Source organism: Cajanus cajan, chromosome 6 (assembly GCF_000230855.2).
Source record: "Cajanus cajan strain Asha chromosome 6, NIPB_CcT2T_4, whole genome shotgun sequence".
NCBI classification, from domain to species: domain Eukaryota; kingdom Viridiplantae; phylum Streptophyta; class Magnoliopsida; order Fabales; family Fabaceae; genus Cajanus; species Cajanus cajan.
Window position 1 is genome coordinate 38,969,322 of NC_138522.1, and position 72,089 is coordinate 39,041,410.

At 30.3% G+C, this 72,089-nt stretch overlaps 4 protein-coding genes across 5 annotated transcripts; 3 read left to right on the forward strand and 1 right to left on the reverse strand.

Annotated features, from left to right (window-relative positions):
• The first annotated feature begins 758 nt into the window (after positions 1–758).
• On the forward strand, positions 759–9,185 carry LOC109796168 (wound-responsive family protein). The gene is made up of 13 exons (XM_020355828.3): positions 759–1,367; positions 2,390–2,476; positions 2,627–2,719; positions 2,901–2,977; positions 3,434–4,004; positions 5,407–5,506; positions 5,620–5,729; positions 5,847–5,930; positions 6,306–6,431; positions 6,935–7,069; positions 7,158–7,205; positions 7,433–7,534; positions 8,499–9,185. The coding sequence occupies exons 1-13, from the start codon at positions 1,176–1,178 to the stop codon at positions 8,949–8,951; spliced, it is 2,178 nt and encodes a 725-aa protein (XP_020211417.1). The 5' UTR covers positions 759–1,175; the 3' UTR covers positions 8,952–9,185.
• A 2,888-nt stretch (positions 9,186–12,073) lies between these two features.
• NADK2 (NAD kinase 2) lies at positions 12,074–23,265 on the forward strand. Of its 2 annotated transcripts, XM_020357599.3 has the most exons (8): positions 12,077–12,385; positions 13,005–14,879; positions 15,716–15,837; positions 15,945–16,086; positions 16,183–16,407; positions 16,553–16,627; positions 22,276–22,377; positions 22,669–23,265. In XM_020357599.3, the coding sequence occupies exons 1-8, from the start codon at positions 12,200–12,202 to the stop codon at positions 22,870–22,872; spliced, it is 2,931 nt and encodes a 976-aa protein (XP_020213188.1). In that variant the 5' UTR covers positions 12,077–12,199; the 3' UTR covers positions 22,873–23,265. The 2 variants fall into 2 exon arrangements, 1 of the variants encoding a protein (XP_020213188.1); XR_002239710.3 differs by lacking the exon at positions 22,669–23,265 and having other exon boundaries at positions 12,074–12,385; positions 16,183–16,390; positions 22,276–22,350.
• An 844-nt stretch (positions 23,266–24,109) lies between these two features.
• On the reverse strand, positions 24,110–25,923 carry LOC109797540 (2-oxoglutarate (2OG) and Fe(II)-dependent oxygenase superfamily protein). The gene is made up of 3 exons (XM_020357600.3): positions 25,729–25,923; positions 25,399–25,625; positions 24,110–25,030 (listed from the first exon to the last, which is right to left on the reverse strand). The coding sequence occupies exons 1-3, from the start codon at positions 25,828–25,830 to the stop codon at positions 24,433–24,435; spliced, it is 927 nt and encodes a 308-aa protein (XP_020213189.1). The 5' UTR covers positions 25,831–25,923; the 3' UTR covers positions 24,110–24,432.
• A 16,061-nt stretch (positions 25,924–41,984) lies between these two features.
• Positions 41,985–43,216, forward strand: LOC145959060 (small ribosomal subunit protein uS4-like). The gene is made up of 2 exons (XM_083077032.1): positions 41,985–42,166; positions 42,845–43,216. The coding sequence occupies exons 1-2, from the start codon at positions 42,000–42,002 to the stop codon at positions 43,026–43,028; spliced, it is 351 nt and encodes a 116-aa protein (XP_082933158.1). The 5' UTR covers positions 41,985–41,999; the 3' UTR covers positions 43,029–43,216.
• Positions 43,217–72,089: the final 28,873 nt, after the last annotated feature.

A 72,089-nucleotide genomic window follows, 5' to 3' on the forward strand; every position in this document is an offset into this window, starting at 1 on the left:
TGAAAATTAGAATAAAAAGACAATTTATTTTTTGGGTTGAATTAGTTAAAAATGCCGTTTTGTAGGTCAAACCTTAAATAAGTTAGACTAGTTCATATATCCATCTTATACTTGGGAGACATTTGATAACTTAAATTTTTTTTACTTTCATGAGAATTTAAGATTAAAAATGTTAGTTTTTCATGTTTAGTATGATTTAAAAAATGATATTTCTAAAAAAATATGGCTTTCTATGAATGATTTTTACAAATCTTTCTTACAAAATGTTCCCACAAAGGAGGTGAGAATATAACATTCCTAAGTTAAAAGAAAAGTTTTACTAATTTATTTTTTATAATATAGTACAAATATTTGATTCAATGACATTTATAAATATTAAAAAAAGCACAAATAATGATAAATACTAAATTTGCATTTTATATAAATGAAATATTAAATTTAAATAATTTTTCCATACAAATTTTTTATACAAACAAAATCACATTTAACATTTATCTGTTTTAATTTGAATCTATCTTAAATTCCCAATCTATTCTAATATACACCATGCTCATTTTAGAGTTGGTATTTGAGTAAAACATGAGTGGATGATGTAAAAAAAAAAAGTCAAGTTCTGCATAGGACAAGATTTTTATGAACATATAATTTGTTAGGTCAAGTTGGGCCAACAGAATAAACAAGCCTTAATGAAGTGACCCTTTTAACAATTATCCCTGGTCACCACGAACACAGATTTCTTTCTCTTTTCTTCCCCTCATATTTTGACAATTTATGAAAGTACCACTTTGGTAGCAGCATGATGTAAAGAAAGTGACCAGCACTAGATCTTGCCCAAAGAGGACACTTCAAAACAGTTAGCAATAGCATAAAGGTATCCAAACAGCATAGTAGTATAAAGTAATTCCCAACCCAAACCCGTTTTACTCTGACCCGACCCTTTTCCCTCCCTGGTGTTTTTCTCGGAAAAGAGCGAGAAGAAAATATTTTCCACCAAACTCGAATTGCAGTTAAAACCCCCAACAGACACACACACGCACTCCGTTAATTCGATTTTTCTTTAATTTTCGGAAATTAGTTTGGGAATCCCGCGCAATCTGCCTGAAGCAAGCAATTCCCTTGTTCTCTTCTCTAATGTTACACTCTCGCGCCCTAATTCTCGAATCATTCCTGTTTCGATGAATTCGGCTCCGGCGATGGCGGAGGAGAAGAGGGCCTCCTCGTCCTTCGTCAAGAAAGGCGACCGGCAAATGTTCACGGTGGAGCTCCGCCCAGGCGAGACCACCATAGTCTCGTGGAAGAAGCTGATGAAGGACGCCAACAAGCCCAACGGATCCACTTCGGCAGCGCCACACGTCGCAATCGCTCCGGTGAGACTTTTCTTCCCTCTCTGTGTTTCTCGCTAGATGTCATTTCCGAGAGCATTGTTAATTCGCTGCCACGTGTGAAGTCTTTGCATTGTGGTGCGGTGTTATTTCTGGATTGAATTTTGGGTTTCAAAGGGGTTTTGTGAGGAACTGGAATGTTTTTTGAAGCTATCATCCTATTTCACTTTAAATTCGTTGTTTTGAATGGTGTTGTATGTGCCTTTTTACCCTAGTTCATGTTCCGGTTCCGGTGTTTACCGGAGAGGTGTAACTTATACAAGTTGTGTAGATGTAAAGTGGTGTAATTAGGGTGCTAAATTGTGAAATTGGATTGTAAGAGCAGTTGTGCTGTAACGTGATTCTTGATGTTTGTGAGGGAAACCAGATTTGCAGGTGTGGTACAGAACTTTTTTTCGTTAGTTTAAGGCATTTGTTTTAGTTCATGCGTCAATCAGAATTATTTGCAGGATTTTCCCCCTATTTAACAAGCATCTGTTTATTTTCATAATTCAGGCGTTGTTCTTCGTTTAATGCATATTTGTATCTGTGTGCGTTGAATGCTGAGAATTTTATGAAATCAGTTTTACATGTCTGTTAATAGACACGGCTGGACTAACTACCATGATCTAATAGTCTATAATATTTAAGAATCATGTATGGTGTGCAGTGGTCAGTGGACTTGTAGTTGTAAATATGCTGTACTTCACCAGTGTCTGGCACGAGTTTTTTTTTTTTTTTTGCTTCTTTTGCTACCAAGTTCTCTTGTTTTGAATTTATTCTCATCATTCTTAATTATGTGGTATAAGTAATTGATCTGTTTTTCTATAGCATAATTGTATTAAATATAAGGTGTCAAGGTAAACAAGGCTTGAACTCTCTAGGCTTCCCCCCTCCCCCCAATTTATTTTCCAGGAACTTTTATATGGTATATCATTGTAGAATCCAGCTTATTGTTATTTTGAAATTATGTTGTCTTATGTTCACTATTTTTACGAGTCTTTGCTCATCTTTTTTGTTTTTTTTAGGGTCAACCTGTTGAGGATGAAGAAAAAGATCCTTCTCAGCCAAACCGTTTCAGTGCTGTGATAGAGAAGATTGAACGACTTTACATGGTATTTGTATATTGCTTGCAGAGATTGTTACTTTATGCTCTGCAGCTGCATGAATTAAATTTTTGAACCTTTGATTAATATTGTATGTGTGTTTAAGTATAAACTGTAGCTTCTGTATTGTGAATAAGTGGGATGCTGAATCATTTTCAGGGTAAGGATAGTAGTGATGATGAGGATCTGCTTGATGTTCCTGATGATGATCAGTATGATACAGAAGACTCATTTATAGATGATGCTGAACTGGTTGGTATATTTGGATTTTTTTTGGGTTTATTTACGACTCGCTTGATCTTTTACTGCTGAGACAGCCAGACAAGAATAGTACTCTTCTTTATGATGGATTTTTTGTTTTTATATCTCTATCTCTCTGTCTCTGTCTCTGTCTCTCTCTCTTTTTTATGCTCTTAAATTGTTCATTATGCAGGATGAATATTTTGAGGTTGACAATTCTGCAATCAAACATGATGGGTTCTTTGTAAATAGGGGGAAATTGGAACGCATGTAAGTTTTGTTGTTTCAAGAAATGTACTCTGGATATTACATTTTGTTCTTTTCACACCACAAGGTTAAAGCAAGTCATAGAAAGGTTTCTTTGCAATTTGTTTTATTTGTTGATCTTGTTGCTGAGATTGATCTATTGTTACCATTTTATTGTATTTGCTGTTAAATAACCTCACTTTTTTAACTGGCTCAAATTATTCATCAGTTATTACTTTTGCTTTTTTGGATATCTATCATCATGCTTGTCTTTATTAGATAATCTAGGGTTTTAAATTTTTGATTTGTGTTCCTAACAACATTAACATTATATTTTGGCTTATTGGTAAACATTCTTTCCTTTGGCACTTGACTACAAATTTTTAGTGAATGTATTTTGTTCAAGATTGGAGTAAATAATTTGAGCCTAACAAATTATGAATTATTATTACTGATTGTTTTTTCTTTCTATATTACAAGACATGAACCTCCTGCAGTACCTAACCAGCAACCAAAGAAAAGACGTAGAAAAGATATATTGAAGAATGCTGGTGAAAACAACGACAATCATGGATCAAATAAAACTGCTAAAGTTGGCAGGCCAGCATCTGGCAAAACAGCTTCATTACAGGAAAAGAATACGTTGAATTCCTCTGAGAATTTGGTTGCACCTGGTGAACATTATGATGATTTGAAACTTCTGAATCAATTGGATATCTCTGGAATTGTTTCGAAAAAGAAAACTGCTGATACAAAACCAATATTGGACCCTTTTGTCTCTTTGAAAATATCAAGTGATGATGTTCCTGCTGTAACAGATGCAAAAGAAGCTGATAAGCAGAAGACAGGAGCTTTTCAATCTAAGAACGTTAGTGATAAATATAAAGATGCAAGTGAAAAAGGTGCTTTTGGTCATTCCAAATCCCAACCTGGAAGATCCCCTGGTAATATTGATGATTTTGAAAATATCAATCGGACAAAAGAAAAAAATGGTATGCGTGAACTGCCAGATCTTAACTTGTCTGAGGGAAAGTCTGCTACTCAAGCAACGGTAAGTTTTTATTTTGCTTTTCTGTGTCTCCCTTTTTTAACTTTGGTTTGATAACTAATTTGAAGAAATCAGTGATACCCAAAAAAGAGGTCCTCTGCGGTGCTTTCATCAATTCTTTTTTGCTATTAAGCAAAAAGGGTTTTCCCTCTCCCGAGTCTCAAAGTGGCTCAATACTCTCAACAACTGCCTTCCAAATGAGCATTTTCTTAGTAGAATCCACTTTCCATTGCAACTAAGAGACAAGTCCTACACTGAAACTGAGGGATTACATGGCCTGTGTTCGGAATAACTCTGAGTAAATGAATTATTTCAATAATCGATTTGTTTATAATCAATTGTTGTTACAGCTAATTGTATGAAATTAGTGGTTTTTGATTATGTTAGGTGAGAAGTGATTTTAAGATAATCTATTTTGTTTGGATTGTTTAGAAGAATTAATTTTTATTATAAAATTATAAAAAAGGGTACAAAGTTATTTGTAGTAGTTGGTTTTGTATTTAAAATAATTAATTGTTGGGGGAAAAAAATGAGAAAATGAAAGTTAAGCAAAAAATAAGCAGATAGTTTTCAATCTTCAAAGCCTTTTACCATAAAAAAAAAGCCTTTTTCGTTTTTATCAATTTGACAATTTACCAAACATACAAGCTTTTTTGAGAATAGCTTTTATTTGTGGAAGACAAAATGAGAGCTGAATTCCCCAACGATGAGCCAATTAATAAGGCAAAGAAATATGCATGAAGATGTGAAGCAATAAGCATGATATCGTTATTGCTTCAACCCAGTTCTTTGACTAGTTCTCTTTGTTGTTATGAGCAGTGATGTTAAATTATAACACTATTGATCTGTGGAATTCCTTGGATCCCCGACCATAATTCCATCCACTGTGGTGTCATGTTTACATTATGTATCCCATGCATCCTCTAGTCATCTCTGTTGAGTCTCCAACTTATTGAACTTTGGAGTTAATATTATGTCAATTTTTATTTGCATACAATTTACGTTTTTATACTTATATATCATATCTTTTAACTGCTATGTGACTTCTGCTATTTGCCTGAGACGCTATCCACTATATGATATCGCAGATTATTGACTTTCCGCCATTTTCCGCAATCCGCAATTGATAATCCTAGTCATGAGGCATGATTTTTCATTTGAAATGATTTTCACCTAATTTTAAGCATACCGACATAAATGGAATGGGGCGTGTTATATTTAAAAGGAATTGAAAGGACAAAGTAAACTATTCTTTTAACCAGCACTAGTTGAACTGTACATTTTGTTCCAATTACTGTTAGTGATGGAGAAAGTTGTGCATATGGATTTTGGAATTATATGCGTGAAACTATATATATTCTTTTATTTTCTGTCTTGGTCATGAGTTCATTTGAATTTTATGCAGAAATCTGATAACTTGCACAAGAAAGATGGTTCAAGTGTTAGGCCAAAATCTTCAATGCTTGAAAAGTCTCTTCGTGAGTTGGAAAAAATGGTTGCAGAATGTAAGATTGGAAATTTCTGTTCACATTTATTGTGAATAAGAACTGTGAGATGTTTGTTTCTAATGCTAAATTTTGCTTTCCTTTTCCTTTGTTCCTTCTGAATAACGTTGCAGCTAGACCACCAGCAGTGGATAATCAGGAGGCTGATACTACACCCCAGGCAATTAAAAGGAGGTTGCCTAGAGAAATAAAGCTAAAGCTTGCTAAAGTTGCTAGACTAGCGGTACTGGGAAATGCTACTTTCTTGATTTTAAGCTTCTGAAGATATGTACTATTTTTACACTGTTTACTTGAGGGTTTTGAACATTGCAATATTAACTAAATGTTTTTGTTGCATCAGGCAACCCACGGGAAAGTATCAAAAGAATTAATTAACCGACTTATGAGTATTCTTGGGCATCTGATTCAGCTAAGAACATTAAAGGTATTGCAGCATGTTAAATATAAACAGATAACCCTTTATTTTAGTGTTATGTGGAGTAGAGACTTGAGTATGCTTGTTTGAGCACCTTTTCCATTTCCCTTCTGTTTGAGCACCTTAATGTTGTATTACTATGAAGCTTTGACAATATTATCTCTTAATGAATGATAGTACTTTGGCAATTTCATTTCAACTAAAACTGTCTTCATGAGGAATAAAAAATTCACCTTTAATTTATCTTGGATATTTTTCATCTTTGTGTATAGACAATTTCCATAACTGTTATTCATTTCTTTTATTCATTGTAGTTAAGGTATATTTAGGTCGTTCTTGATTCCTGAAACTATTTATCTTCTCATACAATTTTTTCTACGCCAGAGAAACTTAAAAATAATGATCAATATGGGTCTCTCAGCAAAGCAGGAGGAGGATAACAGGTTTCAACAGATAAAGAAGGAAGTTGTTGATATGATTAAGATGCAGGCCCCAACTCTGGAATCCAAGGTTTATTGTAGTTTCCCATGCTATTCTATTCTTTATCAAATATTGGTAAACTGGCTTACGTGCTGTTCAATTCTGATGAGCTCACAATGCCTCCAATATGTAGCTTAAGATTTGTTGAATTGTTTGTTGTTCTATCTGTCAACATCATGTGATATGTTCTTTGGTGTTCTTGTGTTTGCACATTCATGTTCTCTATCATTTTAGCCTTGCTGGTTCATCATGATTTGTTTCTCGCATCATAATTCATGTCATCTCTTTCATTGGTTGCTCCCTTAATGGATTCAAATTAATTTAGCATTTGCACTGCAAACGCTAGTTATGGCAAGCTTACTAATGGATCATTGAAAAGGTGTTTTGATTGGTTTCAGTTATAATATTCACTCGTGTTTTCTTTCTATATCATTTTGTGTTTTCACTATTCCTTGATATTCAATCATATTTTTTCCTTAACTAATATTTTGTTCATTTAATTTTGGACACATGGTGTTTTTTGTGCACTTCAGCAGCAGCAGAAAGGTGGAACATCCGGTGATTTTCAAGAATTTAGTCCTGATGGAAAACCAATAACTAAAAGGAAGTTTATTATGGATGCTGCATTGGAGGACAAGATTTGTGATCTCTATGATCTTTTTGTTGATGTATAGATTTTATCTATAGATATTTATCATGAAATTCTTTTGTTTGTGACAAAGCTTTCTTATTGAACCTTGTTTGTGATTGCTGTAGGGGTTGGATGAAAATGCAGGTCCACAGATCAGAAAGTTGTATGCTGAGGTGGTTTAAATTTTCTAAATCTTCGACTCAATGTTGGTTTTGCAGAACTACTGGGTTGCTTGCATTGTGTTTTTCGGACTGAGGACCAAAAACTCAATCAATTTGGTTTTTGAAGTTCTTAACTTGCTTGCTGAGTTTGATTTGGTTTATTGGTGTGAAGTTAGTCTGTTGCATTATATGAACAAATATATTTATATTTTTAAAATTTTCAACTTTCTTGTCTTCAGCTTGCAGAGTTATGGCCCAGTGGTTACATGGACAACCATGGGATCAAACGTGGAATTTGCAGGGCGAAAGAGAGGCGCAGAGCACTGTACAACAAACATAAGGTATGCCTTTTGCAGTTAATGATTTTTGATATTAGTGAAGCTTTATTCAAATCTCACCATCTCTAAAGTAGAACAATTTCTCCCTGTTCTCAATATTTTAACAAAAGAAAGAATTTCACGAACATAACATTGTCTGTGCTCTACTGTAATATCGAAAATGACATTGCCATGTTGAAAACTAAACATGCTTGGGGTGGTAGTCAAGTTCACCAAGGCCATAATTTTACCAAAGTTCATGTTGGAAATAGGAAGATTTTAGTATATAAGAACTCCTTTAATGTTTATTTTTCCAAGTTGCCTGGATACTTGGTATTATTGTTAGGTTCAATGCATCATAGGAAGTAGTGGTATCCGAACTGTTCTCTTGTAAATTGCTTTGGCATTAATTATCTTTGTAATTCTCTTGTATATAAAAAATCCTAATCTATTCTGCTGGGTGGAATTAAGCACTCAAGCATATTCAGAAAATGATAACTATGTTTCTCTTTTGTTATAGTTCATATTGTGAAATGAGTATGATATCGATAGTGGAAACCTTTTGCACCATTTCATTTCATTGGTATTCTATTTGGATTACATATAGTGTTGCTGGCATCTGGCTATTTTGTCTATTAGAAGGACATATTACTTTCCAAATAATAATGCTGATGTTAATTCAGACAACTGAAGCTGTCTGGCTCCAAGGATCATGTTTCTTGTTCTCGTGAAGCCTCCAAAGTGTTGATTTCTTTTCTCCTTCTTTAATGTTCATACACTATACTTTCCATAAAGTAATATAGCGTGAAAAAGAAGTTAAATCATCTTGGTATTTTATAGCATGAAAAAACATTGAATAAATCTCATTAACAACGGAAGAACATTTGATTCTTCTTATGCCCTGATGATAACCAGGATTTTATATCTGTCTGCACAATATTGATTTTTAAGTTGATTGTTATCTCATTGGTTTCTTGTTTGTTATAAGGATAAGGAAAAAATAAAGAGGAAAAAGTTGCTGACACCTAAGCTAGAGGAGAATGTTCAATTTGATACCGGTTCCATTACTTCACAGCAGAACCTACGAGACAGAGTAGCTCCAGAGTCTAGCAGCCATGTTTTTATTTCAGGGAACAAGCAAGTTTCTTATACAAACACAACTGGTCGTGTTCCCAGTCCAATGAATGGGCTAAAACAAGAAAAAGCAAAGGTAATTTTAAGCAGTTCCCTGGACGATGTGAGGGTTGGAAATGGTATTTTAAATAAGAAGTTAAAGAGAAGACCAGAACTTGATTTGGAAGGACCACATTTAGGTCTAGAGAAGGTAGCTTCCTTTCAGGGAGAAGAGAGGACCAAGCCCCTAAAGCAGTCTACAGGGCCACTTCCCACCAAATCAAATCCTCAGCCAACATCTCTTCCTGATCTTGAACAGTCAAGCTAACGTGATATCAAGTAGGAAGTTTAGAGGTTTACGAAGCAGAATGTCTGTCACATTTTTTATTTTTAATTTTTTCCTAATCCCCTTCTCTATCAAATAGTTCCCTTATCTTTTTTTGTAATTAACGTCCTTGCAATGTTACTCGAAATATAGATAGATTTATTGTTATTATTAGTGATGTACTGACAAAGCGTCTTATGGCCTTTACGCTTCTCTTAAAGCAATTGTACTTCTCTACTCCACATGCAATTAAACAAGCATGACATGTCTAAGAAATAGAATGTTGGTTGAGAGAGAAAGTTATATTAGGCAAGTTCCAAATAATGAGCTCCAAAGGTTATTGAAGGAAATTTGTAAGTTTCCACAACGAGCAGCATTAACCGAATTTTAGTGGTGGCTGTTTATTTTCTATAAATGAAAAAAAAAAAATACAACATTGGTTTAAGAAATATATTAGTCTATAATTGGAGATGAAATCATAGATTTAAATCACTAATTTAGTTGCGATTAATTAAATCGTAACTCTTGCATATATTGTGTTAAGAGTAGTTTGTCTATTATTGAGACTGAAAATTGCAAGAAGCATGATTGCGAGTATAAAGTAAAGTTAGAAGCAATATTGATATGAGTTAAATGCTATCGCGCGTTTAAATATAAATTAGGATTAATAATTTATATAATTTTATTTTATAGAGATGGAATCATGATTTTTTTTATGAGTATATTATTGATGCTATATTTAATGAAAATTTAATTGTATCATATTATAATTTTTTTCATAGATAATATATGATAATTATTAAGGCGTTAAATGCTACTGGGCGTTTAAATATAAATTTGGTTTAATAATTTATATAATTTAATTTTATAGAGATGAAATCATGATTTTTTTTATATGTAATGAAAATTTAATTGCATCATATTATAATTGTTCCATAGATAATATATGATAATTATTTGGATTTGTTTAGTAGTGAAAGTACAAGTTATATATTTAATGATAGTGGCATGCATGTTTTAAGTTCAAACTTTACTTTAATTATTGTTTTAAAAAATAGATGATGTGTAGAGGGAGAGGCTTGAAGATACTTAATTTTTCTTTTATCTTTCACTCCTACTCGGGTATAAATTTTTTAATCATAATTTTGTATATATATCTTGCGTGAATTTGATACATTTTAAGATATTACAAGAAAAATAGCATAGGACAACAACTTAAGTTATTAGATGAATTTTTGTCTTATATATTGTTTGGTGAATAATAGACGTCATAAATAAAATAATATTTAATTTATTATAATATATTTTTTAATGTTGATTATTGTAATAAGTTATTAATATCTTAATACGGACGATAGTGACAAAAATTATGATAACGACAATAATTTTGATGATGGTGACAATAATAATAATGATGGTGATAAAGGCAGGATGGTGATGGGTGACATTTGCTAGTAATTCCATGATGGTAGACAAGGACGATGATTAGTGATGTTATGTGACCAGAATAAAGGATTAAGTGTAATTCCACGATAATAAGTGTTGTTATATTTAAGACAAAAAATTGCTTTATGATTTATTTTAAATTTTTGTCCTATCTTTCTTCATCTTTTATTTATTTATATATATATATATATATATTTATTTATTTATTATTTTTTATTCAATCTCACAACCCTTTTGTAAATCAAACAATTTTATTTATCTTATTCAATATCATAACAATTATATTTATCTTATTCAATATCATGATTTTTAGTGAATTAAACAATTTGTTTAAAAATAATCGGTTCATCAAACATTATTTACCTTTTAATGAGAAAAAAAAGAAGCAAAAATGAGTTATATTAGATGTAGAGCCACTAATGTTTGACTTAGTGGTTAGGAGTTGAGATTATTTGTACCATGTCTTATGATTAAATTTTAGCATTGTCATTATAACTTTGATGAATAAAAAAAAGTTTCTTAGATGTAATTGCACTGCAAGCACTTATGAAATCAAACAAAATATTACTAGAGTTTAACAACAATGTACCAAAAATATAAAATAATTTTACACAATCAACTAATCAAATATAAAAGTTTGTATAACTTTTAAAATAGTTAATGAAAAAGTTAACAAACTTAATACATTATCCTTAAACAGTTAAACTTAAACTTTTTATAGTGTTATTACAATATAATCAATTTGCAAACAAATTAAATTCTCATTTTTTTTTGCAGAATAATTAATCACTTTAGTCTTGTAATAAACTCCATTATATTAGTTTTTGAAGTTAAACAAATTTTAAATAAGTATTTAAAGCGTCAAATAAATTTATAAATTTAACTACTTTTTATTAATTTAGTTTCTGAATATGTATATATATATATATATATATATGTATATATATAAGTCTTGAAGTAAGCTCTTTTTATTTTATTTTATATAAAAATTCACACTTTTTTAATTTTAAATTAATGTGGATATTTTCTGTGAAAAAAAAAACTAATGTGGATATTAATTCAAACTTTCACAAATTTATTTGATATATTAAAATTTAAAATTGTAACATTATATTTGAAGAGTAAATAAATAATTGACTAAATTATATTTTTGTTTATCTATTTATTTAATCTAAAATTTTAATATTTTATTTTAAAATAAATATATTATATATATATATTTAAAAATATAAAATTTTATTCTATTATTAATTTAATATTTATTAATTATTAAATTTTAACGTTGTGTCACTGTTTAAGGAATTTGATATTTAATGATGGTGAAATTTTTTTCTCTTATATTTATTTAACGGATGATATATATACATATATATTTAGTTAATAAATTTACTTATATATTTTTTTAGATTTTTATTTCTATATATGCTATCTACTAAATATTATATTATTTAAAGATGAAGTATGGAAAAATGTTATAATTTATGATTAACATGTGTTAATTTAAATAAAAAAAATTAAAATTTTAAAATTTTAAAATTAAAAGCTTAAATATTTTTATTTAAAAATTAATAGACCAAAATTACGAAGAATGAGAATAAAGGAAAAAATGCAATTTAGTGTAAATAATTTTAAAAAGACAATTAACACGTAGGACAAATGTTGTCGAGAAGGGCCATCCCACATCAAAATCAAAGAAAATGAAACCCGTTGAGTTCCTTCATTCCGTGGCATCCAAATCCAAATCCAAACAAAAAACATTCCCATTCTCAACCAAGTTTTTGTTTTGTTTGTGTTTGTGAATTCCCATGTTGGCACACACTCTCTGTCTGTGCCACATGGTGTTCCCCGTCGACCGGGTTTCTCCCACCGTTGTGTCTGTGTTCTATGGCAACGCCACAGGCTTGTTCCAGCTGCGGAGGAACACACACCGAGTCGCCGCCCAACTTTCCAAATCTTTTTCCTACAATTTCGGATTGGATTCTCACTCTCAGGTTTCTTTCACTGTTTCACTAACTCCTACTTTCATGTTTCCACTTACTTATCCACAACTATGAGTCCAACCCCCCATTTCCATCGCGATTAGTTACTGTTGAAGGGGCATGATCGCAAAATTTTAATATTTTAGCAGCACCCAATTGATGTTTTGTAAATAAATATTCCATGATAAATTAAGGGTTTATATGCATTCATGAATTGAATTCACTACTGATATATACATGTACAACACACGTGTGTGTGGATGAAAAACCCAACCGTTGAATTAACTTTATATCACTTTCAATGTAAATATTGCTAAAATTGAACAAAATAAGAAAGTAATAAATTATTCATATTTTAGTGTATTTTGAAATATATATTATGACAATTTTGATCTATATAAATGAAGGATCAAATAATTTTAGATCAATATCAAACTTTGTATACATGATCCAGGTGAAGGGAACTTTCAATCTAAAGTTTTGAAAAATAATCATTCAAATGTTGTAATAGAATAGTAGGAAATAGTTACACTGGTATAATTTGATTCCTTCCATACACACACATATATATACATTTTTTTTTCTTTCAGATTCTTGTTTTTCTTTAAATGTTTTTATGTGCACTTTGCAGAGCTTGAATTCCATTCAGTCCCATGCTCCATCAAGGTTGCCATGGACAGGTCCAGTTCCTGGTGACATTGCTGAAGTGGAGGCATATTGTAGGATCTTTAGGAATTCTGAAAGGCTTCATTCTGCGTTAATTGATGCCTTATGTAACCCCCTCACTGGTGAATGCAGTGTTTCCTATGAGGTTCCATCCGATGAGAAACCGCTTCTAGAGGATAAAATTGTTTCTGTCCTTGGATGTATTGTGGCCCTTGTGAACAGTGGGAGGCAGGATGTTCTTTCTGGAAGATCTTCAATTGTGACTCCCTTCCGTTCAGCAGAGGTTGGCGATATGGAGGATATGCTCCCACCGCTTGCCCTTTTCAGGAGCGAGATGAAGAGGTGTTGTGAGAGTTTGCATGTTGCTCTTGAGAACTATTTGATTCCTGGCGATGATAGAAGCTTGGATGTGTGGAGGAAACTTCAGAGACTGAAGAATGTGTGCTATGATTCTGGATTTCCTCGTGAAGAGGATTATCCATGTCCTGTGCTATTTGCGAATTGGAGTCCTGTGTATTTATACACTTCAAAAGAGGACATGGAGTCCAAAGAATCTGAAGCAGCTTTTTGGACTGGCGGGCAGGTAATGGAAGAAGGTCTAAAGTGGTTACTTGATAAAGGATATAAGACTATCATAGATCTCAGAGCAGAGGATGTAAAAGATAACTTCTATCAAGCAGCTCTTCGTGATGCTATTGCATCTGGAAGTATTGAGTTGGTCAAAATCCCTGTTAAAGCTAGCACTGCACCTACAATGGAAGAGGTTGAGAGGTTTGCATCTTATGTTTCAGATTGCAGCAAAAGACCAATCTATCTTCACAGCAAGGAAGGGGTTTGGAGAACATCTGCCATGGTTTCCAGATGGAGGCAGTACATGACTCGCTTTGCATCACAAATGGATTATACAAATGGATTTGGAAAACTGCAGGATTCAAAGATTGCTGAGGAAGCCTCTCTGCAAAAAGATACTAATTTCCTGCAAGAGGGTTTGGGTGCAACACATGGTTCTGTTGGTTCATTTGACTTGTGTACCTCTTCAGAGAAGAATAATGAAAGAATGCAAGGTAATGGGGGCTGGTTTAGTGAGCTTACTCCTAATGACAGGGCTTCGCCGCAAGCCACTTCTGCTAATAAAGAGGGATCTTTTCCAATTTTCTCCAGCAAAACTAGCCCTTTAGATGCTCAAGTTCCTCCTTTTGATATCTTTTCCAAAAAAGAGATGTCCAAATTTTTGGGAACTAGGAATATCTCAAAACCCTCTCATTTCAGTTATCAGGAATGCTTGCCAGATTCAAGGAATCCTGAACCTAAAACTGTGGGTCCTGCAAAAAGTTCCAATGGGTCAGCTCACATGAATTATCCATCTGGAGTGCCCCAGGTCACAGTTGGTAGCAATTGGAAGTTAGTGAATGTGAATACTTCTAGATCTGTTAGCACAACAGTTAATGGGATTAGTGAAGGGGATATGTGTTACAGGACTGATGCCAATGTCTCTGCCACTGTGAACAATGATATTGATAATGCCAATACTAACTCTCAGAGGATTGGAGACGATAAAAATGACTCTGGGTTAGCTTTACATGATGAAGACTTGGGGCTCATCAAAGGAGACATGTGTGCTTCATCAACAGGGGTGGTAAGGGTGCAGTCAAGAAAGAAAGCAGAAATGTTCTTAGTACGAACTGATGGGTTTTCTTGTGCCAGAGAGAGGGTGAGTGAATCCTCTTTGGCCTTTACTCATCCTAGCACCCAACAACAGATGCTTATGTGGAAATCTACACCAAAGACTGTGTTACTTCTGAAAAAGCCGGGGGAGCAGCTCATGGAAGAAGCTAGAGAGGTAATATATATTTTTTTGGCTCTAAGAAGCATCAAAACCATTAAAAAATTAGCCCTATTTTGTTTCCAATGGCCTAGATATCGGAGGTTCTAACAAAGTTTTTTTTTGGTAAAAGTTTTTACTTTTTTTGGTTAAAATCTAACAATGATGTTTAAGAACAAATTTGCATTTTGTTATGCATAGTTATAAGTCCTGTTATGGAGAGGGGAGAGGCATTGAGATCAGTGCTCAGGGTAGGTTCTAGGTGCTCTATGAAGGGGCTTAACAGGAGCAGTTTATTTGAAAAAAAATTAGCATCATATTTGCCAAGCATTGATGTTGCTTTCCATAGGTATTAGGTACTTTGTAATTATATCTTTGCTCAACCTTATATGTCCATTTCTCCATTATAGTGAAGAATCACAATTGTAGGGTGGGCCTCATTTAGGCCCATACTGATTTATTTAGGCTCAATACAGTAAATAAGCCAAAGCCTGAACAGAGGAATTATCAATATCTATGGGATTGTAGATGTAAACTTTACAAGATGGATTACAGGAATTTTATGCACAAAAAGCTATTGGGGATGGTTTGATCTATATTTTTCATTACTAGTGCACAGGAGACAAATATGTTTAATCTCTTATGTAACAAAGGAATTAAAATTAGGAAACATCTTTTAGGGAATATGAGAATGGGGAATGCTATTCTGAACTTTGATTCGTAATGGTATTCCAACAGCAATTGGTACTTCTGTGACTTTTATTCTTTTGGAAACTATATATTTATTATTTATTATGGATTTTTTTGCAATACATTTGATTAAATTCATTCTCAGTAGAGTTTCTGATCTGCAGGTTGCTTCTTTTCTGTATTTCCAAGAGAAAATGAACGTTTTCGTGGAACCTGATGTGCACGATATATTTGCTAGAATTCCTGGGTTTGGATTTGTTCAGACCTTCTATAGTCAGGATACTTGGTACTTGAGTTTGTTAATTTATGTGCAACAACTTAGCTTTTTTCCCCTTGTATAAAATCTGTGCTTCGTTAAATTTTTGCATAACATATCTAATGCCTCTGATTCAGTGATCTCCATGAGAAAGTTGATCTTGTAGCATGTTTGGGAGGAGATGGTGTTATACTGCATGCTTCAAATCTATTCAGAGGTGCTGTTCCCCCTGTTGTGTCATTTAACCTTGGTTCCCTTGGTTTTCTGACTTCTCATAATGTATGCCTTTCAAATTCATCATTTATTTCTCTATCAAGAAATGTCAGTATCTTTTTGGCCATATATTTTGACTTCAATTCTGTTTTCTGTTCCTAGTTCGAAGACTATAAGAAGGACTTGCAACAAGTTATCCATGGTAATAATACACGAGATGGAGTGTACATCACTCTTAGAATGCGTCTCCGATGTGAAATTTTTCGTAAGGGTAAAGCTGTACCAGGGAAAGTATTTGATATTCTCAATGAGGTTGTTGTTGATCGGGGATCTAATCCATACCTTTCAAAGATCGAATGTTATGAACATGGTAGACTTATAACCAAGGCATGTTCGATTATGTATTTGTTATCTGCACACCAAATTTCTATCTTCTATATTCTGTGATGAGAGCTTTTTAAATTTCATGATCTCTAAACACCGTTTGGAAGCAGTGTTATTCCTGTTATGTGATGATTGTCATGTCTTTCAGGTACAAGGTGATGGAGTCATTGTGGCCACCCCTACTGGAAGCACTGCCTATTCTACAGCTGCTGGAGGTTCCATGGTAAGCTTGAGAGAGTTGTTTTTGTTAGGAGCATGAACTGGGCTATAATTTCACTAAATTAATCGGATGAACTGGCTTGGTATTTTTGCCTCGTAATACTTTGATTGTTAAGATTGTCCCATATTGGGCTAGGAATATGACCACTATACTCCTCATAAGACTTGGGAAATCCTTCCCTCATGAACTAACTTTTGGAGTTGAAGATTCGGTCATTTCTAATGTTGATAGACAGTGGTTATAAACTCACGCCATTGTTGGTTCATCCAAGATTACCTAACCTGCACTTTCCTACACTCAATAGATGGCATTGCACTATAAGTGGCAGCTTAAGAAACTGTATGAGAATCTTTATTATTTTATAAGGAGACCAAAACTAGTGATATTAATTAAGTTGTAATGATCAATATTTTCTTAACTACTTTGGAAATGTCAGTGATTGACAAAACTGAATTTGTTGCAGATATACACCTGAACGCAGTCTCCCTCCCTCCTTTGAAACCCCCTTTTTTTGGTTTGTAATCTGTTGTGAATATGATGAATCTGTTGATCAAAATAAAACACAGCCAAGGCAAAGAAAAGCAGAAACAGAGTAAAGAAAAACAGTGAAAGGGAAGAAAAGAAAAACACATGAAGAATATTACGTGGTTCACCCAAAACCAATGGGCTATGTCCACAGATGGCAACTGATCCTCTCTTGCTTTATTCAGTATTCAGAATTGTGTGTGTAATCTCTGTTTTACATTCTAAGGATTATATATATATATAATCCAAAGAGTACCCAACGGACCAAACAAGGTTACAGCTAGGGTAGGTTCAAAAGCATAACTAACAATCCTCCACCTTGCATTTGAACCTCCTTAGTAGAGAAAGCATCAAATTTTATTACCAAGAAAATTTCTGTTGCCACCTATCTTAGAGAGCTATTTCCAACAATCAACATTGAGCAAGTCCAGGCAGTGAAAGAACTTGCTCTTAGGGACAGTTTTTGTGAACATGTTAGCTGGGTTGTGAAGAGTGTCAATTTTCTGAACCTTGATTCTTTCTCTGATTTGATGAAGTGGTACCTTGCATCTATGTGCTTGGTCCTTTCATGATGTACTTGATCTTTAGCAAGACAGATAGCACTTAAGCTATCACAAAAAATCAGTGCATGCTCCTGTTTAACACCTAAATCAGATATCAAACCTTTTAGCCATATCCCTTCTTTTGCAGCTTCAGTTAAGGCCATGTATTCAGCTTCAGTTGTAGATAGCGCAACTGAAGATTGAAGAGTTGCTTTCCAGCTTACTAGACAGCTTCCAAGTGTGAAAGCATATCCAGTGATAGATTTTCTTCCATCTAAATCAGCTGCATAATCTGCATCAGAGTATCCAGTTAGGCAACAATTTGTGTTTGTTCCATAGATTAGGCCTATATCAGATGTTCCTCTCAGATATCTGAATATTCTTTTAATCGCTTGCCAGTGCTCCTTTTGTGGTTGATTCAAGTATCTACTTACAACACTAACTGCATAAGCAAGATTAGGCCTAGTACATACCATAGTATACATTAGGCTTCCAACAACACTTGCATAGGGAACCTGTAAAGCATTATTCTGTTCAGTTTGGCATATAGACTGAGCAACATTCTTCAATTTTTCTTTGACCGACATCGGTGTACTCAATGGCTTTGCATTATGCATACCGAGCCTATGCAGAATCTTTTGAATATAATCTTTCTGACAGTGAAAAAGTTTCTTTTGAGATCTGTCTCTGTAGATTTCCATTCCTAAGATCCTCTTGGCAGCACCTAAATTCTTCATGTCAAATTCTCCACTCAAAAGAGCCTTCAGATTTTGAATTTCAGATTTGTTCTTGGCAGCTATGAGTATATCATCTACATATAGTAGAAGATAAATCATAGAGCCATCCTCCACCTTCTTATGGTAAACACAACAGTCATAGGGACTTTTGTTGAACCCTTTATTGATCATGAAAGTGTCAAATCTCTTGTACCATTGCCTAGGTGATTGTTTCAGTCCATAGAGTGACTTTTGTAGTTGACACACAATCTTCTTTTCCTAATTTCACAAAGCCTTCCGGTTGCTTCATTAAGATATCCTCTTCTAGTCTTCCATGTAAGAAGGCTGTCTTTACATCCAATTGCTCAAGTTCTAAGTCTTGACAGGCTACAAGGGCTAGAAGAACCCTTATAGAAGTGTGCCTCACAACGGGTGAGAAGATTTCATTAAAATCCACACCTTCCTTCTGACTAAACCCCTTTGCGACTAAACGTGCTTTGTATCTTAAGGGTTCAACTCCAGGGATTCCAGGTTTCCTTTTGAAGATCCATTTGCATCCTACTACATGTCTTCCTTTTGGCAATTTTACTAACTTCCAGGTTTGGTTTTTTTGAAGTGATTCCATTTCTTCCTTCATAGCAAGGATCCATTTATCTGCTTCGATATGATCCATGGCTTCCTTATATGTGGTTGGTTCAGATGTATCAACTTCTTCTGCTACATGCAGTGCATACGTCAACATGTCTTCAAAACCATACCTGGAAGGAGGCTTAGATATTCTTTTAGGCTTTTGATAGGCTTCTGTATCAAATTGAGTTTGAAGGCTTGATCCTTGAGGACTTGAGGGATCACTATCATCAACTTCGAATTGTTGCTGTTGTGACTCTTCATTAAGATCTTCTGATTTGTCCTTATCTTGTGTGGTTCCTGAAGTGTTACCATCCTCCATCTGTTTGAGAACTATTTGATTTCTACCTGAAACAGTAAACTCCAAACTCGGGTGAAACATGTGAGATTCATCAAATATAACATCTCTACTTAGAATAACCTTTCTTTTAGAAGGTGACCAGATTCTATACCCTTTAACTCCATCACCATATCCCATGAACAGACCCTTCTTAGATCTAGGTTCTAACTTACCCTCATTAACATGATAGTATGCATTGCAACCAAAAACTCTAAGTAAGGAATAGTTTGCAGGTTTATTTGACCATACCTCAATAGGTATTTTACAATCTATAACAGTGGATGGTGATCTGTTTATCAAATAACAAGCTGTGCTTACTACTTCAACCCAAAAACTTCTACTCAATCTAGCATTTGATAGAAGACATCTAGCTCTCTCCAGCAGAGTTCTGTTCGGCAACTCTATTTTGTTGTGGAGTGTTTCTTATAGTGTATTGTCTAGCAATACCTTCAGCCTTGCAGAAGTCATTGAATTCTTTTGTGCAGAATTCTAGACCATTATCGGTCCTCAATCTTTTGACCCTTTTACTTGTTTGTTTTTCCATCAAAATCTTCCATTCCTTAAAGCATCTAAAAGCTTGATTTTTGTGCTTCATAATGAATATCCAAGTCATCCTTGAGTAGTTGTCTATGATTGAGAGAAAATACCTGCCTCCTCCAAGCGAAGGTACTTGAGAAGGTCCCCGGCAGTCTGAGTGAATGTAATCCAAAGTAGATTTGGTTGAATGTTGAGCTTTTGGAAACTTGATTCTGTGCTGTTTACCAAAAACACATTGCTCATAGAATCTGAGTTCTTTGACAGTATGATTTCCAAGCAATTGTTGCCTGCTTAGAATCATCATTCCCCTTTCACTCATGTGACCAAGTCTCATGTGCCATAGGTAGGTGAGATCATGTATGTTCTTTTTAGCAACAGAAACAGATTCTGATATAGAACTAGTTGATCCTTGAAGCATATAGAGATTTCCCTTCTTAAAACCTCTCATCACAACTGTAGACCCCCCTCTTGATCTCCATTACCCCATTTTTAACATTGCACTTAAAGCCTTTAGAATCTAGAACTCCAACAGAGATAAGATTCTTTTTCAGATCTGGTACATGTCTTACTTCTGTAAGAGTTCTGATCACTCCATCATGCATCCTGAGTTGGACTGTACCTATACCAACTGTTTTGCACGGCATATCATTTCCCATGAAAACTCTTCCTCCTAATCTCTCTTCATATGTGAGAAACTAGCTCCTATTAGGGCACATATGATAAGAGCATCCTGAATCAAGTACCCATTTGTCAGCTGATTGTTGGTGGTTGTCAACAATCGAGAGTACAAGCTCATTTTCTGATGAGGTAGTAGAATCTTGGACAGTTGCAACAATTGGTTTTTGAATTTTCTTCTTTGGATAGTCATTCTTCCAGTGACCGGGTTCTTTACAGTAATTGCATATATCTTTTGGGTTTATGTGATTACCCTTTGACTTTTTCTTGCCCTTGTCTTTCTTCTTCTTGCTATTCTTTGAAAGATTAGTAACAACAAGTCCTATGCCATTTGGTTCCTCAATACTTGCAGAGGCTTTGTGTCGTAGGTCCCTCAAGTGTAGACTTGATTTCACTTCCTCTAGAGTGATGAAATCCTTTCCAACACTTAGAGAGTTCACAAAACTCTCATATGAAGGTGGTAGCGAAGCTAGAAGGATCATTGCTGAATCTTCATCTTCAATCTTGACATCAATGTCTCTGAGTTCCATCAAAATTGAATTGAATTCATCTAAATGTTCCTTTAGTGGAGTACTTTCCTTCATGTGCAAGCCAAACAAGCGACGCTTCAGTAGTAGCTTGTTACAGATGGACTTTGTCATGTAGAGCTTCTCAAGCTTTAACCATAGACCACAAGCTGTTTCTTGATCTGCAACTTCATAGAGCACTTCATTTGATAGAGAAAGTAGAATCAAGGAATGAGCTTTCTCTTCTTGTTCTGCAAGATCTTCCTTCTTTATGGAGGTTGATTTGTTGGACAATTCAGTTTTGCTCTCTTTCTTTACGGAAGTGGTAGCCAAGGGACCCCAAACTCTTTGTTCCTTTAGCAGTGCATGCATCTTGATACGCCAGAGGTTAAAGCTGTTCTTACCATTGAATTTTTCAATCTTGATGGTGTTCGTCATGGTTCTTGATAGTTTTATTTTTCACAGTAGCAGCGGAAGCCGGAAAATATCATATAAGAGTTACGTTTTGAAAACGAGATTTGGCCCCTTCTTGATTGCAACCTGTGCTCTGGTGCCAGTTTGTTGTGAATATGATGAATCTGTTGATCAAAATAAAACACAGCCAAGACAAAGAAAAACAGAAACAGAGTAAAGAAAAATAGTGAAAGGGAAGAAAAGAAAAACACACGAAGAATTTTACGTGGTTCACCCAAAACCAATGGGTTACGTCCACGGATGGCAACTGATCCTCTCTTGCTTTATTCAGTATTCAGAATTGTGTGTAATCTCTGTTTTACATTCTAAGGATTATATATATATATAATCCAAAGAGTACCCAACGGACCAAACAAGGTTACAGCTAGGGTAGGTTCAAAAGCATAACTAACATAATCATTTTGTGGAATAAAGAACATGTTTAAATAGAGTCCTCCTCTCCTTCCTTCCTTCCTTCCTCCCTCCCCCAAAAAAAGTTTCATATAATCTATACTTACATTATGTTGTCCCATAATGAACATGCTCTTTGTTTTTATGCTTCCTTTTGTATGTGATTTCTATTATGTGAAAAGTGGAAGAGCGAACATTTTCAGAAAAAGTTCAGTCATTATTCACGGAATTTCTATACAAAGTTAACAGTATAAAATCGACCTGAATTAATTAGTGTTTTCATTGATGTTTATTTCTAATGAACAAAAAAAAATGGCAGGTCCATCCAAACGTTCCCTGCATGCTGTTTACCCCAATCTGTCCACATTCGCTCTCATTTAGACCAGTTATACTTCCAGATTCTGCTCAACTTGAATTAAAGGTGAAGTTAATCATTCTCTATATGGCAAAATCGCAAAAGTCTCATATCGCATGTTCTTGTTACCAAAGTTGCATGTTTAATTGCTTATGATGCATCTTCTAGGCCAAAAAACGTTTGCCTTCTGTAGATATGCTAAATTGTTTCCCAGGAATGTATTGGAAAAGCTACATGGTAATAAAAATCAGTGAATTTAGAGACACATTTATTTCGTATGATTTGGAATTTAGGGGTTAACTAATATGATTTAGGGTTTTGTGATTAGAATTTGAGAGACAATTTTATTGTTAACAGATTCCAGAGAACGCAAGAAGCAACGCCTGGGTTTCATTTGATGGAAAGAGAAGGCAGCAACTTTCAAGAGGAGATTCGGTTCGAATATCTATGAGTCAGCGCCCGCTTCCAACAGTTAATAAGTTTGACCAAACAGGTGATTGGTTTCATAGCTTGATTCGCTGCCTAAATTGGAATGAAAGGCTTGATCAGAAGGCCCTATAAAGAACATGAAAGGGAAGAACCGAGATGCGTTATTTTGCTGTACAGATTATACGTTAAGAATGCAGAACTTTGCTGCAGTATTAGTTACTACCAAATTCTAACATTGGCTTCCATGCGAAGATAGGGTTTACTATTTCTTTTTTCTTTTTTCCATTTTATTGTATATTGACATTTAAAGCTGCCAATTGTTGATCTCAGAAGCAGGTCATTGGTGTATCTCAAAGTTCACCACTGTCTGCCTGACTGAGCATAGATTTTTTCTTCTTCTCATTATTATACTCTGTTGAAATAGTAGCTGTCATGGATTTTGTAGTAGCTTAGATACTACTAGTACCATTTGGCTGCACATAGCTATATTTTAACGTAAATAATACAGACATAAGGTGCTAGACACTTCCCCGGTTCCAATTCACGTTCTCTCTATTTCATACGCTTTCCGGCAAATATAAGTTCTGCCATCTTATGTATATTTTTCACGTGACAATGTCAATGGCCTAGCTCCTTGGAAGAAGAAAATCAACCACAGTTTCTGTTAGCCGGCTGGATTCACGCAAACTTTACCCAAGTATTTACATTTTCCTTGTAAGGATTATATGATTTAAAAGTGTTTGGCTATTTGGTGACTTGTAAAATCTGTATTTGTTTACTTATAACAAGCAAAAGAGTGTAACTCGAACCAATTATAAAATTTATTATGATGCCTCACCAAAAGAAAAGGAAAACACATACTTTGACATGGCTGAGGGCAACTGGGCAAGTGCCAATAGTACAATTCATTTTGTGTTCTTAATGTATTTTTTTTATGGGTTCCTCAATACCATGTAGGATTTAAGAACTTTTTCTATTTTTTTACTAATGGAAGAATATAATTTGAGTTTTTAATTCATTTTATGTGTATTTCATGATAAACTCATTTATTTTCCTTTTTTTATTTTATTTTTTATTTACAAGAATTTAGTTCTTGTAGGTTCTTATATAAAAACCAGTTTTACACATGATAGCTAGGTCACTCCACTCCAATGGTAAAAAAATAAGAATCGGTTCTTATTCTAATAACTCTTCAGAGAATAACTCATTGGACATGGTCTAGGTGGCAGTTTCTTATCCTAAAACATCTCGTAATTGATTGCGTTGTAAAGTAAGATATTTACTCCTATGTTAGAGCAAACATCTGTAATTGAATGATAACTGAAACCAGAGCAGGGCAACAATATACAAAGGGAAGAATAAAGAGAAGTTTATGGTGGACAACTTTAGAGTGGAATTTATGTAATGAAACTATTGTACAAATCAAGCATAGATTGATGCACACTAGCTCCCCCCATGACATTGAAAGATAAAACAATATTCTAAAAAAAGGAAAACAAATACCATGGTGGTTCCCGATTCTGGAGAAATTTATGAAGAGAATCACAAGTTCACAACCAAATGGCATTCTTTGCTACTATCAAACATGTCTTATAATACCAAAAGCCATAAAAATAGTAAAAGATGAAGTAGAAAAAAAAAAAGCGGGGGGAAGAGCAAATATATTTTCTATACGGAAAGTGAGTGGTTTTCTCACATGGCCCTAACAGCTCGAAACCTTGGTTCCTTGGGGAGGAACTTCTGCTCAGCATAGACAGACATGTAGTCACCAAAAACAAACTTAGGATAAGTGTCATCCACTTGTTGGTTTTCTTTCTCCACGAGTTGCGGAGCAGGACATATGGTGGCCTTGAGTGAAGGGTTATAGAAGGAAGCAATTGACCTTCTGTTGCCATCTGGAGTGGCCAGAACCCTGTGCCAGCAACTCTTGTATCTACCATTGCTCAGGACCTCAATCTGATCACCAGTGTTGATGACAATGGCATTTGGCAAAGGTTGCACATCAATCCATTGCCCATCTTTGAGCATCTGAAGGCCACCAACCTTGTCATCTTGGAACAGAAGGATGACACCTCCTGCATCGGTGTGAGCTCGCAGTCCTTTCACATACTCTGGATGAGGACATGGAGGGTAGTGGCTCACCTTGGTGCCAAAGAAGGCATTGTCTCCATCTCCACCATTGAGTGCCTTCTTGATGTACCCTTTTGGTAAGCCAAGATTCTCATCCATCACCTCCATCAACCTCACTGCCAATTTCTTTAACTCGGATCGATATTCCGCCATGGTTTCCCTGCCATCCATGTGAAAATTCAGTTATGCATTCATGTTGAAGCTTTCTACTATTGTGTCATGACATGACACCATTTAATTAGTAGGTTCTATAGTCTTTGTCCATGGTTTCCCTTTCATGTCATCCGTGTTTTGGTGGAATCACCAGTTTTAGTCATCAAGAGTAAGATGGATTGATTGAATTATGATGTATTCCAATTTGCTTGAAGTTGTACAAAACAACATAATAGAATAGTGTGCATGAGAAGACAGGTGGTGGTCTTATATGAAATATCATTTTTTTATGTGATGTCTGACTTTCTTTTAGCACAGTGGGATAAGGTTTTTGTTTTCTTTTAATATGAAGAACTGTTGATTTGATTTATATACCTGAAGCCTGGTGTCCTTTCTGGCCATTCGTTATCATCAAGGAGAGTGATAACATCCTCCCAATCCGCATGCTCCAGCTTTTCACTGCTCTTCTTTTCAACCAAATCACTCAGTAGCTTCACGGACGTCGAGTTCTTGAAATTCTCCTCTCTTTCCAGCTTATAGAACTCAGAGGAGACCTTCTTAACCCTCTCAAGGAGTTCCTCTGGAATGCCATGGTTGATCAACTGTAACACAAAGTATGAGTTTTGATATGTATAAACATGTTTTAAACTAATGTTACAAACATATTAGTAACCATTCATTGTACACATAAATGATACCAAGTACCTGGAAAAATCCCCACTCTTCACATCCATTAGCAATCTGTGCCATAGTTTTGGCTCTTTCTTCCCCATTCAGCTTTGAAAAATCAATCACTGGAACTGCCATTGGATCGGAAGGTGCAAAAAAGTTGTGAAAGAGAGAGATAAGAAAGTTGTTTGAGTTTGGCTAGCTTTATTTGCTGTGGTTTCTATGGGAGGTACCTATGGCTATTTATAGCAAAAAGTTCCCATCATATTGGACACATAGTTGGATGTCAACCAATAGTGTAAGTTCTCTTTTAAAGTAAGCAGCCGTTAGAGTTAGGTCACGGACGGTGACACATTTAATTAGAATTTTCATATGTCAATGCTTGCTTTGGGAGTTACTGCTTGTTTCTAGCCTACAAGTCTACAACACAGGCTCTCACTTTTCAGGTGATGCATCTCATTAATTTTCCCACCATTAATTAACTCATTTGATTAATCACACAAGCCAGTTTGGTTCCCTCTGCCATGCTTAGTTTATTAATTTATAATTAGTAACAGATCTCGAACCAATCCGTGTCAAACACTGCTTGACTTCATTTATGTTGTTTAAATATTAAAACCAACCCACGTAACTCATTAAACCACTAGTGCATCCCATAATTATACATAGGTAAATTCATACGAGTTATTTGAATATGTCATGGGATAATTTACTTTTCCTTTGGTATTGATTCACAATTCTTATCTTGTTAATGATATACTATGATTGATTTATCCTTTTGTAGACTTTGACATTGATCATTTTGCGTATAGTTTAAATCTGTGCCGACTAATCTAATCATATGTTGACTGTCCCACAATCACATTGCTTTGTAGAACTACTACCAAAGAATTCACACATGACATGACGTGCTTCTTTGTGACCATTGCCATTTCGAATACTATATACTGTTAATACACAGATTTGCAGCCATAGTTTTAGGGGTAAGGAAGGCAGGGTCAAGGCTTCAATATATAATTAATTACACAATCATTTACCTCTAATTTAATAAGGTTGTCAACTTCCCCAATTGACATTCCAGTATAGATAATACTTTCCTTTTTGTAATTATTAAGCATAACATGGCAACATCATATCATTTTAGTTTCCTCTTTGCGGTGGTCACTCATCTCTTGTAGATCAAAACTAACATTATTATTGTATAGTGAATAATTGAGTACTTAGTGAATTATTGGGCCTTGATTTGATTCCAATTGTCCGAATGTTAGGATACAATTCTGAGCAAACAGGTGAGATTAAGGACTTGAGTTTTACAATCTTAACTCATATATTGCTGTACTTGTAGTACTTCACAATGTCAAAAATCAAAAATTGGTCGAGATTGCATTACTGGCATGGCATTAGTAAACATAATATATATGGGACCCCATACTCTTCTGGCTGCGTCGCATGGAGTATACAGCATCATTATTATATCAAGACAAATAACTGTTTAGTGCCAGCACTGATGGCTTGATCCCAGAGTTTAATCATTCATATTTTTTATAGGTGAAGCTGAGTAGGATTCTTTCTTTCTTTTACCAAAAATATGTGGTGGATGATGCAAGTTGAATACTATTATGAATTTTGGACAAATGTCGAAGATCAAAACCTAAATCTTCTATCATCCACCCGATTATTTGACTGGAGAGTGATTTGAGATTTTGTTAGGTGATGTTTGATATAAACTACAAAAATCTTCTATCGAAGTCATTCTTGTTTAAATAAGATAGAATTATTATGAAGGATAATTACTTGACACAATTATATATTAGAACTCAATTGATTAAATTAAATTAACTCTATACCATTAAGAAATGTTAGATAGATGTCACAAATTAATTTGTCTATTCCTAATTCTACAAATAGAGGTTTAGACGTGAATAAAAACTTGTTAAGCTAGCAAGTATTTCGTAAATTATATAAGTATTTATAAAAATATAAAATATATTAGCTTAAAAAGTATTGAGAGGAGAGGAGATTAGTTTAATTGATATAGAAGATTCATTTGTTGGCAAGTACTATAAAATAAAATATAGGTATTTTGAAACTTTATTTTAAAAGTTAGTTTGATTAATAGAATATCATTTTATGGTACATATTCCATTATGCTTAATATTAATATTGAAAAAAAGTAAGAATTAATTCCAGATATTAAGAAACCTAAATCTTTCATGTAAATACTTATTAAAAAGAAGATATATGAATTAATTAGATCAAACTATATATTAAATTTGGTTTTAAATTCAGTTTAAATTCACATATTATTGATTAATTGAAAATCACTTCAAATTTTTTTTTTTATATAAAATTATTAGAGTCGATTTAATAATGTAACTAAAGAAATATATGAATTTTTTTTAAGTTTGAGCTTCATTATTATTATTATTATTATTATCATATTTTTTATGAATAAAAAGAAAATAATTCTTACAAAATTTAACAATTTTATTATACATTAAAAAAAGTATGATCGGATGAGGATGTAATAATTATTTATTCAATTAATGCATATAATTGAATTCAAAGTTGATATTTCATTCTTAATTTTCACGAAGTCATATCATCATACATTCTCTTCTCACGATTCCATGTCTTTCTTATGTTAATACATGTGTCACAACTCACAAACATCCACCTTAAATCAAATCAAATTAATATTATCGTATTTCTTCATTTGTTATTAGAAAAAAGATGTTTCTTTTCCACAATTTTATTATGTAATACTTAAATTTCTTCAACTTATATTAAATATAGTAGAATAATTTGCATATCATCATTAAATTTTTTTAATCAATTAGAATAATTTTGAGACTTTAATTTTTTCTCTCTAAATATTTGTATATCCGTAACTATTATCATTAAACTAATTTTACTCATAATAAATTTTAATATATATATTTTTATATTTTTATAAATATACCCTTGCATTGCGCAGAATATTTTTTGGTTGGATATAAACACTACGAAAATCATGTGGGTCATAAAATGACAAAGACACGCCTAACCGCATCTCGTATATATGAAAAAGAAAATAAACACAAAAATCATATCATCACTTTTAAAATCATTACAATATTTGATTGATTTTTTTTTACAACTTCAATATTTGATTGACTAAAATTATTATAACACATGTTAATCGATTGATTCAAATATTTGTTCTGATTAATTTATAATAACATTGGAATTGTTTGATTGTATTACCTTTTTTTACTACATAAAATCTAATCATCCGAATATAATATGTAATAAATTTTAATTAATTAAAATTATTACTGCTGATATCAATTGATCGATTCATATAATTGATTGATTAATATATATATATATATATATATATATATATATATATATATATATATATAAACACTTTTAGAATTTTAGTTTCTAACAATACTATTAAATCTTGAATATATTAGAATTATTAAAAAAATAATAATCAATATTAGATCACCCAGCAATGATTTGCAATATAAAATTTTAATTATATATTTTTATGAATCAAAAATAAAAAAATTATTTACATTTCAACAGAAAAATAATGCCTAAAGTACAGCTTTCCATTTTTCAAAATTTACATCTTAATTCATCATTTATATGTGTATTTAGTTGATTACTGATATAACATATTATTAGCTGATGTAATCTATTAATTGTTAACAATAATTGATGTAATACATTATATTATATATGTCATTTTATTAGTTTACATCATTATTGATCATTGGCCTATGTATGTTAAATGGTCAATTATGATGTGATAAAATATGTGAATTTCAAAAGTTGGTGACATTTAAAGTTATACAAAAAAAATAATTTAAATATATTTTTAATCTTTATAAAATGAGCATGTTTTGATTTTAGTTTCTATAATTTTTTTTATCCCTATAAAATTTGGAATTGGTGTTTTGTCCCTAAAAAGTAAGATAATTTTAGTTTTAGTCCTAATAAATTATTTTTCTTTAATTTTTATCTTTATAAAACTTAAAAGTTACTATTTTTGTCCCTCAATTCATTTTAAGGGAAATAAATAATTTTTATTTTAAAAATTTATAAAAAAATAGATGTGTCACATACTAACATATAGTATCAAATACAATTGTGAATGTTACTGGGAATAACCGGTTACCATATGATAAACACAAAAATAATTAACAATAATCACATAATATTATAAATTAAAAATAAAAATTTCAAATTTATTAGAATAAAAAAATTACAGATCCAAAATTAAAAATAACTTATTCAAAAATTTAAATCATATTTAAACCTAAAAATTTACATAAAAATATTCTCATGCGCATTTAAATAGTTGTATACTAATATCTTCATCATATTAATATTATACAAGATATAGATTTTAAGATAAATAATGTCATCATTTTTTAAGTACAAAATTATACTTAAATTTATTATATTTTACTTCTCTCCTCATTAACTACATAGTGATCTCTATACACAACTTATAAAAATGAGATTTTCTTTAATATTTTATGATTTTTTACACTTAAATCATTGTTATTAAAAATATGTTATTACCTTCAAACTTAAATTAAACTATATTTTCTTTTAAATTATAAACAATTACTATTATTTTATATTTAAATTAAATTACATTAGTTATTTTTATTTATTATTATTATTATTATTATCTTTAAATTCATATTAATCATTCCTATTTTATTTTAATTTCTAACAAATCACCTTAATTATCTTTACAATATTATTGTTATAATTATACTAATAGATGTTCAAATTTAAACTAAATAAAATGTTATTTTTATATAAACTGGGTTAGGTCTTGAGCACATGTAATGTCTAATCCCACGTCATTACATGCATGGTTTTGTTTTGATTGACATGCTTAATTTGCAATGCATTGTCACTGTTACAACTGCATTAGAGAGCCTTTAATGTCTTAATTGATGTGTTAAGTGTTTCTTGTTCTGATATTCACACCTACTCATCGATTTCATTTCATCAATGTGTGGGGTGCCCAGCTGTCCATGTATGCATGCCATTCATGTACCTATTGTATGCGCATGAATATACATAATTATTCATGATCATTTTGCATCGGAATATTATGAACTTTGGTCGTAGAAACTATCATTGCTAATAATTGATTTGAGTATTTTTTTTGCAAATGAATAAATTTGAAATTGTAAGGCGACCATATACATCTGAATACTCCATTGGTTAATTTGAGTAAACTCATAAATTTATAATATCTAAACTGTACGCCATGAATAAAATTAAACTAGGACTTTTTCTTTTGTTTCATAATTCTCTCTTAAACTAAACACACCCTAATTAGTTATTTTACCGGAGAGAAGAAAGTATATTGTACCTCCTAATTAGTTATTTAAAAAAATTAAAGATTTTACAAGTACATTAAGATGTGTTAACAACAAAATCATCATGACTAGCTAGAGGATAATGAAAACCTTCTCAATTACAAACGATTATAAAGGAGATTTGAAACCCCTATTCATAGATAAAGTTAAATTCCCCCGTAAAATAATCTTTTAACGAGGGAAGTACCTCCATTAATGAACCCTTGCATCTTGTGTTGGGAAGAATTAAATTTGTTAAGTGACATGAGATAGAAGTCTAAATTTAATCTAGAGTTTAGAACATATTCATTAATTTAACGAATCCATGCATAAATTTCTTAAATTGGATTGTATATATGCTTTATAAAATTAGTTTGAAGTTGAAAGAACAATTATGGAGAATGGTATTTGGCGTATAATCTTGAAGGCAGGTATTTAAAGTTGCTCTTTGATGTAGTGATGGTGAGCGCAATCAGGTGAGGAAAGATATTTAATTAGTTGTTATTGTTATTGGGTAGATTCAGGGACGAGCTTTATATATGGCTTAATTTACATCATATCCAAGTATTTTTTTTAGAAAATAAATCACGTCAAAACTTTTATTTAATTAAAAGTTAAACTTTAGGTTATATATATATATATATATATATATATATATATATATATATATATATATATATATATATATATATATATATATATATATATAACATACTAAACTTAACGGGCCGACTTATTTAAAAAAAAAAAAATAAATAAATATTATTATTATATAAAATTTATTATACTGTATTAAAATTATACATATATTTATTTTTTTAAAAAATATTAAGCATGCTGAGTTATATAAAAAATAAAATTTATAAATTTATTGAAATATAATTTATTATTTAGAGATCTTACAAAATATGATTTTAACTAAATTATTGTCATGAATGCCATATTAAACCTTAAAAATATGTTTATATTATATACATAAATTAGATTCAATTTTTACAAAATCTATCACATTTAATTTTAATTTCTATTTTAGTATTAAATTATTACCAAATAGGTTTTTTAAACAGGTTTACTATAGTCTAGTCAGACTTTTATATTGGTCACATTAGACCTATAAAAAAGGTCTTTGACAAATAAAAGAATTAAACTCCGGTTAATTTATAAAAGCTTTTTATATTAATTTTTCAAAAATGTTTATACAAAAGCTATTTTTAGTTCATAATTAAAGAAAGTTGTTTATATTTTATTTTATCTTATTTTCTTCTCCTATAAATACGAAGTTTATCTAAACAAACTCACAATAAAACATTAAATATATAATGCTTTTTTTAATTCCAGTTTTCATCTACTTTGTGGATATGATCCCCACTTTCCGTTAAGAAAAAAAGGCAATAGTACTATAGCCACTAGCAATAATTTAGCTAGAGCTACATTAAAATCTAGGCTAAGTTAGTCTAAGAGAAAATCCTGGAGCCATGTTAGACTAGCTAGTTTTGCGAGTTGAAACTGGAGACAAAGATTAGAAATCTAATTCAGCAATCAAGAATCAGCACTAAACCCTATCTATATATCAAAATTTAAATAATAACAACAACGATCCCCCAAAATGTCCCATGGTGATGGGAACATGGGTTTTATTATCGATGGTCAACTCAATTCAAGGCGAAACCTGAGGTATAAGGCAATAATTATAAACAATTAAAAATGGGGTAGAGAAATTAAGTAACTTAGATCAAATCTAAAATTAATTTGTATAACAAAATCACAATGTATGTTCAGTTCCTAAATTGTTTTTAGGACAACCATATCATTAATATAAAGTATTCCCTTAATTTATTCATAATTAGTCTCTGTTGAAAAATTTAGTTGAGAAATTTAATTGCCTGCTTTCTCTCAATCACTTTTCATATTTTAGATCTTACTTAAGGAATTAATTAAGTCCTGTTTCATGAGAATAACCAATTGTGGCTTCTCAATTTGCAACTTAAAATTTATTTACGTAAGTTTTCATTGTAATAATTGTGTGATTGGTATTTCATTTATAACATATATGTTGATTGACTAGAGATTAATTAATGGGTACAAGTCTCACGTTATTTACGTATATGAGTATCTTCTAAGAAACAAAATAAAGTACATAAACAAAATTCTTTCGTAAAAAAATTTGAAAGAAAAGTAACACAGTATATATAAAATTGAGAAGAGGAAATACAGTGGGCGTGCTAGCTAGCAGTTTTCCTTGAGCGGCTTCCATGGATCTATTTCACATTTTCTTAATTAAGGTTACCACGTTATTCTTTTTGTTTCCCACAACGTTCCTGTAGTGTTCAGAACCCACTTCTGTGCTACCCTCAAGCTTGGATTTTCTCAGAAATTATTTCAAAATACATGTGTTTTGCCAAAGAATCGATTAGGAGAATGAAAGTATAGACACACATAACACATGCATGCACTAATAACTTTTGTTCGCCTAAAGACGAACTTGTCGAGACAGATGAAACAAAAAACCATTAACATAAGGAAACAGATATCACAGTTATATGACTCTTTATTATTATTATTTAAATATTTTTAAATCCAACTTGATATTGTTAATTCCCTTATATTACTTTTATTTTCGGACTAACTCTGAAGCACATTAATTGATCTGAATATGACTTGAATCGTTGAACCAAAACCTTTTGAGTTGTGATTTTTAATACATTCAGAAACTTCAATGTTATAAAAATTGTGTAAAAGGAATGCAAGGCCTTCAAAAATTGTGATGTTGTAATCGCAATTAGGGTTTCAAAACTTAATTTCAAACCTTGCCTTGCTTTATATAATTTTTATAAAGCTGGTTTTATACTTATAACTATTAGTTGCCAAGTCTCATATTGGTGGGTTTATTAATTATGTAGTTCCACCCTTAACCTATAAAATAAAGCTTTGTGATCTCTTATATGCATTTCGAATTTCTTCTCCTCTCTTTAATATACTTTGAGAGCTTTCTCTTGTATTAATATTCTCCTATTTGAAAGAGTAAATTTTAGAGTAAGGAGTAGTGTAATTTTCTCCTTTTGTAAAGTTTTTTTTTCTTCTATTGTATTGTGTCTATTATCTTTTTTTTTTTCATCTTTTATTTTAGTTGTGTGTTATTATTTAGTTATTTTGGTACCCAACAATGATATATATCAGAGTCAATAGGTTTTCGATATTATTCTACTATGATGCACACTAGTATAGTGTTAGAGAAAATTCTTAGGATGCTTTACAATTGCAGTATTGTTTGATTTGTCACATTATAAAAGAGTTACTTTTGTTATTGGATATATAGTGTGGTAGTGTGAAAGTGCAAATATGGGAAGTGTTCTAACAAGGAAAGACTTGGTATTAAGTATGTCCATTAGTGACCCATCTCTCTTTCTTGGGAACTTACCTGGTGTGTGTATTAATTCATTGTCTATCGTCATTGTTCTAGTAGGTGATACTATTCATGGTGGAAGTTCCATAAGTCACGGTTTAATTGAGAGAAAAAAATTTAGAGAGAAATCATGGTAGAAAAATATGAGATAGAGAAATTTAAAGGGAGTAATTCCTCCTTGTGAAAATTAAAGATTAGAGCAATTTTGAAGAAAGACATTTGTCTTGGTGCAATTGAAGGTATATTCATGGATGTCACGGATGAAAGGTGGAGAGAAATGAATGACAATGTTGTTGCCAATTTGCTTTTAATAATGACGGATTTAGTTTTGTCTAGTGTTGTAGAGAAAAAAATTGTAAAGGAGATTTGAGACACTTTCATATATCAAGTTGTATGAAGTCAAGTCACTTCATACCAGAATATTCTTATAGAGGAAACTCTAGATTCTTCGAATAAGTGAATCCACAAAAATAACAAACCACATCAACAATCTAAATATGTTATTTGCTCAGTTTGCAACATCAAATTTCAACATAGTAGAAAATGAACATCCAAAGCTTTTATTTCAGAGCTTACCAGATTTGTATGATTAACTCATCATCAACATAACAAAGAACAATGTCATCGGCCATCTATCCTTTGATGATGTTGTTAGAACTATTCTTGAAGAAGAATCCATGCGAAAAAATAAGGAAGATAGACTATGTAACATGGATTTAGACACGACACAGACACGAACACTAATACAAGGATATAACAAAATAAAAAACATAGAACACATAAACATGACATATATAATATATAATATGAATAACATGACAAAAAAAAATTATATATTGATATGACAATAACTTTCTAAGTCTCAAAAATAAATTACTAAGAGGTATCATATTTTATAGCAAAAAATCTTTCAGTTAGTTTCGATTTTATGACTTTGGTTTTGTTAAAAGTTAAGTAAGGAAATACAAGAACAATTCCCTCTCTTGTTTATGATTTTATCAAGATTTTTTAAAAAAAGTCATGAATCCTCCCTTCTTTGTTTATGTTCTTATTGAAAATTTTCTTTTCTTTTCCTTTTTTTTTTTTCAAAAAAAAATCTTGAATCCACTCATTAGAGAGTTGGGTTGCACATCAGAGAGTTAGGTCACATGTGTCGGGATGAAGACATGTCCATTTTGTAGATGTCTACGATGGAAACGTGTTCGGTTTGTGCAGACGTAATCCACTGCCATGTCCATGGCATGTCCACTCTGAAAAAGTTTCAAACATTGGGATATGACAGTCTCACGTCATATACGTGATGGAAGACCTCCTAGCATTGATGGAAGAAGGATGATCAATGAGAGGAATTCTAGACTCCACGAATCTTAGTTCTTTAAAGGCCTAGCCTTGGATAGTGGTGGTGACCGAAAATGGAGGAAGGATAGAAGATGTTTGATGGAATGCTTGAGAGGTACTCTAGGGTTTGACTCACTCCAAGGTAGATGAAGGCCACTCCTAGGGTTTTTACTCAAGGTGGAGATAGATAGGGTTTTTGGCCGAAAATGACCAAGAGAGACTAAGAAAAATATAAAAGCACAAAAGGCTCACTCTATATTAATTTCCAAAGTATTTACAAGGTTGCTAGCCTAGGGTATTTATAAAAGGGAAGATGTATTTAGGGTTACATTTGAGAGTGTTTGGCTGAAAAATGCAAGCCAAATGCACTTTAAATGAAACCTAAATTAATCCTAGATGCTACTTGGTGGCCAAGGATGGAATCTTTGGGTTTGGTTAAGCTACATCTAGGTGCATGATAAAACCATGCAACCTAGGTGCCTCCACTTGGGCCTAAACATTGTCAAGTCCAAAAATAAATCCAAGGCTACCAAAAAACACGTCTAGGCCTTATTTTCTCACCCTAATAAAATATCCTAGCTATAAAATAAAATCCTATAATCTAAGGCACCCCATAATACAAGGGTAAAATGGGAAATACAATTAAAAATAAATCATATAACTAAGACACCCCAAAATACAAGGGTAAAATAGGAAATTTTAAAAACAAGGGTAAAATAGGAATAAATCCTATACTAATAAAAAAATGTAGGAGTTAAGGCCCAAAAGTAGGCCCACTCCTCTTATGGCTTTCAAAACTAACTCATTCCTCTTGCCTCTTTCAATATATCATCTCTTGGTCTTCTTGGCCTTAGTGTGATTCCATCAATATGTGAATCATATAAATATAGATTGAAAAATTCTAAACAAGCAGAAGTATTAACAATGATGAGAAGGAGATTAACGGAACGTGGTCATAGTGGAAGCCAAAATCACACTACTAGAAAAATTAATATTTGTGACGAATTTTGTGACGGAAAAAATAGCATCGCAAATAGTGACGGATTTTGTGAGGGATTTTTAAGTTTTGTGACGGACAAGAATTTAATGACTTTTGTGACGGATTTTGTGACGGAAAAATTTCCGTCTCTAAAAATCCGTCACAAATTTCATCATTAAATTAAAAAAAATGTTTGTGACGGATTTTGTGACGGAATGAACTTCGTCTCTAAAAAATCCGTCACAAATTTCGTCACTAAAATGAAAAAATTTAGTGACGGATTTTTCCCTCTCAAAATTCCGTCACAAATAGGTTAAAATATTTTGTGAAAAAATTTGTGACAAATTATTCCCTCTCAAAATATTACATTTTATTTATGAAACTTTTATATTTAAGAATTATGCATAATTAAAAAAAATATGTTAATTTTTTTTTTAAAAAATAATAAAATTAAAAATATTTTATTTCATTAAAGGACTGAAAAAATTATGAAATTCATTTAATTAAATAAAAAATTGTCAATTTTGAACATAAGAAACTAAGACATTCATTAAAAATATTTTAAAAAAAACTTGTGAAATTAAAAAAAAAAGAATATTAATTTAATTTTGGCTTAATTACATTTTTGATCCCTCAAGTATTGTAATTGTGCAATTTTGATCCCTAAGATTTTAATTGGATAATTTTAGTCCCTAAAGGATTGTAATTGTCCAATTTTAGTCGTTTAATTTTTAATTGAACAATTATAGTCCCTCAAAAATCATAATTGTGCAATTTGAATCTCTCCCATTAAAAATTTAATAATTTTAAAATTTTAATATATATATATATAATAATAATAATAATTTAAAATTATATAATTATTTGCTTATTTAAGTTAACATATACTATAATTTTTATTAATGTAACAAATGATATATATTTATTATTACTAAATAAATAAAATTTATATATTATTAATAATTTAATATTGCTAATAAATTAATATCAATAATATTTTTAGTATATTTATAGATAAATTGATAATTTGATAAATATAAGTTAGTATATATTAATATACTTTTACAAAAATATAAATATAGTAGATATATAAGATATGTATATTTATATTTTTGTAAAAGTATATTAATATATAATAAGTTATATTTATCAAATTATTAGTTTATGTATAAATATACAACAGAACAATCAAAAAGCAAAATATAAACTTACATAGTTTATTTGTTTCTCTCAGGTTCTCTTAAGAACCCACAGAGTACTCTAATCCATACAATAAACATCTTACTCATATAATTGTCTCTTACAATTGCATTCCCTTATGGTGTGTTTGGATGAGTAATTTTACAAATTCAAGGAATTTGAAATTCTTGATATTTGAATTACTTTGATTTCAATTTCTATCATTGTTAAAATATTTTGTTTGGATAAGTCAATTCAATTTTTTTTAAATTTTAAATTGTTAATTTGGATATGATAATATGATTCTATCATGATAAAATTGCTTTTAAAAGGATATTTATATGTTGAGATTTTTAAATAAAATTTTATAAAAAAAATGTTAACCAATTTTTAAATATTTAATAATTTTAAAAACTAATTTAGTTAATATTTAATAATTTTTAAAGTATTTTTGAATATTCAATAATTAAAAATATGAAGATATAAGATAAAATATATAAGTGAAATAAGGGAAAAAAATATGAGGAATTTCAAATTCTTACATTTTTGGGAGAATTTGAAATTCTACTATTTCAAAGAATTTCACAAATGCTTGGAATTCAAATCAAAAGATTAAATTTTTATTTGGGTTTTCTTTCATGAGGAAGAAGACGAACTGCACGAATATAAGAAGATAATGTCCACAAATATTACAAAAATTAATTTTCATAAATATTCATTATTAAAATACTAATAATTATTAAAAACCTTTAAAACATTCTATAAAAGTCATTAAAATAACTATAAGAAGATAATGTCCACAAATATAAAATAAATAATAATTAACTAATTTATTTATTTATTAAAAAATATCTTTCTAATTTCATAATTTTTAATTTTATATATTTCAAAAGTATTAATTTAGTTATTTATTGAAAAATATAAAATAAATAATATATATATATTTCAAAAGTTGAAATGAAATAAGAGATCAAACATGTTTAATTCAAATCAAAACTCATCTATTTGTGAAATTAAATAGATATTCATACATCTCATGCAACAAGGAATATAACAGAACAATCAAAAAGCAAAATATAAACTTGTATAGTTTGTTTGTTTCTCTCATGGTTCTCTTAAGAACCCACAGAACACTTTAATCCATACAATAAACATCTGACTCATATAATTGTCTCTTACAATTACAAATGCATTCCCTTAGGTTTCTCATAGGAACCATAGAGATATTAAAATTATACATTTATATTTAAATATAAGAAAAATAACAAAAGAAGCATGTATATCCATAACGGCCCGTTCTGGAATCACATTTTAAGGTACAACAGCCATGTCTGGAACAAGTTTAATATTGATTAAAAGATAAATAAAAGTATACAAATTTTTAGACTTATAAATTTCACTTTATTATATAAATCAACAAGTTTAATATTTAAAAAGATAAATAAAAGTATATATAATTTTAATATATTATTGTAAATTTAATATCTATACTAATATATAAAGGGAATATAATTTTCAGTAACTACTTTGGTCTCCATTTTTTTTTGGACCATTATACCCTTTTATGTTAAAAAGTTAGAAAATTTTTTTTTAATCAAATTTAAGAATTTGAAACTAATAAATCATTTTTACAATAATTACTTTTACTTTTTATTTTTACATGAATTATTTTATCCTTTATTTATTTTTTAATAACTACTTTTTTATGAGTAATTTTTTATTAATTTTTTTTAATACAATGCAGACACGAAGTGCCTTTTTCTTGCTAGTAATTATAATATTAATTATTTTATTATCTTTATATTTAATTTATTGTAAAATAATTAAATTATTTTATTATCTTTATATTTGATTACTTTGTACGTTTATTAATTTTTGTATGTGAGTAGAGTAAATTACATTATTTTTAAAAAAATATTGTGTTTTTTGTTATATATTTTTGTTAAGATAATTCTATAAGATATAGTTTAGATATACTAGTTTATCCTCTCCTAATTTCTAGTTTAGTTTCCTTAGTACTTGAATCTGAATGATTTTCATGTTATTGAATTGATGGATACAATAAAATAAATAGACATAAAACATAATCAATCCCTAAAGTTTAGGAATTTAGATAAAACTGACTAAGGAAACTAAACAATAAATTAAGAGAGTATAAACTAGTATATCTAAACTATATCTTATAGAATTATCTTAACAATTTATATTTTTTATAATATAAATATATTTAAACAAAGAATTTAATTGTTTCGGTAATAAAAAATTCATACGTAAAAATTAAATTCAATATATAATTTAAATAAAATTAGGTATATACATACTAAATCAATTATTCATCTTTCGATATAATACTTGATTTCTTTTGGTTATGATATTTTAATATATTTTATTTAAAATATCAATTAACATATTTTATTATTATTATTTAATTTATTGTAAAATAATTAAAATATTTAATTTAACATCATTAAAAAAATAACCATTATAAAATTTAATATATACTAAATTTAATATTAGAAAATTTATAAATATTTTAGTTATAATTTTTATTATCTTTTTAATTAATATTGGATTTCTTTTGATTATGAAAGATAGTAAATAAAATTTAAAATCTGAATGAGTTTGTTTGATAAAAATATTTAATTAATTTTAATATAATAAATTTAATATCAAAATATTTACCTAGATTTGAGTTATGATTTTTATAATCTTTTGATTTAATATTGGATTTTATTTATTATAAAACATAATAAATAAAATCTAAAATCTGTTAAACGAATCCACACTCTCTCTTGCCCTAGCAGACCTCTTTCTCTTCTCTGTTAAACGAATCCACACTCCCTCGCCGGCCACCAAAGCTCCTTCTCGGTTTAACCATTCTAACAGTCCCTCACCCGGCCACCACACCTCTTTTTGTGTTAAACCGTTCCAACAGTCTCTCGCCGGCCACCACACCTCCAGCTGTGTTAAATCATTTAGAGAGAATATTAATATGACAGGTATTACTCGATCTTGTGTTTTTGTTAGAAGATTTTATGTAGTTATTTAGAGATAATATAATTTTTTTATATCCAAAGAAAAAGTGTTGTACATAAAACTTTAAAATTTTGTTAAAATTTCAAAATTGAACTATTATTATTGTTATTATAAATATATTATTATTTTAAATTTGAAATACTACTATTTTGCATTTAAATTAAATTATATTAATCATTATTTTCAAGTTTAAATTCAAAATATTATTTATATATTAATTTAATTAATAAAAATATAAGGTACTAATTTTAAAATTAATTATATTTTAAAGATATTTATTTCATATTATTTATAGGAGTTAAAATGGTAGTTTTTTTTAAAATAAAAAATATATTTTTAATAATATAATTTTTAAATTTTTTATTTTTATTTTTGTAATGATATTTTTTTTTTATTTCCCTCTCACTTATCTTTTGGTTTCCCTCTCTCACCAAACCCTAAGCCCCTTCCTTCATTCCGCGAACCCAACCCCCTTCTTCCTCCGCCACACTCAAACCCTCCCCTCCTTCTCTCCCTCCGACTCCCTCGCCTTCCCCAACCAAGAGCTTTCCCAGACCGCCACCCCCTCCCTTCGCGCCCTCTCCACACGCGCCACCACCTCCTCCCTCAACGACCCCAACCCCAACTGGTCCAACCGCCACTACAAAAAAAATGATAAATAGTGGATGGGCCGCGAAGTCTACGGAGGAACGGTTGGGGAGGGCAAGGCCTATGATAGGGGCGTGCGCGCGGGTGCCTTGGGCCGTTGATTTCTTACTTTTTTTTGTTTCATTTGACAGATGGGAAAACATTCAAGAAGCCTCCGCGTCCGTGCGAGAAGGAGCGTCTTGATGCGGAGCTGAAGCTTGTTGGAGAGTACGGGCTCCGGTGCAAGCGAGAGCTGTGGAGGGTACAGTACACCCTCAGTCGCATCCGCAACAACTCCAGGAACCTTCTGACACTCGACGAGAAGAACCCTCGCAGGATCTTCGAGGGCGAGGCTCTACTTCGCAGGATGTTCCGCTACGGTCTCCTCGACGAAACCCAGAACAAGCTCGATTACGTTCTCGCTCTCACTGTCGAGAACTTCCTCGAGCGCCGCCTCCAAACCCTTGTTTTCAAGTCCGGCATGGCCAAGTCCATTCACCACGCTAGGGTTCTCATCAGGCAGAGGCATATCAGGTTCCTCCCTTTTCGCAATCTCATTGATGGTTGTGTTAGTTGCGAGTTAATTGTGTTTTGTTTTGGTGAATTTTTTTTATTTTTTGGGCACTGTGTTTGTTAGTTTATAGTAATATTGTGGACCAATTGGATATGTTTAGGGAAATTTCATTTTTTGATTTGCCTTTTCACTTTGTTGGATTGCCTGCATTTTGTGATGAAGCCCCATTTGTGTGATTTTGTGTGTTTGGGTAAACCACATAATTATGATTCTTGTGGTAAACCACATCAGGAGGAATAGGGTTCAATTATTCTTATGCAAGTTGTATGTTGTTTATATAAGCTGTTTGGGTAATATAAAATAAGATCAAACAAATTAGCTGCAAATGAGATTGAGTATGATTGGATATAAGTTTAAAAGATTTTGTGTGCTGGAAAAGGCTTTTTATTTTCTGTAGGGGGAAGTACTCAAGTTTTTCTGAGCTTGTATCCATTTAGATTTTAGACTCATAATGTTTTTGCGTAATTTTGATTTTAATCATGTAGGGTTTATAAAAGGACCTTGTTTTGCATGAACTGAATGGGGATTTATCATTCTTTTGATTTTCTGGTTTTATTCGCTTGAAGATGAAGCTGTCGATGTATGCTATCTATTGTTTTGGTGATGGCAATTTTTTATTTTTGTTTTGGGATTGGCAGGGTGGGTAGGCAAGTGGTGAACATTCCATCTTTCATGGTGAGGGTTGACTCTCAGAATCACATTGACTTCTCGCTTACTAGTCCTCTTGGTGGTGGACGCCCCGGAAGAGTGAAGAGAAAGAACCAAAGGGCTGCTGCTAAGAAGGCTGCCGGTGGTGATGGGGATGAGGAAGATGAGGATTAGACTGTTAATTTTGTCTTTCTCTAGTGGTATTAGACCTTGTGCCACCTTTTACCTTGCTTCCCTAGTTTATGCTTATTGATTGTTATACTTTTTCCGTTCTTGGTTCCTTGTTTGAGAATATAATTTGCGTGATATATTATGTTTTTTGAACTTAGATATTTTAAAGTATCAAGATTTTCCCTTAATAACTTTGGTGGTGATTGATTGGTTTACTGGCATCTACTTATGAACTTGTAGTGTCCCCTGAGTATTTTCACCTGGTTTAAAACATCATAATTTCTTTGGTGATTGAATCAAACATGTCTGTGTTACTCTAGTTTTACGTCCCTGAAGATATACAGGGAAAAGCTTGAGTCTCATTCATAGTAATTAAATAACATTATTAGGTTATAGCATGGGCAATGTGAGTCGGATAACTTCTAAGCCACACTACCACACTGACATGTAAAAGCATGTTGGGGCTTAAACATTATTGTGAAACCCAAAGATAGCATATAGAAGTGGTTGGTTACTTATTCCATTAAATGCTTATTTTATTAATCGATTCCATCGTAATGTAGAATCATTTTAAATTGGTTGAGTGAGTTATATATGGTTCTTTGTTTTCAATTTTAAATTAGTGTCACCTCATCCAAAGTTACAAGGTTTTAATTAAAAGAAATCATATATAATCTTCGATATCTAGTATCTAGTATTTATATAGTTTATCTTGATGTCTCTCTTGTTTTGATTAAATATTGTAATCTTTATTTTTATGTGTGTACAACCTGCATTACATTTTTATAGTTTAGTAAGAAGTTCACACTTGTCTAAATATTATTGTTTACTGTTGCACTTCTTTAAAGGTAATAATTTGACTTATAAATGTTGTTATTATTTTATTTATTAATTATTTTAATCTTGTTTTAATTTACATAGTATGTCATGTTTAATTTTATTGTTCTTTAAAATAATTGTTTGGAATTGATTTTTTTATTTATTGATTGTCATTATGATATAGTATGTGTGATACACCCTTGTATATAGTATATATAACTAACTATTTTTTCTTTTCTTATTTCAGCTAAATGATGCTTCAAGTGTTTCTAATACACCTTTGGATGCAAGAGGATCTTCTGGTGCTAGCAACCCTTAGTTTTCTTATAATGTATTTTGGATTCACGTGAATTCACTTTGACTTGTTTCTTAATTTGTTGCTGACTAAGAAAAAGCTATTGTTTTGATCGGATTAGCAAATTCTGATTGCAACTGATAAGAATTATTCTATCTTTTTTTTTTTTTCAGCTATGATGGTATAATTGTGAGCTCTCTAGAAGCCAAGGGTGCCTTTTCTTGGTATGATACTTGAGTTTTTTTAACCTGAATCCTTTCTGATTTTGCACCTATAATTTGTGTTTGAGGTTTTTTGTCATGAATATCCGTATTCAAGTAGCACAAATGATTTTAGTTCTTACAGTTTTTTGCAGGAGCCTTTCAAGTCTATCCCTCTTATATGGATCCTTCATGAAAATGCTCTTGCTTATCGATCAAGGAAATATGCCGCTAATAGGCAGATTGAACTTTTGAATGATTGGAGAAGAGTTTTTAATCGTTCAACAGTAGTTGTTTTTCCAAACTATGCCTTGCCGGTAATATGTATGGGACAAATTATTTATTTAATGTTTTTCCACTAATCTTACATATTTCCTTCAAATCATAATTTTAGGAATCATAGGAACGAATCAGGAAACTCAAGTTTTCTTTGGGAGAGAATGTTTTCAGGATGTTGGTTCAGTGCAAAAGGTTGGCAGTATCATTGGTCGAAAGGGCAAGTTTATAAAAAAAATTACAGGAGAGAGTAAGGCGCGGATTAAAATTCTTGATGGCCCACCTGGAATCTCAGAAAGAGCAGTGAGTTTCAATTTCCCTGTTATTTTATGCAGTAAGGATGACATTGGATATATATCATTGTCTATTTGTCATGCTTATTTATTTGATCTCCTTGGTTCTTTGAATACAATTCGGTCTATTTTAACTTCCCTGTTTTTGATACTTTTTAGTTTTCATCATCTCTTATTTAGTATTTTTGAATTCTTTTTCTTTGATGATTTTGAAAGGTAATGGTTTCTGCAAAAGAAGAGCCAGATCGCCCCATACCGCCTGCTGTTGATGGTTTGTTAAGGTTCCATAAGCAAGTTATCAATGTAGACCGTGACCTTGGGGATAGCACTTTGGCTACTGCACGTTCAGTTGTTACCAGGCTTCTAGTGGCAGATACACAAGCAGGAAGCTTGATTGGGAAGCAGGGTGCAACCATAAAAGCTTGATTTGAAAGTGAGACTTTTCTTTGACTTAATATGATTTTGCTTTCTGGTATCTTTCTGCAATCAACAGATCATTGCTAGTGTTGGCCTTGCTAGAAGACCATCATCTTGCATTTCTTATAAAGCACCTTTCTCTTCGTTGGCCTTTAGAGATGATGGTTGGATGCTGGCTGCTGGAACTAGCAATGGGCGTGTGGCATTCTATGATATTTGTTGTGCACAAATATGTTATATATGTATGATCCCAGATGGGGAAAGTAGGCATTATAATCTATACAAGATAATGCCTTCTTAGCAATTCCCCTAATGCTTTATATATGTATGATGCTGATAGCAAGGTACCTTATTTATGTTTGTTAATATGTATGATGTATAAAATTTATGAAGATCTCCCTTCCATAATTCATTGAACGCTAGATTTATATATTTGTTGTGCACAAATATGTTAAGAAAAGGGGGTATTGGAATTTATGTTGATGAGTAACGTATAAATATTTACTAAGAAGGTTCTTTTGGTCTGTTATGACCTACAACTAATACATGTTTCCTAATTTTTTTTGCTCACTTGACTTGATCTTTTCATTTGACTAGTGATTCTAGATATGTAACTATGTTCTAATGAGACAGAGGGAGTACTGTGATTGGTGATATTTTGGCACAGAGTGAGGTTTTTAAACCTATAGTAGTGTGATTGCTGTGTTCTTGTTAATTTCTGGTCACATTGCGCTATATTGTATTTACTTGGATGTTTTTAAACACTAACTACATTGGATTTCTTTTAAGTGGCTTTGGTTATCCTTTTGAATTGGCTCTACTATCCCTTGCTTTTAATTTGATTCCCTGCTTTTTAGAATTGTTATATTTTGGGTTTCTGATTTTAATATTGCTTTAGCTGAACCTTATTTTGATATTTTGCTCTGGTAATCGATTACAAGAAATGGGTAATCGATTACCAGAGAACCTTTTAATAAGTAAATTTCGAACATATGATGTCTGGTAATCGATTACATGTATAGGTAATTGATTACCAGACTCTTAAAAATAATGGTTTCCTCAGATTTAGTCATCAACAGTTAGTGAGGGATTCATCCCAGTTTGTGACGGATTTAATCCCTCACAAATTGCGAGGGATTTAATCCCTCGCAAATTGTGACGGATTCTACTTAATTAAAGTCATCACAGTTTGTGACGGATTTAATCCCTCACAAATTGTGAGGGATTAACGGATTTAATCCCTCACAAATTGCGAGGGATTTAATCCCTCACAAATTGTGACGGATTCTACTTAATTAGAGTCATCACAGTTTGTGACGGATTTAATCCCTCACAAATTGCGAGGGATTTAATCCCTCACAAATTGCGACGGATTTCTATTAATTTCTAAACATTTATTGTTACAAATTAGTGACGGAAATTATATTGTTTGTGACGCCTTAATTCCGTCACTAATTGTGACGGAGAAAATAATCCGTCACTAAATATTTTGTGACGCCAAATTTTGTGACGGAATCATTTCCGTCACAAATTCCGTCACTAACTTATTTGTGACGGATTTTTTGAAGTTTAGTGACGGATTTTTTCCCTCTCTAATTTTAATTTTTCTAGTAGTGTCATGGTAGATTGAAATCTCGGAGAAGGGAGAATCTCAAATGCTATAATTATGGAATGAAAGGGCACGTGAAGAAATATTGTTGACAAAAAAAGAGGGGAAAGAAGAACTTTGAAGCATCATCATCTTAATGTTGTGTAGCAAGTACCTTAGATGATGCAAAATTATTGTATAGTGAAACAATAGTGAGTTCTAAAGACGGAAGACAACTCCATGATTGTTGGATATTAGATTCAAGTGCAACCTGACACATGACTCCACATCGAGATTGATTTTGCACATATGAAACTATCTCAATAGGATCCGTGTTCATGGGAAATGATCATGTCCTAGAAATTGTTGGAGTCAGTACTGTCAAATTGAAAAAGTATGATGATATTGTTCGAACAATTCAAAGGGTACAACATATGAAGGGCTTAAAGAAGAATCTATTTTCCATTAGGCAATTGGACGACCTAAGGTGCAAGATCTACATTGAAGAAGAAATATTAAAGGTAGTTAAAGGCAATCTAGTAGTGATGAAAGTATAGAAGATCACAACAATCTATACACATGCTTTTGGGAGATAAGTTGCAAGAAGTAGATGCATCAATTGCAACAAGTCAAGAGGAAGCAATGATGATGTGGCATCATAGACTTGGTCATATGTTAGAGTGAGACTTAAAAATTCTTGCGAAACAAAATCTCTTGTTAGGGCTCAAAATGACAAATTTACCATTTTGTGAGCATTGTGTGACAAGTAAGCAACACAAATGGAAGTTTGTCAAAGTAATTATGAGAAACAGACACATACTTGACTTGATCCATTATGATGTATGAGAATCACTATAAGTATCTTTGGGAGGAGAAAAATACTTTGTATCATACTAATCAAGAAGTCAAATGTGTTTCTAGAATTCAAGGGATTTAAAGCACAAGTGAAACTTGAAACTAGGAAGAAAATTAAGTGCTCAAGGATAGATAATGGAGGTCTTACATAGAAACAAGACATGGGAACTTGTTGAAACAAAAGGTCAAAAATCCATTGGGTGTAAATGGGTCTACAAGATTAAATGAGATGGAAATGATCAAGTGGGGCGATATCGTGCAAGATTGGTGGTTAAAGAGTATGCTTAGAAAGAGAACATTGATTTCAACGAGATATTCTCACCAATTGTCCAATTGATCACAATCATGATTACTTTGGCTATGTATGCTACCTTTGATTTACATCTTGAATAACTTGATGTAAAGACTGCTTTTCTTCATGGAAAACTTGAAGAAAAAATATAAATGCTTCAACCAAAAGACTTTAAAGAACAAGAAAAAGAAAATTTGGTTTGTTGGTTAACTAAATTTCTATACATTCTAAAACATGTATCAAGATGTTGGTACTAGAGATTTGTTTCCTTCATTGTTAGCCTTGGTTACAACAAATTGAGTTCAGACCATTGTACATACTACAATAGGTTTGATGACAATGATTTCATCATTTTGTTGTTGTATGTGGATGTCATGTTGGTGGTAGGCCCCAACAAAGATCGAATCCAAGAATTGAAGGCATAGTTGATTAGGGAATTTGATATGAAGGACTTGGAACCAACAAACAAATATTTTAGGGTTGCAAATTCATCAAGACAGAAAAGATAGGAAGATTTGGCTTTCTCAAAAGAATTATTTACTGAAAGTCTTGTGGCGCTTCAACATACAAGATTTTAAGCCAATTTCTATCCCACTTCCTATCAATTGAAAATTATCCTCAAGTATGAGACCTAACAATGAAGCAAGAAGAAGGAAATGTCTCGAGTGCCACATGCATCAACGGTGAGAAGCTTTATGTATGTCGTGATTTGCACAAGATTGGACATTGCACAAGTAGTGGGAGCAAATTAATAGGTTTATGACAGATCATGGTAGAAAACATTGGAATATTGTTTAGAGGATCCTTAGATACATCAAAGGAACCTCAGATGTTGCATTATGTTTTGAATGATCAAAATTTAGTATCAGAAGCTATGTCGATTCAAATTTTGTAGGTGATCTGGATAAAATGAAATCTACTATTAGGTAAGTGTTTACACTTGTTGGAGGGGCAATAAGCTAGTTATCCAAGTTACAAAATGTTGTGACTCTATCTACTACATAAGTTGAATACATGCCAGCTACCCAGGTATGCAAGGAAGCAATTTGGATTCAAAGGCTAGTGGAGGAACTTGGGCATAAATAACAAAAGATTATTGTGTATCATGACAATTAGAGTGTCTGACACATTGTAAGGAATCCAATCTTTCATTCCAAAACAAAGCACATAGGCATAGAATACCACTTTGTGTGTGAAGTAGTTGAAGAAGGAAGTGTGGATATGCAAAAAATTCATACCAAAGATAGTCCAGCAAATGTAATGACAAAGCTAGTCAACACTGTCAAATTTACATGGTGTTAATTCTCATATGACTTATTAGAAATGTGAGCAACATCGAATGACAAAAAAGAAAGAGTGGCGTGGGAAGAAATGATGTGAAGATATGATTAACTTAATCATAATCTTCAAGTGGAAGAATTATTAGTTGTCAAGTCCCACATTATTAGTGGGATTATTTTGTAGCTCCACACTTAGTCTATAAAATAAGGCTTTGTGATCCCTATACACATCCGAAATTTCTCCTCATCTCTTTAATCTATTTTGAGAGCTTTCTTTTGATAGTAATATTCTCCTATTTTGAATGAGTAAATTTTAGAGTGAGAAATAGTGTAATTTTTTTTTTCTATTATGCCTATTATTTTTTTCTTCTTATTTTCTCGTCTTTTATTTTAGTTGTATTATTATTTAGTTATTTTTGGTATCCAACATTAATAACTTATTTTCATGTAAAAAAACTAAGTACCAAAATAAATTATGCATCCCAACTGAGTTTCATTCTAGCAGAAAGAATTAGTCCTCCACAACGTGCAAATTTTGTTTGAGAAAAATATATACATTTAGAACTTAATTGTATTTCAAATAAGATTATAGATACATGTAAAAAAAATGAATTAAACAGCACCTCGATCGCCAAACGCCCATGTTCTAGCCGACCCCGTTCTTCAACCTGCTGTCGTAATTCAGTTTGGCTGCATCGAGCACTAGCAAGCTCAATCTGTTGGTAGATTTTGTCAACTTGTTTCAACTAGATTCACATTTAATCACATATTTTAACCTAGTTTGTTTTGGTTTTCAAAGTATCTTGTTGGTCCAATGTCTCCTTTTTTTTTTTTTTTTTTTTTTTAATTGAAGCTTAATTATTATTCAGTGCGAATTTGGACATTAATTTCACAGTTATTAAGGAGTTTGAACTTCACAAAATAAAATAAGAAATAACTTCATTTTCTCATATGCTTATATGATGAATAGAATAAAAGTTTCGGGGCAGGGTACAACCTCATAGACTTTCATACCACATAATTAAAAAAATAATTTTGTGACAATATTATATAGAGAAACTACGTACACGTGCAATTTATATATCATCAAACGAATAAAACTTGTTGATGAGTAATTTAGACGCAACTCTGTTTAGGACGTCTTGTTAAAATGATCATTTACCTTTAATTGTGTGTGAACTTATACTGACAAACATTATAAATTTGTCAAAATTTGCATTCCGCCTTACTCGTTTCCTTCTTAATTATCTATTGACTTGTTATAAAACAATTTAAATTAATTATCCATCAATTTTTATAATAAACATGAATCACTATTTTGTACGGGAATCTTAGAATTTTTTTTAGAGATTTTATAGAAAATTTTTCAACTTCTTATCTATTTCAATTTTTATTTATTATAATTATTTATAAATTAAATATTAATATTTTAAAATAAATTGACAATAAATAAAAATAATTTTTTTTGCCACAATATAATTATTCATCATAAATTTAAAATACAATTTATATATTTAAAAATATTTATTTATACAAATTTTAAATATAATTTATATATTCAAACATTATATATTTATTTATATATAATTATTTATAAATTTTAATTATAATTAATATATATATATATATATATATATATATATGCATTACATATATTAAAATACTAATAATTTATATTGCATAGTAAAAAGTTTAAAATTAACCTTGAATATGAATAAATAGAGTAAACATGAAGAAAGCAATAAAAATAAAAGTAAGTTGGTTTTTTTAAATATATAAAACAGATATATGTGCTAAACAGATATTTGAGAGCTAATAAATACTTTATAGCACACTTTTTTACGATTAATAAAAAATTACAAAATCATGAGTGTGCATGTTATGCCCGCAAATTTGTGATTTTTTTTTTATAAAAACTAATTAATATTGATGTATTAAAAAATTATGTTAAAAAGTATGCTGTTAGTATTTCTTACCATGTATGATATACGACTAAATATATATATATATATAGAAGAGAAACCCTTTTATTCTAGGAATAAGTTTATCTAAGTTTATTCCGTTCAATAATTCATATTTTACATCAAATTTTAACGATCTAACTGTTCGATTTAAAGTTCTTAATACATAGAACAAATCTTCAAATTTTTAGAAAATTTGAAAATCATTTGATACTTCGTTTCATTAATTTGAATCAATGTATAAAATAATTTTATGATTATCCATCAATTTAAATTAATGAAATGAAGTATCAAATAATTTTTAAATTTTTAGAAAATTTGCAGATTTGATCTATGCATTAAGAACTTTAAATTGAACAGTTGCATATCATTGAAATTTGATGTAAAACATGAGTTATTGAACAGAATAAGTCTAGATATATTTACTCCTGGAGTAAAAGGATCCCTCCTCATATATATATATATATATATATATATATATATATATATATATATATATATATATATATATTACCTTAATCATCTTATTTCTAGAAGATATAAGATTTAAGTTTCTTTAACACACTCTCTTCCCCCCCTCCCCTTTTATATCCAACACTATTAGATTTTGTATATGAATAGATGACAAATGACCATTTTTACTCTAGGATAGAAAAAACATAGAATTCTTTTTTTGAATATACACTCTCAAGCCTAATATTATTAAGTTTGATGTGTGTATACATAGTATATATTATTAAGTTTGATGTGTGTGTATACATAGTATGTGACCTTTTTTAATAAATTTAGGATAACTCTAATATTATTTTATAATTAAAATGTGAGTTCAAACTTACATCAATCTTATAAAAATAACTTATATGATGAGAATAATTTTTACTTATATACATTTTATTGTTGATATAAAATTTAGATTTCAATACACCTATTACATCTGACACTATTGAACTTAATGTATCGATAAATGATATATGTGACTCTTTTTAAGAATCTAAGATATATATAACACTTAAATTTTTTTCATATAAAAGATCTCTTCTAATATAATCTAGTGATAATCCAAGTTTAAAATATTTAAAGAGTGGAACATAATGTATTCTAACAAAAGGGACGAATTATATAAACATACAATTTATGTATAAGCATCTTGAGATTTTCGAAATAATCTCCAAAAATCTACTCAAAGTAAGTTGCTCTTTATAAATAGTAATTAATCTGTGCACTTATAAAGGTGATTCATCTCATGTCATTATATTAGTTGAATATTAACATGTTTAATTACCTGCGGGTCGACCTATATTTAACCGACAAGTAAAAAGGTTTCGGATGATCTTAGGGAAACTAAATAGGTAACATTCCGACTAGGCTACCAAATTCAGTTGGTGTTGGAAGGGTACAATCATTATTATTTTGGTTTCAAAATTAGAAAGAATCAAAAGAGATGGGTTAAAGCTGATAATAAATATTTGTTATATATGTGGGTCATTTTTGTACGTGGAAACAATATTGTGAGGCAACCATGCATAATACATTCCCCCGGGACAAAGTGTGAGCAGAGATTATGAGCAAGACGTGTCTAGGGACAAGTGATTTCAGTTGTGTTGATGCATTGCATGCTAGCTAGCTACTTTAAAGTTCTGATCATGGTTGGAATATTCCCTTCTATTTCAAGATCCCTCTCATTGTGATAGCAGAAGAAGAAAAGAACAACACATGGTGCTGAGTAATAGTGTCTCTCATAAGACAATCAGGATGACAAGGAATTGGTCTAGGGTGCCTGAATATACACATAGATTCGGTCTATGCTCTTTAATTAATTTGTTTTTTTTTTTTTTATCTTTTTTATACATGTACAGTTTACTATTCATTGCTTATACCTTCTTCTCCCACCAAAGAAAAGATTATCTCATCTTCATGATATATGTCTACCTCTTATTGGTGAATGATGCTTTTCGACATTTGCTTATGATATGATAAACAATTACACATCAAGCTACGCCAAAGTCGTTGCCTGGTCGGTGTTACCCACCTTTTTAGCCGGGAACGAGATGTGCACTACTTGTCATTTGATTACTTCATCATACCTTTTTAACTGATCCAACCCATGTTAATTAAACTATATATATTCTCATTGGAAATCAAATTAAAGTAGAAAATAATATCGTTTTCCAGACAATAAGGTCAACTGTTTTATTTATGAGCATCGAGGAACTTTAATGATAATAAATTATGGCAGATTACTTTCAATCAACGACACCCCTTAGGGCTAAGGGTAGGGTAGTTAGTATATGTATACTTTTGATCGATTATACTATAATTGTTTAATTAATTTAAAATTTAAATATATTTACACTACTTATAAAATTAACGAGTTTTGATTTAGATTATTGAAATATTTTGTTTTTATTTTTCTAAAATTTTAAATATAATTTTTAATTTTTATAAAATATTTTTATCTTTATAAAATAAATAAATTTTTGATTTTGTTACTTGTAAAATGTATTTTTTTTATTATTTTCATTCCTCTAAAATTTAAAATTATTTTTTTAACAATAATTTTAAGATATATAAATTATATTTATTTTAAAGACTTATAAAATCTTTTAGTGGTGTTACATACAAACATAATATCATTAACAATTGTGAATACATCTAAGAGAGTTACTTAATCTTTTTGAGTAAATAAATAGTTAAAAATGATTACATAATAATAAAAATAATAAAAAAAAATTAAAATTTAGATAAATAATTTTTTTTAACGGGAACCAATATCAAAACATGTTAATTCTACGTATACTTAAAAACATATTTAATAGCTTTAATTTAACTTTGAAATCTAACCGGTTAAAATATAATAATATAATTAGTTGTTTTATGTGATTAATTAACTGCTTTTCATGTTTAGGGGTTGAATATCTGAAGTCTATACAATGGATCCTTACGTATACTAGTAGTTGCTTAACTAACTGTACTGTACGTGATAACTGTATGGGTTTCGTGAATGCCTTCACTAGTGGGGCACTCACTATATATTCTGTTTCCTCCATTATGAAAGGGAAAAAGTAAACAATAGCAATTATTTTATAAAATTCTTTTTCGATGTGATGAATGGATGGTTTAATTTTAGCTTTTCATATATAATATTCTTAAACAACTATATTTTCTGACACATTATTTAATATTAGTTAAAATATATTAAAAATTATAAAATCATAAATATATGAGTAGTTTTTTTATTTTATTGTGCAATGAGTATCTTTTGAGCTAGAGACTATTGCTGTTCGTAGTATTATGATTTCATTAACTTGATAAGATTTTGTACATTGAGTTAATAATAATTACAATACCACAAATAAGGTTAGTTCTAACCAAGTGAACTCAGAAGTACTTGTGACAAGACAAGAAACAAACAAGTCATATATATTTATGATTTTATAATTTTAGTTAAATAGAAATAGAGATCCCAAAATTTCAAAATTTCATTACAAGAAATGTTATACGTAGTGACATGTAAAAAGTGTCACTATAAGTACAATATATGTAGACATATGTCTATTTGACATATAGTTACAACAATTTTAGTGTTGATTTTAAATGAGATTTAACAACATATTTTATGTGTCACTATAGTCTATACCCACGCTTTTTAATAATATACCAGCATATATTATAATTATTGTATGGTTAAAAGTAATTTTTAGTGACATGTATAGTGTCGTTATAGGATATGTATCACTGTATGACAATTTTGTTGTAGTGTTTATTTTATAAATTCTAGAAAAGTATTTAAAAAAATCATTTTTCTACTTATTGTTACCATCCGAGGCTTGTGATTTCATAAGAAATTGGTTTCTTCTATGTATTATATATATTAATATAGATTTACATTTTCTCACTCATATTTCACAATTTTTTTGCAAATTTTGTCATGAAAATTTTGAATTTTACATTTTTTCTTTCAAATATCAAAATTTTACCATTCTATTAGTTAATAGCTGACATTGTTAGTTGATTATTAATGTGATACATTGATTGACAATTACTATGCTTACTATCAACACAATCTATATATTATGTTATGTTATCATATGGATATTACATCAACAATTCACCTTAGTAGTCATTGTAACACATTATTGGTCAATATGTCAAGTCAACAATTAACATATCATGTTAAAAATCAACTAACAATATGACAAAATATACAAGTTTTAAAAGTTGAGTTACAAAATCAATAATTTAAAAAAATTAAGTGGCATAATTCAAGAAATCTTCTAAGTAATAAAAATTACAAATAAATAATTAATATCCTAAACCTTAAGTATAATATAATTAATTGAATACTAAATTTATGAGTTATTGTATTATACATTTGTAATAATTAAATTTAAAATAATATACATTGATATTAATAGTAATTAAATTATGTCTTTTAAGCATTAAAAAATTCTGTATAAAAAAATATCTATAATTATGTATAAAAAATATCTATTAATACATGTTTATGTTTTAAATAAATTTCAGTACTTTAAAGAGTTAATGTATAATATTTGGCGGAGAGATATCTCAAATATACTAAAAAAATTATAACATACTAACACAATGTAAAATACCAATATTGTGACAACCATCTTAATTATCTCAATGTGTTGCATTAGTGGAAAATTAGTCTTTTACGTCAGCATTTTTTCGTCAGTCATAAAAATATCCAACGTAAAAAATACACGGTGACATTTTTGAAATGAATCCAAACTTTTTTACGTCAGACCAAAGGGGGTCTGATGTAAAGATTAAAATCTACGTCAGATATGGAGTACAATCTGATGTAGATTTCAATTTTTACGTCGAACTCCTTTTGGTCCAACGTAAAAGAGTTGTTTTATACTTTTATTACCCCTCAATACCTTTGTCTTCTTTGTGCGCGCAAGTATTTTTACATTGTTTTCCTCTCCAGCGATTTCTAGCGACAGTGGTATGAGATCGTTGCGCGTTTTCTAGTCACGGTGAGCGGCTACGATAGCAGCGGCGACACCCATTTTTGATTCTGAACCTATCTCTCTGATTGGGTAAAGCATTTAAGTGTTTTCACGGATTGAGATTAATGCTTTCATGCATGTGTTGATCTCTATGTAAAAAAGTTGTTTTATTCCTACGTGAGTGTTTTGACACTGTTTTCCTCTCCAGTGGTTTCTAGCGACAATAATGCGAGACCTTTGGACATTTTTCGTTTACGGTGTGCGGCGACAAGACCCATTTTTTATTCTAGACCTATCTCTCCGATTGTATTGAAACATTTGAGTATTTTTCGGACGTGTTGCAGATTGAGGTTATTTTTTTATTTGTTTGTCAACCATTTTACGTCAGACATGGAGAATGCCCGACCTAATTTTACGTCGGCTAAAACACCCGACATAAATTTACGTCTGTGACACCCTTTACCCCAACATATATATATATAATAATAAAAAGAAATATCTTATTGGATAAAAAAAATATTTAAAATTGAAACGACAATTCCAATAATCATGTGAGTAGAGAATTCACATTCATGTACTTAATCCAAATAGCAAATAAAATTACAAAGAATAAATATTGAATTTTCAAAATATATACTTTAATAAATCATAAACAATATCATATTCTAATTCTATCTATGTTCCGATGTCACATGTCCTATCAGAGCAAAATCCCACATAGAAGCCTAAGCTCCATCGTCCACATCCTCAGTCTCATGCTACTGATGGTCTCCTGTATATCAAACAAGAGAAACAACACAAAAGAAGGGAGTGAGAAACATCTCACTCTGGCTCACAGTGTAGGAACGCGCACCAGATAGCCAAACACAAACAATAAGTTACCTCATAGATCAATCAACAATAATAGCTTATCCAATCATCCAAGTCATACAATTAGTAATTTATCATCATTCAATAATAAGAATGCACATGCATGGACACAAACTTCACATTATCATGCATGTGGCGCCAGTAAAACATCACATGGCATATTGCCGCTAGCAATACACGAAGAGTAGTCTAGGAGTACATGCCGGGTCACACCCTCTGCGCACTCTCACTAGAAGGATATATTACCAGAGTCTCGTCAGGATAGTTAAGCCGCGCAAGATACATCCCATGCACACAATGGGCGAGACCGGGACTTCCAAACCGAGCTATCCCCAAGGACTAATCCCCAAAGATTTTACACTAGGGGGTCTTCTCTGGCGGTGTATTTCATATCGTACCCTTAAAACATTTATGCAAATGATGCATGTCAAACAAGACTCTATGCATTAACACATATCACATTTTTATGTCTCATTACCATATCACATTATCATGTCTCAACATATCTCATCATCACATCTCCTCATTATATTTCATCATCAAATCTCATCATTACATTTCATCATCACATTCGCATTATCACATCATATTCACAATTTTCATAAAGCACTTTATTCATATCAGAACTCATCTATTTGCAAAAGTAAACATATATTCATATCTCTCGTACAACAAGGAATACAACAGAATAATCAGAAGGTAAAACAGAAAATATTATGAACTCATAAGGTTCCCACAGGAACCACAGAGCAAACTAATTCATATCAAAACTTATTTATTTTTAAAATTAGACACTTATTTACACTCTATAAACAACAAAGAACATAATAGAAAACTCAAAAGGTAAAACAGAATACATTTAAAATTTGCCTATTTTTCATAGGGTCCCCACAAGAACTCACAAAGTACTCTAATTCATACAATAAACATTTAAAATAATATAATTTACTCATATAATTACTCTTTAAACAATCTCCTCTTAAAATCATTAATGCATTCCCTTAGAGTTTCCCATAGGAACCCACAGAGATCTCAAATCATATATTTATTTACATATAAAAAGAGAAAATAGAAGAAACAAATATAATTGGGAGAAACTCCTCACAAAGAAGCATACAACAAATACAGGATTGATGGCCAATCCCACTACCCAGCATACAATCCCACACCCAGAGCGAGGTTTCTCACTCCCCCCTTACCTCGATAAGTAGGAGCCGAATCTTGTTGGTCGCCCCCTCTAGGTTCCCCTAATGAAAAAAATGAGTTTTATAGAGTGAAAAACGCTCTATTTATAGGCATCAGGCCGCGACCAGAACGACCTGTTCCGAATCCGGAACGGCCCGTTCTGGACAAATAAAACATGTACAAAAACCTCTCCCAGAACGGCCCGTTCCAAAACCAGAACGGCCCGTTCTGGGGTCAATACTTGTTCTCTAAAACCTCATCCAGAACAGCCCGTTCCCAAATTGGAACGCCCGTTCTGGGTTGAAATTTTTCCTATGTTTGCTCGAATTGGAACGGCCCGTTCCGGGACCATGAAAATCCAAAATTTTTAAATAATAAATAAATAAATACTTATATATATATATATATCAAATTAAAATAAAATATCAATACAATTTAAAACATGATTTTCTTTAAATAATAATTATAACAAAATATCATAATTAATAATATTATATAAAATAATTTTTATAAATGATTATTAATAAAACCTTTAAAAATTCAATCAAACCCATTTAATTAATCAAAATAATTATAAGGAAATAATCTTCATAAATACAAAAATAAATAATAATTATTTATAGTATTAGTAGAAAAATCTGGGATGTTACAACGTTCCCCACATTGACGTCAGACTTTTTTTCGACGTAAAAAGTCTAAAATAACAGATGTAAAATGTTTTTTTTACTAGTGTAGATTAAAAAAAAAAAAGTCATATTTATCACAATTGACCTTTTCAATGCCTTTCCGTTTTGGCGTACTTTTGAAAAAATAAAAAGTCAAGCGTATTTGAAGGTTAAGAACGTTCCCATGTTCTATGTACTATTTATCAACCAACTTAACTATATTCTAAATCTATTCGTCTCAAAACTCACCTAAAAAAAATCTATTCGTCTCAAAGCATTCAAAGTTATTTCAGCATAAGCAGATTTGAATAAGGTACCTGTATTTCAGTTAAAACACTTTTGACCAGGGACCAAGCGAAAACTAAACTATAGTAGAGTAAAATATAAGAAAAAAGTTATTTAATAAATATCAAAATCTTATATCAAATATTTATAATTACTGATTTTCAAAATATTTCACAAATATTTTTAAAAAAATATGTTTAATAGTAAACAAGTATTATTAATTTTGTTATAAGAATCTACTAAATCAAAATAAATTATGTTACATGATAATTTTTTTTTGGGATAATAATAGTCAATAACTATTAAAAAAAATAAAAATTTTATCAAATTATTTATTAAGGTAATAACAGTCAATAAGAATTGAAAATAATAAAATATTATATTTAGTCAGTAAGAGATAAGGAAAAAAAATATTGCTGTAAAATATGATAGATATTTTATTAATATTACTTAGAGTTTAATATGTCAATCTTTTATAAAACGTACAAATGTTTGTTTTATCAATAAATATTAATAATAATTTTTAATTCTCAAATTAATTTATAATCAAATTCATATAAAAGGAATGAAATCAAATTTATTATATTACAAATACCATTATTTATAACTTTTAAAAATTTTATAAAAATTATAGATAAAAAAGAAATAATTAAAAAATCAATTTATCTTAGTAAATAATTTTCTTAAAAATAGAAGAAGAAAACTATCTGCGATCATAAAAAGAAAAACAAAATATTTGTCTATAAAAATATTTACAATAAGAATTATAAAAGAAGATAATAAAATATTTTATCAAATAATAAATAAATAATAATATTATATTCTTAATGAAATAATAATTTTAATATATATATATATATATATATATATATATTATAAAATTAAATTTAAAAATTTCAGGGGAGGTCATAGTTCCCCTAGCTACATGAGTAGCTTCATTCTTGCTTTTGACTAATTGTTAATAACTCACGTACACAAATAATATGTTGAAAATAAAATGTAGCTTCATTCTTGCTTTTGACTAATTGTTAATAACTCATGTCCACAAATAATATGTTGAAAATAAAATATATTAATAAAGATAATTTTCATTTTATAAGTAAATTATTATATATATATAATTGTATTACATATTCTAATTAAGATGATATTAGGGTAGGAAAGTCAAATATGTTAGCTAGATTAATTTGATCTAACTTGATCTATACAGGTCAAATATTATTTCTTTATAATGGAAAAAAAGTTATATGATTAATTAATATTATATTTTATCATGAAATATATATATAATTAATTAATATTATATTTTGTTATATATATATATATATATATATATATATATATATATATATATATATATATATATATAGACCAATCTTTTCATAATAGTTTTGTGACATCTTGTACTCTGTATGCCATAACTCATAATACAATATAAAATTGAAATACCTCCTATAAATAAGAGAACTCAAAATTTATACAAGTAACAACTACAAGGAAACAACACAAAAGGAAAGGGAGTGAAAAATATCTTACTTTGGTTCATGATGCAAGAATGCAAAATGACTAATCAAACACAAACAACACATACAATAGGATATAGTATACATAGTTACACATTATCATCTTACTTAGTTCATTGATAATATAATAAATAACAACATATAAGATTATAATGTGTATACAATGGACACAAACTACATGTCATCATGCATGTAGCGTTAGCAAAAACATCACACTTGTGCATATTATCGCTAGAAACACACTAGAGTATTTTGAGAGTACATGTCGGGTCACACCCTCTGCTCACTCTCAATAGAAAGACATACTACCAGGATCTGACCGGGATAACTAAGCTATGCAAGATACATTCCATGCTCACGAGGGTAGGACTAGGACTTCCAAACCGAGTTATCCCTAAGGTTGGTTCCCAAGTTTTTACACAAAGGACCTTCCCTAGCGGTGTATTCCATATCACACCCTTACAAAAATATTTTTATACATATAATGTATGACAATTAGACTCAATGCATTACATCCTCAAGGTTCCATAATTTCATATCTCACACATTACTCATCATTCATATTCAGGTACTCATAGATGTACATCCTTTCACATTCACATCAATGTCACAATACAACAATTACAACATGAAATTTAGTAGAAGAATAATAGAACGTTTGCAGGTAGGACAACGCCCAATGGCACACGTCTCGCGCTCAATGCGATAGCTCTAGAGGACCACATTGGTCTCTATTTAAACTGTGCCCGACGTGACCAAGCCTACACCCGACGAGAACACCACTAAGAGTTCTCTGAAGTGTCCATGTCCAGTGTGATTCAGCTCACACTCGACAAAAGCGTCACAGGGAATCCTTGGAGCTTTTATGCCCGGCAAGTTGGGTCGTCCCACGCCCAAAATGAGAGACCTTGAGAGCAAACTTTGCTCTTGGCCTTGACGATGCTTGGTGTGCCCCAAGTGATGCTCAACGACATATCAGATACGACATGCAACAGGAAATATAGAATTTACAAATCATGTATTAATTCTTCAAAACACCCAATTCAATCTGTAAACATGTGCTATAGCAAGTAATTAACATTTAATATCACCCAATTTACACATACAACCAATATCTTTACTCAAAATCACATTAAGTTCCCTTAAAGTTTCCCATGGGGAACCCACATGAACCTCAAATCATATAATTACCATCCAAAATATAAAATTGATCATACATTCAAATAATTCATGTCATTAATTATGAGTAAAAAGAATAAGAAGCAAAGTAGAAGCATTAGGGAAAATTCCTCATACATAAGGATATAACATATACAGGTTTGAGGGCCAATCTCACTACCCAACATACAAATCCACACCTAGAATGAGATTTCTTACTCCCCCTTACCTAGATAAGCTCAAGACGATGAGTGCATGACTCTGAGGTGATTTCCTTTCTGCACCTATTCTCCAAACTTTAAAGTAAGAATGTGTATGTGAAAAGTAAGGAAACGTAAAAATTGATCAGAAACCCCTTCTTTTTAAAACCTTAACCTTCCTCTAGCATTCTAGTTAAAACATATTAACAATAGTTACAATCATTCTCTCTTAATAAAATATCATAATAACCTTTAATAAAATACCATATGTTATATTCTAAAATATATTAATTAATTAGTTAATTATTTAATAAATTCTATTAATAAAAATAAAATATCAAAATTATTAATAAAATACTTATATTTATGAAAAATAGGGTGTTATAAATTCTATATCTCAAAGGTATTAGGTTTAGTTTTCGTAGTATTTTCAATATCTTAGTCTTCATCATTAATATCCCTACTCTTACTTTTATCATGACTCCATGAGCACATGCATAAGTGTGACAACATTTTCATCTTCAACAACCGAAATAGAGATAACGAGTCATGGGGTCAAGTTATAAAAAAATGCAATAAGAGCAACGAAACTCTTATAACGGTTAATTCTAACTCTAAGTTTATAATCACAACTCTATAAGTAAACACAAAAAAGTGAAGAAAAAAAAGTGTTACTATTATTATATTTATTATATTCTATTATTTTATAATATATTATAGATTTACAAATTAACAGTAGTTCAAATTATTTCACTTTTTAGTTTAATGGGCCAATTCATAAGCCTGTGAGCCAACCCGATGTAGGCCCATTTGCTTGTCAAGCTTAACCAAGTTCTATTTAGATCATCCTTTATAAAGTTTAGGTTGACTTCATTTACAAGTTGACTAGATCGAATCTGATCCAAATTGACAACTCAATATTAAAGTATATCTGAACCATTTTTGTTGAACTATACCATTATTTAGATTTATAAGATCGAGTAAAATTTCAAATCTACATCATAATCATAAGATTAATGATACACTATTTTAAATCACATGTGACTTAGATGGAAGTATTAATTCAATGAAAGACTTTTAATATTCAAAAGAAATTAAGATAAAGAAAAAAATAAAATTTAAATTATTTTATTTAAATGTTTTATGGTTTTTGTTTTAAAATATTGACAAGCGTAATTCTACTTGCAGAAGTCAATTTAGTTAGGAATGAGTTTAAAACTAACAATTTAGTTAGATTTAACATTTCAATTTCTCATGTGATACCAACTTGATTAAGAAACGTATGCAATCAACATGGAATAAAAATAAAATAAAATCAAAATTCTCATAAATTATAAATATATTTTATCTTTAAAAATTATTGCATGCAAGTCATCTACTATATAATGAAAAAAAAAAAAAAAAAAACTTTTCATCAAGGGTGTCAGAAGATCACAATCAGCCCAAAAATCTCACTAATCTAACTCAATTACATTTTAGCAAGTTGGTTTGAGTTGAACATTTTCTTATTTATTAAAAACGAAAATTTCTCTTTGTGACTTTTGGCGTTGCTTGCATTTTTTTTAATATTAATTGTTGTCAATTATACAATATATTTATTATTATCTTAACATTTTAAAACTTGAAATGTTTTTTTAAAAATAAACTCTCAAAGTCAATAATAATGTTTAATTTACTCCAAAAATATCTCTCGATCAATAATCATATACTAATTTCTTAAAAACATAAATCATTGAAATAATCAAATAAATACTATCACTCTCATTTTTTTTACACACATATGCCTAGGAATATAAAACCCTAACAACATAAAAAAAAATGACTATCGGTATGTAATAGTGAAATTTCAATAATTGTGCTAATTTTTTTTAGTCTTAAAAGTCAATAATATTGAAATTTCATTTTATCTTCTAATATCAAAGTTCAATTCAAATTTAATTGCCAGTTACAATAATTAAATTGCAGAAAAATCCACTAAAAGTCTATTTTTTTTATCCATACTAAAAGTCTTATCTATGGCTACTTAATGGCGCTTAATATAATAATAGAATTGAAAAAAGTATGGTACATTTCTTTTTTTGGCTACTTAAAAGTATGATACAACTCTTTTAAGGGGAAGAAAGTGCATTTTTTTTTAAAAAAAATCTTTCTTGAGTGTGATACATATATATCCTCTATATTGACCGACAATTATAATTAAAAAAAGTATTGGAATACTTTTTAAGACAATACTTTCTTTTTGAAGATTAATATAGCAGGATACTATTGAGACATATGGAGAGCAGAGAACATGAGAAAATTATACAGTTACTGTCGCATTTTGGAATAGTGCCAATTTTTCGACGTTCGAATAATTAAACTGTTTGAAACTTGGGGGATTCTAATTCTTTATTGCTTTCGTGCTACCAAAAGCATCTCTCCATTAGATTCGTTAAGTATGAAAGCAATGTTGGCGATATTTTCCAGTGCATATTTTTAACACAATTTTTAATTAGTTATTGAATGAAAAAAACTTAAATTCACAATGAATTTACTTTATAATAAAAAAAATTATTAAAAAAAGTGTTGTTAAAATTTTTATTAACCGAATTTTCATTATATTTGTACTAAGGACCTCTGTATCGCAACTTGAATTAAAAAAAACAAAAAAAAAAAGTAAATGCAGCAAAAACGTTATTTTCAACAATCCATATTTGACAAATCTTTCATACGTCATTCCTTAATAAGTATCCTTTATAAAATAAAATTTGGTGAAAGAGTATCCTTCATATACATCAATTAGTGTTATCTCATATTGCCGCTTCTTTGTTAATTTATTTGTCGGTGTAAGTTTTAGAATTTGATTGTGATGATTTGGAATATCACATCTTATTTTGGAATAAAACCCTAAACACCGAAAGGAGAATAGTTATATATATACACACTATATGTTTATCTGGATATTTTAATAATCAATTAAGTGTTGGAAAATATGACCTTAATGTATTTTAAGGATAACAACAACAGCAAATATATTATACGTGTATTAGGACAAAATTAAAGAAGTTAATGAGGAGACTTATGGCTGCTTCTTCAAATGGTTAATACATAGTGACATTAATAAACTTTATCTATTCCTCACTGCCAAAAGTCAAGACTGATTAAATATGTAGTTTCAGTTTCATTCAGGATTTTTCATTTGAAATTGTGTATGATTCAAATTAGTCTGCTTGAAATCCAAATATGTGGTTGTGAAGATCGATGGCTTTAGTTATTTTAAGTTTTTTTTATTGGATATCCATGAAAATTGTGTAAGTATTAAATATTTAAATTATTTTAAGATTTTATGTTTGAAACCATATCGATTATTAGGATAAAAATTTACACTTCTTAACTAATTATAAATTACCATATACATATATATATATATATATATATATATATATTAAAATAATTATATTATGAAAGTCAATAATTTTAATCATGTGTCAATCTATAAATTGGATGGAATACTACAAGAAATATTATATACAGTAACATATAAAAAGTGCAATGACCTGTTAGATCACTACATTTGCTACTAAACAACTATTGCATAGTAAAAGGTTAAACGACATATATCAAAATTAAAATTTATATTAGAAATAGTAACTGATATCAAATATATACACAATATATACAAAACACAGTACCAATTGCAAAATAAACCTAATTGTTGGTCAACATTTATAGAAAAATCTGATTATGTAAGAGTAGCCTACAACCAAAACTAGCCACCTCTAATGTGAGTATCCTCCAACCGCATAAGTCATCCTACTAATCTTGTTCTACTCTCATACCAAGTATAATCATCGTAGTTCTCATCACAAGGAAAAACACAAGGTAAGCTAGTAAAAAGAATTTAGCATACAACTTATAAAACATCTTCGTATTAAAATATTTCATCTTACGACAGGGCAACACTATCATCATAGCAACTAAATGACTCACAACATATTCATCACATTAAATAATTCAACTTACAACAAGATATCATCAACATACCAACTTAATAACTCACAGCATATTCATCATATCAACATACATACATTTACATCATTTAATGTGACGTCACGCATGTCAACTACAGATATCTCCTACATCTTAGGTTGAACAATTTAAGTAACTTAACCCTACCGAATCATAATAACGGGTATAATACCAAAATCAACAACTGACACTAAGGCCCGAAATAATGGCAAACACAATGGCTATAAACAATGACTAGCATAAGTTAGACTGATTTCTCATGTTTCACCACTTAAATAAGGAAATATGGTACTATGTCAAGATAAATCAGTTAGGGTATAAGCCTATCATGATATTAGTTTACGACACTAAGTTACATATGGGATTAGTCCACCGACTACCCTCCAAATACCATAACCCTTTGATACTAAGTTAGGGACTAAGTCTTTAACCCGATACTTTACTCAGTTGGTTATTTTATACATGTGTGCCTTGATCTTGCTCACACATGGATATCTCATAGAACCTAGAGGATACAACTAGAAAACAACTTACCCATTCAAAGGCCAACTTACCTACCAAAGGGTTCGATCGGACTCTTAGAGCATCGCAACATATATCCATACAATAGAGTCTTAAGTTCAAAGATATTTTTAACTCTCATCTAATTTCTATATATCATAACTAAGATACGTATCTAACCCACATATCTATAACTTATCAACTTAACAACTTATTCATCTTTCAACATTCAACATATCAACTTTACAACATACAACACATATGACATTTCAACTTTCAACTTATCTACATGTCCATTTAACAACGTAACAACATACATCTTTACAACATTCAAAACCTTGAATAAACACCATCAAAAATCAGCTTAGGCAACTAAAACAACTTACATCTTTGCAACATAATCAACTTATTACATATCAACTCATATGACATCTTACCATACTTCTTATAGAACTTATTCATCATACATCAACTATAAAACAACATTTAACAACCAATTGTTCAAAATACAACTTACCTATCATCAATTGACTGTAAAACATCATTAAAATGCAACTTCTAATCATCCAACTCACATTTGGTGCCACTCACTGTGCGCCCGACGTCACTGAGGTAGGGAGCTCCTTGTCTCATCCATGCCCATCATTACACCACTTGCGCCCAACATGGTTGAGGTAGAGAGTGCCTCACACTCCCTCGCCTAGCGCGGCAACATCCACGTTTAACCCCGATCAACCAGAGAGCTATTTGCCTGACTCATTCATGATGCCACACACTTTAGTGCTCGACGTGAACCCAAGCATAGATAAGTCATTCTCCTCATGCCCACGCTTGACGTGAATCCAATTCGAGATAAGTCTCTCTCCTTATGTTTGGCGCTGCCAATCTTGCACCCAGCGTGAGTGAGAGAGAGACCTCTCCTTTTGAACCACGCTTGACACCTTGAAGGCGCGCCCAATGCGATATCAAATTTTACACTTGTGCATAACCCAATTTCACCCAATACTTGAAAGTCAGAAAGTTCCCACAGCATGCAACATTACAAACAACATCTATACAACATAAATTCATTACAAAAAATAATCACTACAAGAAAAATGCTAATTTTCGACGAAAATTTCTGATGAAAAAGGGTAAATTTCCAAAGAATTTTCTTTTTTCTGACAGATTTAAATACGTCATAAAAAGTGGCGTCGGAAAAAAAAATCCGTCAGAAATAATTTAATCCGTAAAAAATTCTGACGGAAATATCTGTCGAAATTTTCTGTCAGAAATTTCCGACGGAAAATTTCGTCGAAAATTATAAATTTTTTAATTTTAATAAATTTATTAATGTAACAGCGCTTATATTTGGCCTCTCAAGGGTTCTATTTCATGACATTTCAATTTTTAGTGTGTTTTATCTAGGGATGACAAAAATACTCGTACCCGCGGGTATCTGTGGGTAAAATTCGCTACGGATAATAAATGGATAGACTAATTGGGTACTCGCAGATAATAGGGACGGATAAGTTTTTACCCGTTTATAAATGGGGCGGGGGCGGGTATGATGATATCCATACCCGCGGGTACCCGTTTAATAATATTTATTAAATATCCTAATTATCCTTGTACCACATAACCCTAAAGCTACACTCTCTTCTTATTTTCTTTCCATAGAATTATGTTGGATGTAATTTGATTAATTTTATAGCTTTGATTGGACCAATAAGATTTATGTATTTTAAGTTGTTTACTTACGTTTGGAATTATGAGATTGAATTATTGTAGCTTTGTGATATGAGACTTTCACATATATACTTGTGTAAGATTGATGTATTTTAAGTGATTGATTATCTTGCATCTTTATTATTTCAACAGAATTAACGTTAAATACAAATTCAAAATTAACATTGAATTTTTATTTTTAATATTTCAATGACATTAAATAAAAATTTAAAATTATTTGTAATATAATTTTTTTAATTTCTTAAAAAATTTATAAATATCCATGGATATCCGTGGGTATTCAAGAAATTCATGGATACTCGCTTAATGGATACCCGCGTGGATATGGGGTGGGTATGGGGTCAATTTTCATACAGCGGGGTCTGGGACGGGTTTACTATTACCCGGCCTCATGGGGCCCCATTGCCATCCCTAGTTTTATCCTTACTTGCGCAATTTCTGAAAAACTTCCCAGAAGGTCACATATCCCTATACTACTCCAGGTCAAGCACGTTTAACTGTGATGTTCTGATGAGTAAGCTACTGATGTATATGTATGTTGTCAGTATAACTTGTACAAATTAATTCATTTAAGTCATCTTCAAATATACAATCTCATACTTGTACTATAATAATAATATATAATAATTTTAGATATTACGAATAATAATAATAATAATATATTCAATTATTCTTTATTTATATGTACTTACTTTTATAATTAACATCTACTTATTTCTATTTAAAATTATAATTTAAATTATTTAGTTTTATAATTTATAATGATAATATAATTTATAAAATTATAAATATTTATATATTACATACTTATAAATTAAATTTTAACATTTTAAATAAATTATTAATTAATTTAATATATTTATTTACCTTAAATCAAACATAAAAATTTCAAAAAATGTATTTATCCTTGTTTTATTTTCTAATTATCAACCATTAATAAAATAATAACTTAAAATCTTATCTAATTATATCACAATATTCTCATATCAAATTTAAAATCAGATATTAGTTATACAAAAATATTAAGATCATATAGTAAATTGTCAATAAGATTTTAGTTAAATAATTTAAAATAATTAATATTTAAATTATATTGTTAATTAGCAAATAATTTATTCCAAAGCTAATTAATTTTTTATATATTAATTATTAGTAAGATTTAATAACTTTTAATTTGACAATTAATTGGATCGATGAAATTCAACACACACCATGAGTTATTGAGCGGAATAACTTTACCAATAGTTATTTTGTGAGTTATCTTAAATCAAACATATAAAATTCAAAAAAATGTATTTATCCTTGTTTTATTTTCTAATTATCAACCATTAACAAAATACTAACTTAAAATCTTATCTAATTATATTATAATATTTTCATATCAAATTTAAAACCAGTTCTTACATTTTCGACAAATATAAATTTGTTAGAAATATTCTATCAATAATATATTCATTTCAAAATACACTAAAATATGAACACTTTGATTACCTTCTAGTTGTTGTTCAATTTTAACAAAATTTGATATACACGTATAAAGTGATATGAACTTTCAATTTAATGGTTGGATTTACAAAATTCACATTTAATATAAAGTTATTGAGCGGTGTAATACTTAGTAAAAGTTACACCGATATAATTATAACCCCCTATATATATATATGTGTGTGTGTGTGTAATTTTAAGCTTATTACTTCTAGAAAATAAAAAATTTATGTTTTTTCTTCTAAAATATAAAACTACTATTTATGTTAAATACACAAATATGAAAATATTCACACTTGAACTTGCTTACTATAATTTTAAAGACAATATACTAACATCTCTAAGTATTTTATAAATATTTAAAAATAAATATTATATATTTAAAATAATTGTTAAGATCGAAAATATTAATTTTAGAAGGTTTAAATATATTTTAGTCCCTATAAGATGGGTGATTTTGATTTTGGTCTTTGTAAATTTTTTTCTTTATTTTTTATCCTTGTAAAATTTATAAAGATTGTTTCGTACTTGTAAAATGAGTAAAATATTTTTTTTTATTTCTATCCTTCTAAAATATAAATTCACTAGTTTGATTATTTTAAGGTAGATAAATAATATTTACATAAAAAAACTATAAAAAAAAATTAGAGGTGTTAAATATCAATATGATAATAGTACGTAATTGTTGTAAGTGACACATAAGATAATTATTTATCTTTTTAAAAAAAAAAAAAAAAAAGTAGTTAAAAATGATTACATAAAAAATAAGAATTAAAAATTAAAGAAAAATATTAATTAAAAAGATAAAATTAAAAAAAAAATATTTTATAAAAAATAAAAATAAAATTTATTCATTTTATAATTTTAAAAATAATATTTATAAATTTCAAAAAAAGCGATCATCGAATTCCCGAAGAGTTCAAACAAGGGACATCAGGAAGTGTGCTATGGTCTTAAATTTTTCGACGGAAACAAAAATTCGTTAGAAATTTCCAATGGATTTATATTTCCGTCGAAAATTTTCCGTTAGAAATTTGCGTATTTCTTGTAGTGAACATGCAACTAAAATTGATCAACAATCAAGCATGAACCTCCTTAAATGCTTTTGAACACATAACGCGCAAAACTCCTTCAACTTCCTCATTCAATCACTCAACACCTTAAATTAATTCATTCCAATCATTACCAACACATATTACATGCCTAATTCAAAATAACAGCTTCCCTTGCCTTTCGGAGAGGATTTGTAAAGAAGAGAAGAATAAGAAGATGGCTCCACACACAAGTAGCTTAAGGTTTCCAACCTCAAAGCTCAGATTTCCTCACCACCTCTTATGATTAGTTGTGAAAATGGTCAAAAAGGAAGGGTTCAAGTGAAAAATGTAGAAAGAAAGAAAGAAGAAAAGTAATCCTCTCTAAAAGTTCTATTTTGATTTATGAGCTTCCTTTGAAAAATCTTCCTTTTATACTTTTTCTAAACCGGCTCCACTTATCTCTAGTTCAACCCTCTAGAGATCAACAGGCTCTTAGAACCTCTCAACCCCAAAGCTCTCAACATCAACTATCAAATCAAACAGTAAGGTTATGAGATGACAATTTTACAAGAAGTGTTACTATAGATATAATATATATGTAAGTATATATCAATTTGACATATACATACACACAATTTTAGTGTTGATTTTGAATTTGATTTGAAAACATATTTTATGTGTCATTATAATTTATACCTATATTTTTTAATAATATATCAACATATACTATATTATTGTACGGATAAACAATTTTCAATACTGTGTCACTATAGGGTGTATATCACTATATGACAATTTTCTTATAGTGATAATATAAAAAAGTTGTATTACCAATGTATTACAATAAAATTTATATTTTAAAAATAATTGTTTGTTTTTTTATGTCTTAATTATATAAAAAATATTTTTTAATAAAAAAATATTTTTTTCCTTCTAACCAGATAACCATCGAATCATTAGATAAATTGTTATTTTAATTTATTATTGTTTTCATATCAAATTAGTTGTCATTAAAGTAATATCAGTACTTTTTTAGAGAAAAAATAAAATAGAAAGCACATTAATTAATATGATAAAGTGGTATTTTTTTTAACCTCTATGCATTTTTAGTTTAAAAACTTATACACTATCTATGATACCTTCTATTTCGTATCTTCATAAATAATAATA

Coding starts and splice junctions, on each gene's coding strand:
- LOC109796168 (XM_020355828.3), top strand. CDS start 1,176: ATGAATTCGGCTCCGGCGATGGCGGAGGAGAAGAGGGCCTCCTCGTCC. Junction 1,368..2,389: donor CACACGTCGCAATCGCTCCG/GTGAGACTTTTC, acceptor TGTTTTTTTTAG/GGTCAACCTGTTGAGGATGA. Junction 2,720..2,900: donor TTATAGATGATGCTGAACTG/GTTGGTATATTT, acceptor TTCATTATGCAG/GATGAATATTTTGAGGTTGA.
- NADK2 (XM_020357599.3), top strand. CDS start 12,200: ATGTTGGCACACACTCTCTGTCTGTGCCACATGGTGTTCCCCGTCGAC. Junction 14,880..15,715: donor TCATGGAAGAAGCTAGAGAG/GTAATATATATT, acceptor TCTGATCTGCAG/GTTGCTTCTTTTCTGTATTT. Junction 16,087..16,182: donor GTTTTCTGACTTCTCATAAT/GTATGCCTTTCA, acceptor TTCTGTTCCTAG/TTCGAAGACTATAAGAAGGA.
- LOC109797540 (XM_020357600.3), bottom strand. CDS start 25,830: ATGGCAGTTCCAGTGATTGATTTTTCAAAGCTGAATGGGGAAGAAAGA. Junction 25,626..25,728: donor AAGAGTGGGGATTTTTCCAG/GTACTTGGTATC, acceptor TTTGTGTTACAG/TTGATCAACCATGGCATTCC. Junction 25,031..25,398: donor GAAAGGACACCAGGCTTCAG/GTATATAAATCA, acceptor CATGGATGGCAG/GGAAACCATGGCGGAATATC.
- LOC145959060 (XM_083077032.1), top strand. CDS start 42,000: ATGTTCCGCTACGGTCTCCTCGACGAAACCCAGAACAAGCTCGATTAC. Junction 42,167..42,844: donor ATCAGGCAGAGGCATATCAG/GTTCCTCCCTTT, acceptor TGGGATTGGCAG/GGTGGGTAGGCAAGTGGTGA.